Source organism: Rutidosis leptorrhynchoides, chromosome 4 (genome assembly GCF_046630445.1).
Source record: "Rutidosis leptorrhynchoides isolate AG116_Rl617_1_P2 chromosome 4, CSIRO_AGI_Rlap_v1, whole genome shotgun sequence".
Lineage (NCBI taxonomy): Eukaryota > Viridiplantae > Streptophyta > Magnoliopsida > Asterales > Asteraceae > Rutidosis > Rutidosis leptorrhynchoides.
This window is the reverse complement of record NC_092336.1, coordinates 449495207-449567295: the sequence shown is the minus strand read 5'-3', so window position 1 is coordinate 449567295 and position 72089 is coordinate 449495207. Positions and strand designations below refer to the sequence as shown.

The window sequence follows — 72089 nt, the reverse complement described above, 5'->3', positions numbered from 1 at the left end:
TGATACATCTATCTAGGAAATGAATATAGATATGTAAAACCTAATTATATATAGTAAATTGATTATACATATAATTAATGAACATAATTATTATTATATGTATATTGTTAAAACATATAAATATTAATTAAATGTTATTAGATAAGCATTAAATAATACATAATTAATAATAAGTAATGTTAATATAATAAATGTAAATACAAGTTAAAATATAGTTATAAATATTATTATCAGCACTTATTAGTAATATTGTATTACTAGTTATTACCACTATTAATATTAATAACATGGTTATTAAAAACTATTATCATTAAGATAGTTAAAGTATTGTCATTATCCCTGTCACTAATATTAATTATTCATTATTAATAAAAGTATCATTACAAAAACTATCATTTATATTGTTATTACTAATACTATCACTAATTAAATTATGATTTTAGTTATTTAATTAATATTAGTATTATTTGATATTACTATCATTAATAAATTTTATTATTTTTATTATTATTAACTCATCAACAAGATTATAATTATATATATATATATATATATATATATATATATATATATATATATATATATATATATATATATATATATATATATATATATATATATATAAAATTAACTATTAATATTAATTGTGTTTTAATTATAAGAATCAAATTACTGGAGCAAAGTTGTTACATATCCACATCCACACTTTATTGGTTTTGTTTGTGTCTCCAACTTGCCCAATTTTCCCTTCACCAAATCGTACGAATATATTGGAAACCAGATATTTATTGTTATATTTATTGATATTATATTTATATTCTTTTTATTTATTATTTATATTTATTATTATTAGTAGTATGTGTTATTATTAATTATTGTTATCCTTAAGATTAGTATTATTTCTATTATTATTAGTAGTATTTTATTATTGTATTATTAGTATTTTGATTATTATTATTATTATTATTATTATTATTATTATTATTATTTGTATTTGTATTATTATTATTATATTAATTATTAATTATTAATACATGTTAAATATATTAAACATAAAATTCCTAATCAGTTTAAAAATCGTTATCAACTTTTGATAGGTTTGTATCTACATGTAAATTAATTCTAACCAGATTCCAATCCAAAAAGAACATCCAAATTCAGTTATAACTCACATCCCACTTTTATTTTTTTATTATATTTATGTACTTGAAAATATTTGTCTGTCGATCTTTTGGCATTATAATTGATCCAATGCAGTGACTAGAGTATCAATAAACTTACATCATCAAATATCAATCCCAATAATCCCTTACAGCATCCTAACTATCGAGAATTAAACATAAAAAGGGGGAAGAACACATACGGTCCCCTGTACACTCAACTTTTTGTCCAAAAATCGAATTCGAATGATATAATAAAATCCATAAATGTCATTGTGTTAGGAATCTCCTACTCAAGGTATCTGCAAAACTTCATAACCTAATTCTTCCTATAGAAAACGAATTGAAGAGTCAAAGTTTTTGAACTAAAAAGTCAAACAATTGTTCTTGATTAAATTCGAGTTCGTTGTTACATTTTGAGTTTAATTGATGATGGAGAAAGTTTTTAGGAAGGAATTGAAACATAATTTGTTTTATAATCTTTGCCAAATTCATAGCCTTTCCGAAAAATCAATTTTTTTTTATTTTAGCAGCGACGGCCTGCTGTATTTTTTTGTTTCTTTATATTTTTTTTTTCGATTTCAATTACCTCATTTAATCATAGCTGATTATGTCTGATTGGATTGCAAGTCCTAAAACAAATTATACGAGTTAAGGGTTGAGTTAATCAATATGGTCGATGCATTTGAAGAAGATGAAGAGGGAATATATATCAGAATAGTTATACGGGTTAAATAAATATGATTGTAAACTAAATCAAAATATGGGCAGTAGCCCAGCCGGTCTAGACGTGTTTGAGTATGCGAGGGGTCGGAGGTTCGAGCCTGGTTGCGGGCAATTCTTTTTTGGATAAGCTTTTCAAAGGGTATAAACATTTATCTTTCATTATTATTATTATTATTATTATTATTATTATTATTATTATTATTATTATTATTATTATTATTATTATTATTATTATTATTATTATTATTATTATTATTATTATTATTAAGAGAATTTATTACTTTTACTAAAAACCATTATTCTTACTAAAATTAACATTTTTTTTAAAGTTAACTTCTTTATTAAGATTATCATTATTAAAATTAATATTATTATTAATGATATTACTATCAATATTATGACTATCACTCTTATCATTCTTAGTATTACTACAAGTAAATATTTTTTTATGAAAAGATACACTGCGATCATATTAATATTACATATCATTATAATTGTAGCAATTAATACATAAAAATGTATTGTTATCATATATAAACCTTAATATAGATTGTTATTATTAACATACTAAAGAATGATAAATAATAGTTATATAAGATATACAAATTAGATATATTAAACTATCTATATCTAAATAACATACAATATAACAAGTATATTATTAGTAACAATATATATAAATTTACTCGATTACGATTATATGTATATTAATAAATATACAAATGATATAGGTTCGTGAATCCAAGGCCAACCCTGCATTGTTCAGTTGTTTAATGTCGTTATATGTATTTTTACTACAAAATACATTAGGTGAGTTTCATTTGCTCCCTTTTACTCATTACATTTTTGGGCTGAGAATACATGCAAATACTTTATTAACTGTTTTACCATATTTATATGCGTGAGTTTCATTATTCCCTTTTTAAATGCTTTCGCAATATATATTTTTGGGACTGAGAATACATGCGCTGTTTTTATAACTGTTTTACGAAATATACACAAGTAATTGAAACTACATTATATCGTTGAATGATCGAAATCGAATATGCCCCTTTTTATTAAGTCTGGTAATCTAAGAATTAGGGAACAGACACCCTAATTGACGCGAACTCTAAAGATAGATCTATCGGGCCCAACAAGCCCCATCCAAAGTACCGGATGCTTTAGTACTTCGAAATTTATATCATGTCCGAAGGAGGATCCCGGAATGATGGGGATATTCTTATATGCATATTGTGAATGTCGGTTACCAGGTGTTGAATCCATATGAATGATATTTTTGTCTCTATGCATGGGACGTATGTTTATGAGAAATGGAAATATAAAATCTTGTGGTCTATTAAAATTATGGAATGATTATTTATGTTAAACTAATGAACTCACCAACCTTTTGGTTGACACTTGAAAGCATGTTTATTCTCAGGTATGAAAGAAATCTTCCGCTGTGCATTTGCTCACTTTAAAGATATTACTTGGAGTCATTCATGGCATATTTCAAAAGACGTTGCATTCGAGTCGTTGAGTTCATCAAGATTATTATTAAATCAATTATAGTTGGATATATTATGAGATGTTATGCATGCCTTCAACTTTCGATGTAATGAAAGATTGTCTTTTCAAAAACGAATGCAATGTTTGTAAAATGTATCATATAGAGGTCAAGTGCCTCGCGATGTAATCAACTGTTGTGAATCGTTTATAATCGATATGGACTTCGTCTGGATGGATTTGGACGGGTCCTTACAGTTCAACTTCGCGGTACAACGCGCTGCTTGGGAGAAATTTCATACGGCGTTTTAACATCATACCGTCGGTGGTGCATGGTTTGATTAAGTTCCTACGAAGGGAGGGGTTGCCACAATTTCGTCACATCAAACAACTGAGTTGTGTGGTTCTGTTGTGCCTGTAAACATTCCCAGCATGGGAGAACAACTCGTAAGCAGTACGGTCATAGCAAACCGTTTGCATCCGGATAAGCGGATTAAAATCGGCGCAGGCTTGTCAGCCGAAACAAAGGCCAAATTGCACGGAATATTGACCGCTAACGCAGATGTTTTCGCGTGGCGTGAATTGTAACATCCCGCGTTTTTCCGTTAAATTTATTTTTAACACCGTCTTTTTTTTTAATAATATCTTTCGTTATTTAAATTCGTGTCATTCGTTAATTAATGTTCTTAATATTTCTGTTATTTAATTATAACATCTCTCGGTTACTCTAGCGTTTTAAAATACTCGTTCGGTTAATTCCCGCACCCAAGTACAAACTTGAGGGACTAATCTTGCCATTTGGGCAAACTTGGTTAACTAGTCACCTACCATCACCACTCATTCATTTTATCACCTCCCACTTCATCTTCATACTTTCAATTATGCTCTCAACTCCCAAATTCATTAATTCATCATCTAAATCGGATTTAGCAAGCAAACATCAAAACAAATTACATATTTGGAATCCTCTTTTCATCCTCTTCGATTTGGTACAAATTTCATAGCTTGGGGTAAGGTTTCTAAAAACACTAGATTTCTCTAAATTCGTTTTATATACTTGAAATAGTGTTAGTTAGTGTCTATGGCTCAAGTATAACATGAATATATGTTTTGTTTGCTCGATTTGTTGTTTTGGAGTAACTAGCATGAACTTGAAAATGGGTGTACTTAATCTTTGATTTTGGATGAGTTAATGTTGTTAAATTGTTAAAGTTCATGTTTTAATTGTGTTACTAGTATCACTAGCTTCGTTTTGATGCGTAGGTTGATTAAGAAAACTTCAAACACATGATTATTGATTTTTGTGAATTTTGGTTAGGGTTTGATAGACTTAAAACGAACTTTTGATGTTTTGAATGCCATGAAATGTTATTAGCAAGTGTTTAGTTGTAATGTATGTTTCAATACCTTCAAAATGGTATATCGTATGTGTAAATTGGATTCCCGAGTCAAGAAATGCGTTTTATGAACTTGAAACTTCGATTTTGAACATTTAACGATCATTTATTGAGGTTTTCATTGTTGTTAATGATGGAATTGATTCATGAAATGTGTTTAGTTGTGTTCCTTGTCAAATTAGCATTCTAACGATATAAGATGCGAGTTCTAAGTGATTGCGGTTTGTAATTTATGCTTGAAAGAGTTTTGATTTGGGACTTGAACAATTGAGACTGACCAAGTACCAGCACACGACCAATGCTGCGGTGCTGCAATCCTGGGTCGCGGCGCAACCTAAGCCGTGTTCCAGGTTCTGTTTTCGTGGTCCATTTCACGTAAAATGTTTGGCATGCTATGGACCTCCGATTCACATGAGACTTGTTCTAACATGCTTATATATGAATAATTAGCACAGAAAAATAGTTTGGGACCCGACCCGAACGTGTTGACTTTTTGTTGACTTTGACTTGACCAAGTTTGACTTTTAGTCAAACTTAAACAAACGTTTATGCAATCGTTCTAATCTTCATTTATAGTTGATTCTTGCATGAAACTTGACAACGTGATTCACATGCTATACTATTCGAGTCGTAACGAGCCATAGGACTAATTGAACACATTTCACCGACCTTGTGTCGTAACTGGTTAATTGATACAACTTACTTGTTTAGGTCAAGGCTAAACAACTTTCATGCACGCGTTTACTTTGTGAAGTACATTTATACTCGTGCACTCGAGGTGAGATCATAGTCCCACCCTTTCAAATACTTTTATACTTTTAAATCGTGGGCTGAGAAACATATACTTTATATACATTTTATATGGTTTATACTTTCATACTTTGAACACAAATACGAATACAAGAGCAAAGATACATACGAGTTAGAACGAAAATCCTCAAGTCCAATTACCATTAGTTACACTTGTAGGGTGTGAGCGAGAACTTATGTTGTGTGGCCAAGCGGGTTTTACGAACCCTTATCAAAGGGATGAAACGTATTTTCGGGATATAGTGTAGGTTCTAACACTATTATGAAGAGGTAAGATTCAGTTAAGTTTTGGTAATTGGGTGCTCGTGATACAGACAACATCTTTTGGGATGTATACGCTTGATATTCACTTTATACTAAATCTTATGGTTTACAAACAACATCTTTCGAGATGTATACGCTTTGATACAAACACATCTTTGTAGATGTATACGCTTTGATACTAAACCTTGTGATTTAAAAACATACTTTTACAAATACATTTATGATCTCACCAACGTTTTTCGTTGACAGTTTTCTACATGTTTTCTCAAGTTCATACTTGGCTAATTGATACATGCTTCCGCACACTTTGATTACTTTGATTGGAGTCAAGCATACATGCATACGCTAGTGATAGCACCTTTGAATTCAAACAAATGTTTACATACTTACGCTATTTATAGCAACCGTGATTTTCAACTTATATTATGTCGCAAGTTATTTCATTTACACTTTGTAACTTTTGTAAACTTAAAATTGTTGTCGAACGGTTTTGTAAACTAAACTTTATAAGCATGATACGTTTCAAAAGAACACGACATAATTTTGGTCAAACGAGTCTCATATAGGGACTACGACCACGTAACGGGACCTAAGTTAGCGGCGCCGTCAATGACGATTTTGTCGGGTCGCTACAGATGGTATCAGAGCGTTGGTTGTAGGGATATAGGATGTGCATTAGTGTGTCTGACAGAGTCGTTAGGACGCATTAGTGAATCTAGACTACAACCGGATAGTTAGCCATTGCATTCTGACATACATTTGCTATAGATAGCACTTACTTGACTACTTGTGCATTATACTTGAATCATTCTTAGGCAAACTTCTTAGTGGTACCAAACTTTCTTCATGCGAACTCGTATTCTACAACTTTCGGGTAACACACGTAAACTTAAGATTCATACGCGTAAGGACGACGACGACTTCATTAGTCACACTTATTCGGGAACTCTGTCTCCCAGATTGTTATTCGCCACCATTTCAGCTTACTATCGGTGTCACCCGGTGTTCCTTACTATCTACCACTTCTTGTTATTACCATCACTACTCTAGGTGAGTATCGTCGTCACTACTTACCACTACGGTTGCGTACTATTTGTTATCATGATTCGTTACTCTTTTCGTACCTAAATACATTATTGTTTGACTTGAACTGCATTGACGTGAACAATCATTTATACACTTCCCTCGGGGAACGCTTCTTTAGAGTCGTACTAATTCTTTCGATTCAATACAAGTTACGTTTGAGATGTCGTTACACTTTGTTCATTTTAGATCTTTATGATTACACGAACTTGAATCTATGGAGTGATGTGGGAATGGAGGTATGAGTTAGCGTAATATAATGACACTCGATCAACGTGGTTATATTATGGTAAGTCATACCAAAGTTCTAATGACACGTGATGGTGGTTGGACTCGATCAACCTAATCACCACCATGTGCCATGTACATGACTTCATCTTTCTTGTTAGGTATCCGAAAACTCCGAGAATATTGATAACAACCATACCAAGGACTCACCTTCGATTATTGTCGAACCATATTTATGCTTCCGAATGAATGACAAATTCTTTCGACTCCAAACATATGTTACACGTGTATACTATCTCGTTTTCTTACAGTTTTATCGACGAACTACAATATGCTTGTTATGCTCATATCGAGGCGGAAACTTCTTCCGCATTACACTCATACTTTCATATAAATAAACCTTCTATCTAAATTCTCAATGGAGAGAGAGACTCTTCACACTATACTAGCATTCGCCACGAGGGTGAACAGTCCTAACGAACGTTTTTAGAAACCGATAAATCTTCCGCGGCGCGAAATTCTTGAGAAACAGAAACTTGTTCCAACAAACGTTTTCACGTCCTAACAAACTCTTTCAAATATACCTTAAAGGAATGTACCTCGTTTCAGATCGAGATGCTCGTTTCACTTCTAAACTTACAAAAAGCCTCGGGACCACGTTTAAACATGAGTACCGCGTATCATCCACAAACCGACGGACCAAGCAAACACATGATTCAAACCTTGGAAACCGTAATACGAATTTGTGTTATCAACTTCAAATTTACTTGAGAAAAGTATTTGCCTTTACCCGAATTCTAGTACTACAATAATTTTCATTCGAGTATTAACATCACACCTTTCGAGAACTCATGTAGCCGCAATTGACGCTTTCTTAACTGTTGAACCGAAGTAGGTGACAAGCAAACCACCGAACCCGAACTCATTCATGAAATAACCGTTAAGATCATTCAAATTCAAGAAAGACTCAAAACGACCCGTAAGCGCCAAAAGAGCTAGCCGATGTTAGACATAAACATTTCAAATTCCAAGCGGGTGATCGCATAACATTAAAAGTCGCGCCTTGAGAAGGTGTAATCCGTTTCGGGAAACGTAGAAAGCAAAATCTTCGATATTTGATCCTTTTAAAAATCTTGGGGTGTTTTGGACCCGTTGCTAGCCATTTAGATTTTCCGACATGTTTGAGTCTCCGTTCAACCTACATTCTATGAATCAACTTACAGAAGTGTCTTGAGAAACAAGAACTTGTTATTCTTTTCGATGAGCTTACTATCGATGACAAACTCTACTTCATAGGAGAACCGATTGAAATTATGGATCGTGCAGCCGAACCTTAAAACAACGTAAAATCCTGACTGTCAAAGTTCGTTGAAATGCCCAAGACGTACCTTCACTTATTCGTAGAATTGACAACACAAGATCTCGAGGAAGAAACAACAACTACTACTTCCAACTAAATTTCGGGACGAAATTTCTTTTAAGATGTAAGTAATGTAACATCCCGCGTTTTTCCGTTAAATTTATTTTTAACACCGTCTTTTTTTTTAATAATATCTTTCATTATTTAAATTCGTGTCATTCGTTAATTAATGTTCTTAATATTTTTGTTATTTAATTATAACATCTCTCGGTTACTCTAGCGTTTTAAAATACTCGTTCGGTTAATTCCCGCACCCGAGTACAAACTTGAGGGACTAATCTTGCCATTTGGGCAAACTTGGTTAACTAGTCACCTACCACCACCACTCATTCATTTTATCACCTCCCACTTCATCTTCATACTTCCAATTATGCTCTCAACTCCCAAATTCATTCATTCATCATCTAAATCGAATTTAGCAAGCAAACATCAAAACAAATTACATATTTGGAATCCTCTCTTCATCCTCTTCGATTTGGTACAAATTTCATAGCTTGGGGTAAGGTTTCTAAAAACACTAGATTTCTCTAAATTCGTTTTATATACTTGAAATAGTGTTAGTTAGTGTCTATGACTCAAGTATAACATGAATATATGTTTTGTTTGCTCGATTTGTTGTTTTGGAGTAACTAGCATGAACTTGAAAATGGGTGTACAGATCTTTGATTTTGGATGAGTTAATGTTGTTAAATTGTTAAAGTTCATGTTTTAATTGTGTTACTAGTATCACTAGCTTCGTTTGGATGCGTAGGTTGATTAAGAAAACTTCAAACACATGATTATTGATTTTTGTGAATTTTGGTTAGGGTTTGATAGACTTAAGACGAACTTTTAATGTTTTGAATGACATGAAATGTTATTAGCAAGTGTTTAGTTGTAATGTATGTTTCAATACCTTCAAAATGGTGTATCGTATGTGTAAATTGGATTCGCGAGTCAAGAAATGCGTTTTATGAACTTGAAACTTCGATTTTGAACATTTAACGATCATTTATTTAGGTTTTCATTGTTGTTAATGATGGAATTGATTCATGAAATGTGTTTAGTTGTGTTCCTTGTCAAATTAGCTTTCTAACGATATAAGATGCGAGTTCTAAGTGATTGCGGTTTGTAATTTATGCTTGAAAGAGTTTTGATTTGGGACTTGAACAATTGAGACTGACCAAGTACCAGCACACGACCAATGCCGCGGCGCGGCAATCCTGGGTCGCGGCGCGACCTAAGCCGTGTTCCAGGTTCTGTTTTCGTGGTCCATTTCAAGTAAAATGTTTGGCATGCTATGGACCTCCGATTCACATGAGACTTGTTCTAACATGCTTATATATGAATAATTAGCATAGAAAAATAGTTCCGGACCCGACCCGAACGTGTTGACTTTTTATTGACTTTGACTTGACCAAGTTTGACTTTTAGTCAAACTTAAACAAACGTTTATGCAATCGTTCTAATCTTCGTTTATACTTGATTCTTGCATGAAACTTGACAACGTGATTCACATGCTATACTATTCGAGTCGTAACGAGCCATAGGACTAATTGAATACATTTCGCCGACCTTGTGTCGTAACCGGTTAATTGATACAACTTACTTGTTTAGGTCAAGGCTAAACAACTTTCATGCACGCGTTTACTTTGTAAAGTACATTTATACTCGTGCACTCGAGGTGAGATTATAGTCTCACCCTTTCAAATACTTTTATACTTTTAAATCGTGGGCTGAGAAACATATACTTTATATACATTTTATATGGTTTATACTTTCATACTTTGAACACAAATACGAATACAAGAGCAAAGATACATACGAGTTAGAACGAAAATCCTCAAGTCCAATTACCATTAGTTACACTTGTAGGGTGTGAGCGAGAACTTATGTTGTGTGGCCATGCGGGTTTTACGAACCCTCGTCTAAGGGATGAAACGTATTTTCGAGATATAGTGTAGGTTCTAACACTATTATGCAGAGGTAAGATTCAGTTAAGTTTTGGTAATTAGGTGCTCGTGATACAGACATCTTTTGGGATGTATACGCTTGATATTCACTTTATACTAAATCTTATGGTTTACAAACAACATCTTTCAAGATGTATACGCTTTGATACAAACACATCTTTGTAGATGATAAGGCTAAAAAGGAACATATATTTCATAGCAATATCCCTCCTAAATAATAGGTTTTCATATGTAATTGTATTATATTTTCATTGTAATTATTTAAATAAATAAGTGCGAAGACAAAAGGCGAAAACGAAGATTTGAAGACAAAAACGTCCAAAAAGCTCAAATGTACAAGATACAATCCAAGTGGTTCAATTTATTGATGAGAAACGTCTCAAAATGACAAGAGTACAAGTTACAAAACGCAAAGTACATGATATTAAATTTTATGCAAGGACGTTCGAAAATCCGGAACCGGGACATGAGTCAACTATCAACGCCCGACGCAATGGACCAAAAATTACAAGTCTACTATGCACAAGAATATAATATAATATATAAATAATTATATTAATTATTTATATTTTATATTTATATATAAAATATGTCGACAAGCAAGGTTCCAAAAGTATGTGAGCTGGATTTTCAAACTCCATGACTCGCGGAGTTTGCAGGCTTAAAACTCCACGACTCGCGGAGCTGTCAGAAATCAAAACGCCTATAAAAGGCCATGCATTCTGCAGAGTAAAAATATAAAAATAATAATAATAATACTCTGTAATAAATAATAATAAATATATATATATATATATATATATATATATATATATATATATATATATATATATATATATATATAGTATAGGGTAGTTTTATATTAGATTAGTTCGGGTTATGTAAAGGTTATTTTACGGGTTTTTGAAGTCGAAATTCTGTCCGTGTAACACTACGCGATAAATACTCAATGTAAGTTATGTTCTCCTTTTTAAATTAATGTCTCGTACTTAAGTTATTATTATGCTTATTTGAGCCAAAGTAATCATGATGTTGGACTAAATATTAAAGATGGGGTAATTGGGCTTTGTACCATAATTGGGGTTTGGACAAAAGAACGACACTTGTGGAAATTAGACTATGGGCTATTAATGGGCTTTATATTTGTTTAACTAAATGATAGTTTGTTAATTTTAATATAAAGATTTACAATTGGACGTCCCTATAAATAACCATATACACTCGATCGGACACGATGGGCGGGGTATTTATATGTACGAATAATCGTTCATTTAACCAGACACGGGAATGGATTAATAGTCTATGAAATTATTAAAACAGGGGTGAAATTATGTACAAGGACACTTGGCATAATTGATAACAAAGTATTAAAACCTTGGGTTACACACAGTCGATATCCTGGTGTAATTATTAAACAAAGTATTAAAATCTTGTTACAGTTTAAGTCCTCAATTAGTTGGAATATTTGACTTCGGGTATAAGGATAATTTGACGAGGATACTCGCACTTTATATTTATGACTGATGGACTGTTATGGACAAAAACTAGACGGACATATTAAATAATCCAGGACAAAGGACAATTAACCCATGGGCATAAAACTAAAATCAAAACGTCAAACATCATGATTACGGAAGTTTAAATAAGCATAATATATTTTATTTCATTTTTCCTCGTACTTTTATTTATTGTCATTTTAATTATTGTTATTTATTTTATATTGTTATTTAAATATCATCATTTACTATACGCTTCGCTTAAAATATAAATCGACAAATCGGTCATTAAACGGTAAACCCCCTTTTATATATTATTATATATAATTATATATATTTTGTACAAATATAGTTGTTTAAAAATATAGTGCGCAATAAGCCCGCTCCCTGTGGAACGAACCGGACTTACTAAAAACTATACTACTCTACGATTAGGTACACTGCCTATAGTGTTGTAGCAAGTTTTAGGTATATCCCATTTGTAAATAAATAATTAAAACTTGTGTAATTTGTAACGTATTTCGTAGTAAAATATAGTACTATCACGTACCCCCACGCTACCACATCAAGTTTTTGGCGCCGCTGCCGGGAAAATCGGCGAAACTCTATATTTTTAATTTATTTTTGTATAAATATATATATTTATATATCATTTTAGAAAAACAATATAAAATTTAAAAAAAAAAACACGTTTTTCAACCTCCGCGACTCGCGGAGTTTTGATGGTACATGGAACCGCGACTCGCGAAGCCGCCCTGACGCACCTGGTAAACCCTAATCGCATTAATTACGGATTATATTAATTATTATTATTTTTAAAACCCTAAATTAATTTAATTAATTTATTATTTAGTTTGAGTTTTAATTAATTAGTTTTAATTAATTATAATTAGTTTTATTATATATAAAAATTAATACTTTTATAAAATAAAAATATAAAAATAATATTTTTATAAAAATTGTACTTTTTACAACTCTAAGTTTATTTTTATATTTTGTATTTTTTTAGTGTAATATTTGTATCTTTATTGTTCGTAGCTAGTTTTAAGTTCTAGTATGTTGCCGTAGCTTATTTTTATTTTTAGATTTTTAGGCTTTGCCGTTAAATCCCTTAAGTGCTATTTCTTTAGACTAAGATTTAGGTGCTTTAGAATTTTGCGACGATTTTAAAATTTTAGTGCCTTTTAAGTCACGACTCGCTACTTTCTTATTTTTATTTTTCGACGTTTTTCGACGCGCATTCTTTTTCTTTCTTATTTCTCGACGCTTTAGTTTTTAGGACTTAGAAATTTTCTCTATTTCTTATCTAATATCTCAAACGGAAAGAAAAATTATTTAAGTGGTTAAATTAATGGACGTTGACAATTTTCTGCTTCGTGTAATAGTTGGATTTGTTAGTGGCTGAGTTGTGAGCTTCCGATTTAAAGGGTTCTGGCTCCCTGCTGCATCTTTTGGCTATTCGAAACGTGGGCAAAAGCAGAAAAGTCTATTAATTGGACAACTTATATAAGTTTTTCTATTTTTATAACTAATAGGATAATTAGTAAATGCACCACATTGTAGCTAAAATTTGGCCATCGCAATAAAATGGAAAATTTTGAAAACAAGGCTATGGAAACTCTTTTTGATATCCAAAATTAATTAAATCAATACTCTCAAACGGGTGTTGATGACAATTCGTTCGGTCAATCTTGGATCACGAATGACGAAACAATAACTGGTTGTGAAATCTGTGGAGATTATCACTCAACATGGGAATGTTATTATTACGTTCCTATGAAAAATTACGCACCCACGGAACCTGAATGGAATGATTATGAAGAATACAATTCAAATTGGGATTATTCCCAAGAATATTTCCAAACTCAACAACCAGTAGACTAGGAAAATTACGTGTCTGAAAATTTATTAGACAATATGAAAATCAAACTCGAAGAACTCAATGCTCAAAATGAACAAATGAGAGAGTTTGTAAACCGGCAAGCTGAAACTCTATCAGACTACACACCTGTTGATCTGAGGAGTATTGTGCAAGAAAATCTCATATCATCGAATTTTGATGAATTCGAGAGCTCCGAAATCACCAACTATCCCGATGATACTTTTTATTCAGCTTTACCAATTTCACAACATATCAACACATTAGCCTCTACCGACGAAATCATCAATCCATCAATGGATGATGATGAAGAAGAAGAAAGGGTGACAAATTGGTACTATTGGGAAAACGATAACGTTGAAAATTTTACCCCCGAGACCAAACCAAACTTCTCCATTCCACAACCTTCCAGCCCAATATTCTCAATAGACGAGTCATCTACCAAAGATGAACTATAAACTGTAATAGATATTGACACCTCGAATTTCACCCAATTGGGTAATAGAGGTGAAAACTTTGATCCCAAGAATAAACGGAAGGAAATGTTAGGAATTATCCACCCTATAGAAATATGTATGTCAGTGTATATCGATCCATTTGACCAAGAACCAGAAAAGAGACATATCCATTTACTAAAAGCTACACTTAAAAAAGAATTAAGTAGTGACGATCGGGTGAGTCTAAACTTTAAACCTATTGATATATTATACACCACCCGAGATGTAAATAACTGGCTCACTATTCTAATTCGTGGAACTTATTCTACCGACTTCACATGTCGTCAGCTAAGTATGGGGAAGTCTAACCCCACTTAACATTAAATTAGGGGTTCGGGTTAGTGCATAACTCGTTAATAAACATGCATAATAAATTAGGGTAAAAGATGCATTTTCAAAAATTAGTAAACAGTTCAGAAAAGCAACCGTTTTTGAAGAGAAAAAAAACATGTGTGATAAAATAACAAAAGTAATGAACGATGAGACGTCATCTATCATTCGACGAGCTTTGTAATTACAAACTGGGTATTTTCAATCACTTTTCTACACTAATCACCCTCATAAATTTATAATTAGAGCCTGATTTCATGCAAATGAGGGCATTGCATGATCTCAAGTGTGGGGAAGGATTATAAATTCTCTCGGGTTTGCACTTAGTTTATTTGCCAAATTTTGTGAAAATTTTAAAAATTTTCAAATAAATGAATTCAAAATCATGTTTATACATATTTATGAACGATGAAAATTAGGTGTTAATACCGAAATTATCGTTACCTCGGAAAGGACATAAATTGAGAAACACCCTAAAACGCTTGAATTCATTTAAAATGGAATAAAGGAGAATAAAAAGGCAAAGAAAGAAACTAAGTGTGGGGAGAATGTACCTAGTTATTCAATTAAAAACTATCTAGCACATGTTTTTGTAAAGTTATTGCAGGTGTTTTTGTTTTGGACTAAATTAACTGTTTTACCCGATGAAAGAAAAGAAAAGATGGATCTACATGATGAATCAATTCCATCATTAAGAGGAAGTAAAGTCTTCCGAAAAAGACACGCGCTTCTTGATTTAGGTCAAGAAGTTGTCGTCCAGACCAGCTGTAGGTTGACGAAAAATCTAGAAAAGTCATCTCTAAAATCTGCAGGAAATCCACGGACCTCAGCATCAAACAGGGTCGCCAAGTGGTCAGATTTATCCTAACCATGAGAAGGATTTATCTCGTATAACGGGGGGGGGGGGCACCGTGCAAATTAGCTTGATAAGACTAATGAACCAGATCCCCAGAAAGGATAATCTCCTTAAAGATTAAAAATCAGCTTTTAAGCCTGATATTACTCAATCCTTGAGATTGACCTTAAAGATTGAGAATTACAAACTCATGGAATTCAATGATATCTAAACTCGAGCTTGAACGAGAAAATATTTTGATCAAAAATACAAACCGATTTGTTTTCTGAAAACCCATTTTCAATGCGTTCATTACCATTGAACGTAAAATCCTAGGAATTCACCTGGAATTCATTAGGTCACCTGAACCAAATCGGGTGTCAACCGTAAGAACGGTGGTTGCATAGCATGGTCGAAGACAGGACCTTGTGCCAGACCGAAAAATCATAGGATGATCTTTACTATTGCTCCTACAAAGGATAGTACTAGCATCTGACACGTTTATAGACCATAATCAAAAGCAAGTCACGGGACATTGCCTTAACATTTGCTTGTTCATCGCTTTCCTTTACAACCGGACGGTAGTTTGCCGAAAGGTAATATACGGGACAAGTAAACTGGACGTGTTGTTTTCCTAATACAAGGTTAGCAAGTGGGTAACACAAAACCACAAGTGTTGAGCTAAAATTTTCAAATCTGAAACCCACACAACCCACAAAAATATTTTGCAAACACCGGTGAAGGGTTATTCCGGAAAACTTGTCTTGGGTAAAAGCTAGATTGAATTTTCAAAAGATCAAATGTTTTCATAAAGATCCAATTTCCTAACGGATCTAAATTTTCATAGTCATGTGGGACTGTAAACCGCCTTTCAAATGTGCACTATGCTTTGGAAACCGAAAGTAAATCGGTTATTTGATTGCAAGTGTCGTTGACCTAAACCCGAGGCAACTTTGGATGACACACCCACCTTTAACCATGGTTCTATCGTTACTATCATTGTTTATACCACCATATCAAAATCACTAATGTACAAAGTGTGATGAATAAAAAAGTGATTCATGTATGTTTTTATTTCAAGTTCTGTATTGCTTGAGGACAAGCAACGCTCAAGTGTGGGGATATTTGATAAGGCTAAAAAGGAACATATATTTCATAGCAATATCCCTCCTAAATAATAGGTTTTCATATGTAATTGTATTATATTTTCATTGTAATTATTTAAATAAATAAGTGCGAAGACAAAAGGCGAAAACGAAGATTTGAAGATAAAAACGTCCAAAAAGCTCAAATGTACAAGATACAATCCAAGTGGTTCAATTTATTGATGAGAAACGTCTCAAAATGACAAGAGTACAAGTTACAAAACGCAAAGTACATGATATTAAATTGTACGCAAGGACGTTCGAAAATCCGGAACCGGGACATGAGTCAACTATCAACGCCCGACGCAATGGACCAAAAATTACAAGTCTACTATGCACAAAAATATAATATAATATATAAATAATTATATTAATTATTTATATTTTATATTTATATATAAAATATGTCGACAAGCAAGGTTCCAAAAGTATGTGAGCTGGATTTTCAAACTTCACGACTCGCGGAGTTTGCAGGCTTAAAACTCCACGACTCGCGGAGCTGTCAGAAATCAAAACGCCTATAAAAGACCATGCATTCTGCCGAGTAAAAATATAAAAATAATAATAATAATACTCTGTAATAAATAATAAATATATATATATATATATATATATATATATATATATATATATATATATATATATATATATATATATATTATGTATATAGTATAGGGTAGTTTTATATTAGATTAGTTCGGGTTATGTAAAGGTTATTTTACGGGTTTTTGAAGTCGAAATTCTGTCCGTGTAACACTACGCGATAAATACTCAATGTAAGTTATGTTCTCCTTTTTAAATTAATGTCTCGTACTTAAGTTATTATTATGCTTATTTGAGCCAAAGTAATCATGATGTTGGACTAAATATTAAAGACGGGGTAATTGGGCTTTGTACCATAATTGGGGTTTGGACAAAAGAACGACACTTGTGGAAATTAGACTATGGGCTATTAATGGGCTTTATATTTGTTCAACTAAATGATAGTTTGTTAATTTTAATATAAAGATTTACAATTGGACGTCCCTATAAATAACCATATACACTCGATCGGACACGATGGGCGGGGTATTTATATGTACGAATAATCGTTCATTTAACCAGACACGGGAATGGATTAATTGTCTATGAAATTATTAAAACAGGGGTGAAATTATGTACAAGGACACTTGGCATAATTGATAATGCTAAAAACGAACATATATTTCATAGCATTATTCCTCAAGAAAGACAAGCTTTTAGTTGCAATTGTTCTATTTACAAGTGATATTCGTTTAAATAATAAAAGGTGAAGACAAAAGACAGATTCGACGAATTGAAGACGCAAACGACCAAAAAGCTCAAAAGTACAAAAGACAATCAAAAAGGTTCCAATTATTGATAAGAAAAGTCTCGAAATTACAAGAGTACAAGATTCAAAACGCAAAGTACAAAATATAAAATTGTACGCAAGGACGTTCGAAAATCCGGAACCGGGACCAGAGTCAACTCTTAACGCTCGACGCAACGGACTAAAAATTACAAGTTAACTATGTATATAAATATAATATAATATATAATTAATTATATTAATTATATATATATTATATTTATATATATAAAACCGTCGGCAGAGAAAACTCCAAGGACTGAGCTGTAATTTCTATCTCCGCGACTCGCGGAGTTTGAAGGGCATTTTGCCGCGAGTCGCGGAGCCCCAAAAATCAACTCTGGCTATAAAGCCAACCGAATTCTGATCAAAATTTCATCATCTTTTTCTTCCTCTTCATACGTAAAATTTATATTTATATTTATAATTTATATTTTAATTTTAATTATAATTCTAATAATAAGGGTATGTTAGCGAATGTTGTAAGGGTGTAAGTCGAAATTCTGTCCGTGTAACGCTACGCTATTTTTAATCATTGTAAGTTATGTTCAACCTTTTTATATTAATGTCTCGTAGCTAAGTTATTATTATGCTTATTTAAAACGAAGTAATCATGATGTTGGGCTAATTACTAAAATTGGGTAATTGGGCTTTGTACCATAATTGGGGTTTGGACAAAAGAACGACACTTGTGGAAATTAGACTATGGGCTATTAATGGGCTTTATATTTGTTTAACTAAATGAAAGTTTGTTAATGTTAATATAAAGATTTACAATTGGGCGTCCCTATAAATTACCATATACACTCGATCGGACACGATGGGCGGGGTATTTATATGTACGAATAATCGTTCATTTAACCGGACACGGGAATGGATTAATAGCCACTAGAATAATTAAAACAGGGGTGAAATTACATTCAAGGGTAATTGGTGTAATTGTTAACAAAGTAGTAAAACCTTGGTTTACACGCAGTCGATAACCTGGTGTATTCATTAAACAAAGTATTAAAACCTTGTTACAATTCGAATCCCCAATTAGTTGGAATATTTAACTTCGGGTATAATAATAATTTGACAAGGACACTTGCAATTTATATTTATGACTGATGGACTGTTATGGACAAAAACCAGACGGACATATTGAATAATCCAGGACAAAGGACAATTAACCCATGGGCATAAAACTAAAATCAACACGTCAAACATCATGATTACGGAAGTTTAAATAAGCATAATTCTTTTATTTCATATTTAATTTCCTTTATTTTATATTTAATTGCACTTCTAATTATCGCACTTTTATTTATTGTTATTTAATCGCACTTTTAATTATCGTACTTTTTAATTATCGCAATTTTATCGCATTTTTATTATTCGCAATTTCATTATCGTTATTTACTTTACGCTTTAATTTAAGTCTTGTATTTATTTTATATTTTACATTAGGTTTTAACTGCGACTAAAATCTTAAAATCGACAAACCGGTCATTAAACGGTAAAAACCCCTTTATAATAATAATATTACTTATATATATATTTGTATTTTTATAAAAGTAAACTAATATAGCGTTGAGCTTTGTTTAAAGATTTCCCTGTGGAACGAACCGGACTTACTAAAAACTACACTACTGTACGATTAGGTACACTGCCTATAAGTGTTGTAGCAAGGTTTAAGTATATCCATTCTATAAATAAATAAATATCTTGTGTAAAATTGTATCGTATTTAATAGTGTTTTCTGCTAAAATTTAATAGTATTTTATACCCCTCTGCTTTGACATCAAGTATTTTTGGCGCCGCTGCCGGGGAACTATCTTAAAAGCCGGAAGCGCAACGCTAATATATAAAAAAAAAAGATTTTTAGTTACTTTTATTAAAAGTCGTTTTTGTAAAAATACGTTTTAAATATTCGAAAATATAAAAAGAAAAACAAAAATATTAGTATTTTTAAGATTTTGTTAAATATTTAAGTTTTATAAGTTTCTTTATTTCTATTTTAGTTTATAAAAATATAAGTTTTATTTTAAAACCTTTTATTTATTTAAAAAAAAAACAGAAAACATAAAAAAAAAAAATATAGAAAAACGCGTAAAAATTATCAGCTGTCAACTGAAATTCTAAACTCCGCGACTCGCGGGGTTTTCTTCTTTAATTGCCGCGACTCGCGGAGATACTCTGACACGCGACAGGAAGCCCTAAACCAGCATTAATTACGGGATATTATTAATTATAATTATTATTTAACCTAATTATTATTATTATTATTATTAGTTTTAGTTTTATTTTTACTTTTTATTTATTTATGTATTTAGTATTAATTAGTTTTATTAAATTGTAAAATTTGTAGTTTTATTAAATAAATAATATAAAAATAATATTTTTATAAAAATTGTACTTTTTACAACTTTTTGTATATTTTTATATTTTGTACCTTTTTAATCGTTGTAGCATAACTTTTGTATTTTTAGCTCATATTTAATTTTAAACTTAGTTTTTTGCTATAGTTATTTTTACTCCTAGATTTTTAGACTTTGCCGTAGAATTCCTTAAGTGCTTCTTCTTTAGACTAAGATTTAGGTGTTTTAGAATTTTGCGACGCCTTTTTAAGTTTTAGTTTCTTTTTAAGTTATTTCCATTTGGGATTTAGTTTTTTACTGTAAGCTTTAATATTTTTAGACCTTTTACTATGTACCAATTATCATTCCAATTAGTAATTTCAATTTGCGATTATAATTTTAAGTTAGTTGTAGTAATAAGGTTAGGTTAGTTAAGTATTTTTAAGTTTTTATAAGTTTCTTTTATTTTTCCGTCACCTTTTATTTTTCAACCATTTTTTTTCTTTTTCAACCTTTTTCAACGAACTCTTTTTCTCTCTTATTTCTCGCTATTCTAGTTTTAGGACATAAATTTTTATTCTACTTCTTATCTAAATTTCTTAAAATTACGAAAATTTATTTTAAGTGGTTAAATTGATAGACATCAAAATTTTCTGGTTCGTAGTAATAGTTGGATTTGTACGTGGACCGGGTTATTGGAGCCAAACAGTCCTCAATTATATTGAAATCAAACGAATCCTGCCCCTCTGCTGCATCTTTTGGCTATTCGAAACGTGGGCAAAATCAGAAAAGTCTATTAATTGGATAACTTATTATAATTTTTCTTTCCTTTTAAAAACTAATAGGATATTCAGTGAATGCACCGAGCAAGACGTTCATCACCTTTTGTACGTTCACCACCTGTAACTCGATCAAGACATCGTTTAACAAATATAACCGCCGTTGATTTTTCTTTAGAATCGTCATCCAGCCGACCAAGTACTTCAGTTCAAATTTCCGATAATCCATTTTTTGAACCCAACCTCACAATTGAGAATCCAGAGAATATTCAGGAACGGTTCGTAGATCCTGAACCACTAAACTTTCCTCCGGAGCCACCAATCATTCAAACAGAGATTGTTGAGGAACGAACTATTAAATCAGAATCATTCAGTGATACCGATTCAACAAATTCAATTATGGAGAATCTGGAACCTTTAAGTATGGAAGACCGAATGAGAGCTAAACGCACTGGCCAAGGTCACGCAATTACTCATCCAGACATTAATGCGCCAGATTATGAAATCAAAGGACAAATTCTACACATGGTGACTAATCAATGCCAATTTAGTGGTGCGCCGAAGGAAGATCCAAATGAACATCTACGTACCTTTAATAGGATCTGCACACTATTCAAAATCCGAGAAGTGGAGGATGAACAGATATATCTCATGTTATTTCCCTGGACTTTAAAGGGAGAAGCCAAAGATTGGTTGGAATCGTTACCTGAAGGGGCGATCGATACATGGGACGTTTTAATTGACAAATTTCTTAAACAATTCTTTCCTGCATCTAAAGCCGTAAGACTTCAAGCAGAAATTGTTACGTTCACACAGAAGCCAAATGAAACTCTATATGAGGCGTGGACAAGATATGGAAAGTTGTTAAGAGGATGTCCGCAACATGGTTTAGACACCTGTCAAATAGTACAAATATTCTACCGAGGATGCGACATCACTACGAGAAAAGACATAGATATAGCAGCTGGTGGTTCTATTATGAAGAAAACCGAAACTGATGCTTACAAAATTATTGATAATACTGCTTCCCACTCACATGAGTGGCACCAAGAAAAAGACATCATTAGATCATCTAAAGCAGCTAGAGCCGATTCTAGCCATGACTTAGATTCCATTTCGGCAAAGATAGATGCTTTCGAGAGACGAATGGAAAAGATGACTAAAGATATTCATGCTATACGAATTAGTTGTGAGCAGTGTGGAGGACCACATTTGACAAAAGATTGTCTCAGTATTGAATTAACAATGGAACAAAGAGAGAATATTTCATACATAAACCAAAGGCCTGGAAATAATTATCAGAATAATTATCAACCGCCAAGACCGATTTACAATCAAAACCAGAATTATAACCGAAATATTCCATACAACAACCAACAAGGTCCTAGCAATCAACAAGTATCCAATAATACTTACAATCAGCAAAGACCTAATTTTCAAAACAAACCACCACAACAAACCGATGATAAAAAGCCGAATTTAGAAGATATGATGACGAAGCTAGTTGAAACTCAAACGCAGTTTTTCACATCTCAGAAACAAACCAATGAACAAAATGCTCAAGCATTTAGAAATCAACAAGCTTCTATTCAAAATTTGGAACAAGAAGTGAGTAACCTAGCAAGGTTAATAGGTGAAAGAAAACCGGGAAGTTTACCGAGCGATACAAATGCTAACCCCCGGAATGAAACAGCTAAAGCTATTACCACAAGAAGTGGTACAACACTTAAATCACCTGAAATACCTGTAACTTCTGATGAAACTATTCCTACCCCACAAGAACCACAACCTGATCAAGATAAGGAACAAGAGCCGGTAGTTGAAAAGGTTAATGAAAATAACACAGTTAAGGATAAACCTTATGTTAAACCATACCAACCACCACTTCCTTACCCGAGTAAAATGAAGAAAGAGAAACTTGAAGCCGAGCAATCCAAATTCTTGGATATGTTTAAACAGATAAATGTAAATCTTCCTTTCATTGATGTGATTTCAGGAATGCCAAGATATGCTAAATTCTTGAAATATCTAATCTCAAATAGAAAGAAAATGGAAGAACTCTCGGCTGTTACTATGAATGCTAATTGTTCAGCAGTGCTGTTGAATAAGATACCAGAAAAACTATCTGACCCAGGAAGTTTCACAATTCCATGTTTTCTGGGTAGTCTTAGTTCAATAGAAGCATTGGCAGACTTAGGTGCTAGTATAAATCTAATGCCGTATTCACTATACGCTAAACTAGACCTTGGAGAATTGAAACCAACCAGAATAAGCATACAACTAGCCGATAGATCAATAAAATATCCTAGAGGGATAATGGAGAACATGCTAGTTAAAGTTGGTACTTTAGTATTTCCAGTAGATTTTGTTGTTTTGGACATGGAAGAAGATTCTCAAGTTCCTCTCATATTAGGAAGACCATTCTTAAACACGGCTAAAGCAATGATAGACGTGTTCGGTAAGAAACTGACCCTAAGTATAGAGGATGAGAGTGTTACCTTTTCAGTTGATAGAGCAATGCAACAACCACAATCTGCAGATGATACATGTTATTATATTCAAACTATAGATGCACATGCAGAATTATTAGAAGAATTTCCAGAATTACAAGGAACAGGAGAATGTTCTTTAGGAGAAGGTAATGAACCAATTGATGAAGCTGAAATGTTAGCTACACTTATAGCTAATGGATATGAACCAACAACAGAAGAAATTCAAATGCTAAAAGAAGAAGACAGATATCGATATAAATCATCGATAGAAGAACCTCCGAAATTAGAGTTAAAGCCACTTCCAAACCATTTAGAATATGCTTATTTACATGGTGAATCTGAATTACCTGTAATAATATCGTCTTCTCTTACTGAAAATGAGAAATCACAACTCATTTCTGTGTTGAAAGCTCATAAACCAGCCATTGCATGGAAGATTCATGATATTAAAGGAATAAGTCCTTCGTATTGCACACATAAAATCCTTATGGAAGAAGGTCATAAAACGTATGTGCAACGCCAACGAAGACTAAATCCTAATATGCAAGATGTAGTTAAGAAAGAGATTATTAAACTGCTAGATGCAGGTTTGATATATCCAATTTCTGATAGTCCATGGGTAAGCCCAGTTCAATGCGTGCCTAAGAAGGGTGGCATGACTGTCATTACAAATGAGAAAAATGAGCTTATTCCTACTAGGACTGTAACAGGATGGCGTGTATGTATTGATTATAGAAAATTAAATGACGCCACCAGAAAAGATCACTTTCCCTTACCTTTCATAGATCAAATGTTGGAAAGATTAGCCGGAAATAGTTACTATTGTTTTCTAGATGGATTTTCCGGATATTTTCAAATTCCAATAGCACCCGAGGATCAAGAGAAAACCACATTCACGTGCCCTTATGGTACTTTTGCTTACAAACGCATGCCATTTGGACTTTGTAACGCCCCTGCAACCTTTCAAAGGTGTATGATGGCGATTTTTCACGACATGATAGAAGAATGCATGGAAGTATTCATGGATGACTTTTCAGTCTTCGGTGATACATTTAAATCATGTCTAGTTAATCTGGAACGAATGCTAATTAGATGCGAAAAATCAAATCTAGTACTTAATTGGGAGAAATGCCATTTCATGGTTAAAGAAGGCATCGTTCTTGGACATAAAATTTCAAAAGAAGGAATTGAAGTGGATAGAGCTAAAGTAGATGTAATTGCTAAACTTCCACATCCCACCAATGTTAGAGGAGTTAGGAGTTTTCTAGGGCATGCCGGTTTTTACCGGCGTTTCATAAAAGATTTTTCTAAAATTGCCACTCCTATGAATAAACTCCTAGAAAAGGATGCTCCATTCATCTTTTCAGATGAATGTATCAAATCTTTTAATATTCTTAAAGAAAAACTCACTAATGCGCCGATCATGATAACACCAAATTGGAATCTACCATTTGAACTAATGTGCGATGCAAGTGATTTTGCAATGGGAGCCGTTTTAGGACAAAGGATTGAAAAACGATTTCAACCTATATATTATGCTAGTAAGACATTACAAGGAGCACAAACGAACTATACAACTACTGAAAAAGAACTCTTTGCTATTGTCTTTGCTTTTGACAAATTTTGATCATATCTCGTTCTAGCAAAAACGGTGGTCTATACCGACCATTCTGCTCTTAGATACCTATTTTCAAAACAAGATGCTAAACCAAGATTAATCCGTTGGATCTTACTCTTACAAGAGTTTGATATTGAAATCCGAGATAAAAAGGGAGCAGAAAATCTCGCCGCTGATCATCTTTCCCGTCTTGAAAAACCCGAGTTAGAAGTTCTAAATGAATCGGCCATACAAGACAACTTTCCTGATAAATATCTATTGAAGATAGATTATAAAGAAATCCCATGGTTTGCAGATTATGCAAACTACTTAGTTTGTGGATTCCTTGAAAAAGGATTACCATACCAAAGACGAAAGAAATTCTTCAGTGATATAAAACACTATTTCTGGGAAGATCCACATCTGTTTAAAAGTTGTCCCGATGGAATAATACGCCGATGTGTATTTGGAGATGAAGCTAGTAAAATTTTAAACCATTGTCACACAGGACCAACAGGAGGGCATTATGGGCCTCAATTAACAGCAAGAAAAGTTTATGAAGCTGGATTCTATTGGCCTACAATTTACAAAGACGCACACCTTCTTTGCAAATCCTGTGATGCTTGTCAAAGGGCCGGAAAAATAAGTCAACGTGATAAAATGCCACAAAATGTCATCCAAGTATGTGAAGTATTTGACATTTGGGGTATTGACTTTATGGGTCCATTTCCAAAATCTAATAATAATTTATATATACTCGTAGCCATTGATTATGTATCTAAATGGGCGGAAGCACAAGCTCTCCCAACTAACGATGCACGAGTTGTAGTCAATTTTTTAAAACGTCTTTTTGCAAGGTTTGGAACACCGAAAGCTTTAATAAGTGATCGGGGAACTCATTTTTGTAATAATTAACTTGAGAAAGTTCTTAAAAGATATGGAGTAACTCATAAAATCTCCACCGCATATCATCCACAAACAAATGGACAAGTTGAAAATACCAACCGAGCTTTAAAACGTATTCTAGAGAAAACCGTAGGATCAAATCCGAAGGAATGGTCCATTAAATTGGAGGATGCACTCTGGGCTTTTAGAACAGCCTACAAAACTCCAATTGGAACCACACCTTTTAGACTTGTTTATGGAAAAGCATGTCATCTTCCAGTAGAAATTGAACACAAAGCATTTTGGGCTTTGAAGACATGTAATCTTGATTTAAATGAAGCCGGACGTCTACGATTAAGTCAACTAAACGAATTAGAAGAATTAAGACATGAAGCATACGAAAATTCGTTAATCTATAAAGAAAGAACGAAGAAATGGCATGATAAAAGAATCAGAAGTTCAAAAGAATTTAAAGAAGGAGACAGAGTTCTTCTTTTCAATTCACGATTCAAGCTATTTCCTGGAAAATTGAAATCAAGATGGTCTGGACCATTCATAGTCAAAAGAGTTTTCCCATACGGAACGATAGAATTGATAAATTCAAATGGGATTGAATTTAAAGTTAATGGTCACAGAGTTAAACATTACATACATGGTCCGATGGAAGTCGACAACGAAGTTAATCACAATTTCGACACCACAGCTAACTAAGTGTGGGGAGAATCAAGTCTTTAAAGGATAATATGTATTTCTGTTAGAGTTAGATTGTCTGTTTTCGTGTAGTTCTCGAAAATGGAACCCGAATGGTCTTTCCCTAGCAGACCCTAAAGAACTAGTCTTCTCCCCCCATTCTGAATTTTTATTTTTTTTAGGTTTTTACGAAATGAAGACTGCCTGTGAACTAAACCATGGTCTAATGCTACACGCTTTGATCACTAAAAGAAATAATGACATACTACCGAGCGAATTAGTATCAGTAATCAGAGAAAGAATGGACGGAGTTAGAAAAGGATCCAGATGCGAAGATAATAAGTTACAATTTGGTAAAGGAAAATCAAAATCCGCAGCGAAAAGAAGAGCACGACACCTAGAAAGATGTCACAAATGCGAAAAATGGTCACATGGAGGTAAATGTTCAAATAATCAAACCTATTCAAATACCGAATTTGTTACTTTATGCAGAGACGGACCGTTCATATGTTTAGAAGAAAAGACAATGAATGCTCGAGGTTACGCCTATGCAGCCATGGAAAACCAATTAAACCGACTATCTTATGAATATAATAGATCATATAACTAAGAAATCTATTTCACAGGTATGTCTGTACAGTTTTTATTTTTATTTTTATTTTTAACCTTTTGATAATAAACGCTAATTTGTTCGCTAAAAAGTATTAAATTGGTATTAAATAAAATTAGGTTTGGCGACCGAAATTATTGATATCATTCAAAAATTTATTACATCACTGCGAAATTTAACGTTTATTCTTAAGGTATAAATATCTTTAATCAATCAACCCAAAATATTTCAAAAATTCGTCATGAGTTAAATTAGGTCTTGAAACCGAAATTACTTTACCGAAAAGAGGGGCGCATATTTTTGATAATATTTGATTGATTAAAGTGGGATAAAAAGCCAAAAAGATTTTTTTATTTTTACCATGTTTTTAAAATTAATATTTAAATCTTAAATTAATATTGTAAACTTTGTAAAAACAATATATTTAAAATTGTAAATATTTGAAAAATTAATATAAGTTTGGTATGAATTTTTAAAATATAAATTTTTAATTTTATGCATTTCAAATTTTAAGTTTGGTGTGAATTTTTAATTTTTTTTTATTAATTTTGAATTTTATATTTATGTTGTGTGAATTTAAAAACAAAAATTTACTTTATCTCATTAAGTTAAGAATATGATTTTTAAAATTCGTCGTAAGTTGAAGACTAGGTCTTTGAACCGAAATTGCTTTACCCGAGGGAGGGACGAGAACTTTTATTATCATTATTTTTAATCTTATTTGAATTAAAGTATGCCAAAAACATTAAAAAACCCAAAAATCTTAGCTTTTAAAACAATCGCTACAAAAAGACAAATTTTAAAATTTTGTCGAAGGACGGACTAGGACATCGATCCGAAACGACCTCGTCCTAAATAACAAGGGAAACAAAATTTTAAAATTAATTACTAAATTGTTTTAATAAGTTAATGATTATAAAAAAAAAAAAAAAAAAGAGCAAACTCCGCGACTCGCGGAGTTTGCAGTGCAAAACCTCCGCGAGTCGCGGAGAGACCGGATTACAGAAAAAAAATAAGAGCTGCAAACGATCAGTTCACTCACCCACACACAAAACAGAAATATACTGCGAAAAAAGAACCCGAAAAAACCCAAAAATCACCCCCAAAAATCCCAATTTTTAACCGTTAATCACCAAATTTTTTGCTAAAATCATGTTGAGAAGGATGCTATCTAAGAATTTCTCAAGAAAAACGGTAAATTTCTACACCTAAACACCATTAATTCGAAATTAGGTGTTCTTGAGCTATTTTTCCCCAATTTGATTTTGATGCTTTTTAGTGTAATTAGACTTAAATTGTTTATGTATTATGCTTGTATAACCTAGATTGATGCTGTTTAACATGATTAGAAGCCTTAAACTTCAAATTTTGAGTAATCTAGGGTTTGTGTTCTTGAGCAATTTGGGGCTTTTTTGATATAAACAGGTTATGGCCGATTTTTGTCATGAATTATTGCTAAATTGAGTAGTGTAACATGTCTAGGTAGTTAAATGATCCAAACTTTGAGCCTAAACATGATTTTGAGAATTAAAGTGGACTTTTTCAAGTCTAAAATTCATGAACTTGATTTTTGAAAGATAATGCCATTTGAGACTTGTTTAATTGCTAGTAATGATTATTTTGACATGTTATTTGAGTTGAATGCTTATGAACTTGGCGAAAATTTTCGTATATGCTTATTTGAAAAAGTGTAAATTTGATAAAAATGTGAAAATAAGCTTAAGTTTGATATAAATTGATAATGTCATTGTAATTATTTTGATTGATGATTTTGCTGACACTAATGCATATTTGGATGCACAAAATTTGTGTTTGATGTGTTTTGCAGAATGAAAGGGGTGAATCTTCATCCCAAGCCCGCCATGCTCCTGCTGAGAATTTGGACCAACAGGAGGTAGATAACTACTACAAGCAGGATGTACCTCATCCAGTCATGACCTTTTCCGATATGCATTTGGAAGAGTTGCACCCGAACCTGAGATTTGACAGACTTTGGATAGATTATCCAAAATATCAACGGGGTTTGCATACTCTTCATTCCAAGGTTGTTGAGGTACCGAGGGTCATAGAATGGGGACCCTTGGAAGCTGTAGAATTGGCCGGGCCAATTAGGGAATTACTTGTACAGAGGTATGGTAATTCTTCTTTTAATGACTGGATATGTTTATTCACCATACGCAGACCTGTATATAAAGTATGGTGTGAAGAGTTGTTATGTAGTATAGAGTTGAATGATCGGGTAGCTAGTTTAACCGATCGTTCTTTTATTAGATTTTTGTTAGGCGGTTCGATGCGCCACATGTCTTTACTGGACATGGCTCAGGCTTTACGTATATATACGCCTGAGGAGTTAGCGTCTGCCGATTGTAGAGGATTGATACTAAACGGTAGAAAGATAGATGAGAATTTTGATACACACGGTGTGTGGAGTCAAATGACAAGCCATCACCGTTTCAAAGGGGGAAACTACTCTTATTTGGATATAGATAGAGCCGAATTAAGAGTAATACATAGGTTTTTAGCTAATTCGATTACACAAAGGGGTAAAAACAAAGAAAAGGTAAATGAACAAGATTTGTTTTACCATATGTGTATTCGAGACCCACAGAGCGCTGTAAGTATACCATATTGTGTGGGTTATTATTTATCAGCTATGGTTCGGGGGATGCGTCCACATAGCATAATAGGAGGTGGTATTTTTATTACTTTGATTGGTGAATATCTCGGTGTGGATATAAGTCGGGGGGGATTATTACTAGAAGAGCCGGAACCCCACGATACTATAGGTTTAAATGTATACCATGGTGCGAAAGTTTTGAAGCGGCGAAATAACGCCGCAGTACGATACCATGGTAGACATCCACAGGTGGAGAGAAACCAGGAGCAAGGTAATGTAGGAGGGGGGAATGAGATGCAAGAAATGCATAGGTTTATAGCTTCTCAGGAATACAAAAATGCTAGACAGAGAGCATTTGAAGATTGGCAAGTTCATCAGAACCAGATCATAGCGCATTGCCAACATATAGGTAGAAACTATATTCCTACACCGAAACCCGTCTTCCCTCCTTGGTCGATAGAGATGCAGCCACCATATCCTACGTATGACCCTGCCGAAGCATTCTATAGCACTTATAGTTATGCCTGGAACCCCTATTGGTACCAATATCATCCTTAGTTTATTTATTATTTTTTATTTTTTTTGTAATTTGTAATTATTGATACATTTAATATTTTTGTTAATATTGTAATCATTTTTATAATTATCTAACTTTTATTCTTAGATTTTAATAATTTTTGAATGTGGGGTAATATACCAAACTTCAAAAATATGTATATATGTTGCAGTTTATCTTATGTACACAACATGGTAAAACAACGCATTTTCAAAGACTGGCATTAAGTTCAGCAAAAGCAACTAATTTTGACGACAAGATGCAAAAATGATGTGCACCATTTATCATTCAGCAAACAAACGCCAATATATTTGGAAACTTTGGTAAAAATTTAATCATTTTCACACAAATCACCCTCAATAATTTAAATTGTTACTGATTTCTTGCAAATGAGGGCATTGCAAGATCTTAAGTGTGGGAAGGGGTTAAATTCTTTCGGATTTTAAAATTTTTATATTAAACACTTGGTTACCATTAAAAATACTAGTAAAGCAGTAGTTGTATTAGAATCTAGTGCTCTCTGATAAAAAAGAACAGCCCTAGTCTTATATACTGACTACCCAATTCTAGTAAAATTTTTCAATTAAATGAATTTAAAATCATGTTTATACATATTTATGAACGATAAAACTAGGTTTTAACACCAAAATTATTGTTACCTCGTAAAGGACATAAATTGAGAAACAAACTAAAATGTTAAAATTCATTTAAAATGGAATAGAGGACGATAAAAAGAAAAATAAAAAGCCAAGTGTGGGAAAATTTACCAAGTTATCTTAAACATATGTCACATATATCTGTAACAAATAACTGAAAATACTTTTGCTTTGGACTAAACTAAACTGTTTTACCCGATGAAAGAAAAGAAGAGATGGATCTACACGATGAATCAATTCCATCATTAAAAGGAAGTAAAGTCTTCCGAAAAAGACACGAACTTCTTGATTTAGGTCAAGAAGTTGTCGTCCAGACCAGCTGTAGGTTGACGAAAAATCTAGAAAAGTCATCTCTAAAATCAGCAGGAAATCCACGGACCTCAGCATTAAACAGGGTCGCCAAGTGGTCAGATTTATCCTAACCATGAGAAGGATTTATCTCGTACAATGGGGGGGCACCGTGCAAATTAGCTGGATAAGACTAATGAATCAGATCCCCAGAAAGGATAATCTCCTTAAAGATTAAAAATCAGCTTTTAAGACTGATATTACTCAATCCTAGAGATTGACCTTAAAGATTGAGAATTCAAACTCATGGAATTCAATGATATCTAAACTCGAGCTTGAACGAGAAAATATTTTGATCAAAATTATAAACCGATTTGTTTTCTGAAAACCCTATTTTCAATGCGTTCATTACCATTGAACGTAAAATCCTAGGAATTCACCTGGAATTCATTAGGTCACCTGAACCAAATCGGGTGTCAACCGTAAGAACGGTGGTTGCATAGCATGGTCGAAGACAGGACCTTGTGCCAGACCGAAAAATTATAAGGGTGAGCTTTACTATTGCTCCTACCAAGGATAGTAATTGCGTCCGACACGTTATAGACCATAATCAAAAGCATGTCACGGGACATTGCCTTAAACAGTTGCTTGTTCAACGCTTTCCTTTACAACCGGACGGTAGTTTGCCGAAAGGTAATATACGGGACAAGTAAACTGGACGTGTTGCTTTCCAAATACAAGGTTAGCAAGTGAGTGACAAAAAACCGCAAGTTTTGAGCTAAAATTTTCAAATCTGAAACCCACCAAACCCACAAAAATATTTTGCAAACACCGGTAAAGGGTTATTCCGGAAAACTTATCTAGGGTAAAAACTAGATTTCAAAAGATCAAATGTTTTCATAAAGATCCAATTTCCTTAATGGATCTAAATTTTTATAGTCATGTGGGACTGTAAACCATATCGTTACTACCATTGTTTATACCGCCGTATAGAAATCACTGATGTACAAAGTGTGAAGAATAAAGAAGTGATTCTTGTATTTCAAGACAATATTGCTTGAGGACAAGCAACGCTCAAGTATGGGAATATTTGATAATGCTAAAAACGAACATATATTTCATAGCATTATTCCTCAAGAAAGACAAGCTTTTAGTTGCAATTGTTCTATTTACAAGTGATATTCGTTTAAATAATAAAAGGTGAAGACAAAAGACAGATTCGACGAATTGAAGACGCAAACGACCAAAAAGCTCAAAAGTACAAAAGACAATCAAAAAGGTTCCAATTATTGATAAGAAACGTCTCGAAATTACAAGAGTACAAGATTCAAAACGCAAAGTACAAAATATAAAATTGTACGCAAGGACGTTCGAAAATCCGGAACCGGGACCAGAGTCAACTCTTAACGCTCGACGCAACGGACTAAAAATTACAAGTTAACTATGTATATAAATATAATATAATATATAATTAATTATATTAATTATATATATATTATATTTATATATATAAAACCGTCGGCAGAGAAAACTCCAAGGACTGAGCTGTAATTTCTATCTCCGCGACTCGCGGAGTTTGAAGGGCATTTTGCCGCGAGTCGCGGAGCCCCAAAAATCAACTCTGGCTATAAAGCCAACCGAATTCTGATCAAAATTTCATCATCTTTTTCTTCCTCTTCATACGTAAAATTTATATTTATATTTATAATTTATATTTTAATTTTAATTATAATTCTAATAATAAGGGTATGTTAGCGAATGTTGTAAGGGTGTAAGTCGAAATTCTGTTCGTGTAACGCTACGCTATTTTTAATCATTGTAAGTTATGTTCAACCTTTTTATATTAATGTCTCGTAGCTAAGTTATTATTATGCTTATTTAAAACGAAGTAATCATGATGTTGGGCTAATTACTAAAATTGGGTAATTGGGCTTTGTACCATAATTGGGGTTTGGACAAAAGAACGACACTTGTGGAAATTAGACTATGGGCTATTAATGGGCTTTATATTTGTTTAACTAAATTAAAGTTTGTTAATGTTAATATAAAGATTTACAATTGGGCGTCCCTATAAATTACCATATACACTCGATCGGACACGATGGGCGGGGTATTTATATGTACGAATAATCATTCATTTAACCGGACACGGGAATGGATTAATAGCCACTAGAATAATTAAAACAGGGGTGAAATTACATTCAAGGGTAATTGGTGTAATTGTTAACAAAGTAGTAAAACCTTGGTTTACACGCAGTCGATAACCTGGTGTATTCATTAAACAAAGTATTAAAACCTTGTTACAATTCGAATCCCCAATTAGTTGGAATATTTAACTTCGGGTATAATAATAATTTGACAAGGACACTTGCAATTTATATTTATGACTGATGGACTGTTATGGACAAAAACCAGACGGACATATTGAATAATCCAGGACAAAGGACAATTAACCCATGGGCATAAAACTAAAATCAACACGTCAAACATCATGATTACGGAAGTTTAAATAAGCATAATTCTTTTATTTCATATTTAATTTCCTTTATTTTATATTTAATTGCACTTCTAATTATCGCACTTTTATTTATTGTTATTTAATCGCACTTTTAATTATCGTACTTTTTAATTATCGCATTTTTATTATTCGCAATTTCATTATCGTTATTTACTTTACGCTTTAATTTAAGTCTTGTATTTATTTTATATTTTACATTAGGTTTTAACTGCGACTAAAATCTTAAAATCGACAAACCGGTCATTAAACGGTAAAAACCCCTTTATAATAATAATATTACTTATATATATATTTGTATTTTTATAAAAGTAAACTAATATAGCGTTGAGCTTTGTTTAAAGATTTCCCTGTGGAACGAACCGGACTTACTAAAAACTACACTACTGTACGATTAGGTACACTGCCTATAAGTGTTGTAGCAAGGTTTAAGTATATCCATTCTATAAATAAATAAATATCTTGTGTAAAATTGTATCGTATTTAATAGTGTTTTCTGCTAAAATTTAATAGTATTTTATACCCCTCTGCTTTGACATCAATAATTGATAACAAAGTATTAAAACCTTGGGTTACACACAGTCGATATCCTGGTGTAATTATTAAACAAAGTATTAAAATCTTGTTACAGTTTAAGTCCCCAATTAGTTGGAATATTTGACTTCGGGTATAAGGATAATTTGACGAGGATACTCGCACTTTATATTTATGACTGATGGACTGTTATGGACAAAAAACCAGACGGACATATTAAATAATCCAGGACAAAGGACAATTAACCCATGGGCATAAAACTAAAATCAAAACGTCAAACATCATGATTACGGAAGTTTAAATAAGCATAATATATTTTATTTCATTTTTCCTCGTACTTTTATTTATTGTCATTTTAATTATTGTTATTTATTTTATATTGTTATTTAAATATCGTTATTTACTATACGCTTCGCTTAAAATATAAATCGACAAATCGGTCATTAAACGGTAAACCCCCTTTTATATATTATTATATATAATTATATATATTTTGTACAAATATAGTTGTTTAAAAATATAGTGTGCAATAAGCCCGCTCCCTGTGGAACGAACCGGACTTACTAAAAACTATACTACTCTACGATTAGGTACACTGCCTATAGTGTTGTAGCAAGTTTTAGGTATATCCCATTTGTAAATAAATAATTAAAAATTTTGTAATTTGTAGCGTATTTCGTAGTAAAATATAGTACTATCACGTACCCCCACGCTACCACATCAGTAGATGTATACGCTTTGATACTAAACCTTGTGATTTAAAAACATACTTTTACAAATACATTTATGATCTCACCAACGTTTTTCGTTGACAGTTTTCTACATGTTTTCTCAGGTTCATACTTGGCTAATTGATACATGCTTCCGCACACTTTGATTACTTTGATTGGAGTCAAGCATACATGCATACGCTAGTGATATCACCTTTGGATTCAAACAAATGTTTACATACTTACGCTATTTATAGCAACCGTGATTTTCAACTTATATTATGTCGCAAGTTATTTCATTTACACTTTGTAACTTTTGTAAACTTAAAATTGTTGTCGAACGGTTTTGTAAACTAAACTTTGTAAGCATGATACGTTTCAAAAGAATGCGACATAATTTTGGTCAAACGAGTCTCATATAGGGACTACGACCACGTAACGGGACCTAAGTTAGCGGCGCCGTCAATGACGATTTTGTCGGGTCACTACATGAATCAGACATGACGGGGGTACCGTGAGACATTGCGAAACATAAATTGAATGTTAACCCATCACTCACGCCCGTTAGACAAAAGAAGCAGCATATGGCTCTTGAGCACAGTGATTGGTTGTGCGCAGATGTAGATAATCTTGTCAAAGTAAACATCCTGCGGGAGGTGCGGTATCAGACATGGGTTGCTAATCCGGTGTTAGTCAAAAAGGCTGATGGTAATTGGAGGATGTGCGTTGATTTTAAAGACATTAATAAAGCGTGTCCTAAGGACAACTACCCTCTCCCGGAAATAGACTGGAAGGTGGAATCACTGTCAGGGTTCCGGTACAAGTGTTTTATAGATGCGTACAAGGGTTATCACCAAATCTTAATGGCTGCGGAAGATGAGGACAAGACTGCTTTTCATACGCCGCAAGGTATTTACTGTTATACGAAGATGCCCTTCGGATTAAAAAACACAGGCGCAACCTATCAGCGCGTAATTGATGCGGCATTCAAACACCAAATTGGTAGGAATCTTGAAGCGTACGTTGACGACTTGGTAATTAAGAGCAACACTGAAGAAGAAATGCTCGCTGACATCCTAGAAACGTTTGCGTCTCTACGCAGGATAAACATGAAGCTTAACCCGCTCAAATGTAGTTTTGGGGAAGAGGAAGGCAAGTTTTTAGGTCATGTGGTGACAGCGCTGGGAATCAAGGCAAATCCCAAAAAGATTGAAGCCATTGATAGTTTGCCATCTCCGAAGATAAAGAAAGACGTGCAGAGTCTCACTGGGAAGCTTGCGGCAATCACGCGGTTTTTGTCGAAGGCCGCAGAGCAGCAATTGCCATTCTTCAATACTTTGAAGAATTGTTTAAAGAAAAAAGACTTTGTATGGACTCAGGAAGCAGAATCAGCCTTTCAGGAGATGAAGAAGGTGCTCGCTGAATTACCAACACTCACCGCGCCAGTAACAGGAGAAACGTTTACGCTGTACCTTGCGGCATCAAAAGAAGCTATCAGCTCGGTTCTTATCGCAGATCGCGAAAAGACGCAAATGCCGGTCTACATTGTAAGCAAGATGCTGACAGCAAGCGAATTAAACTATGCACCAATAGAAAAGCTAGTATATGCGCTAGTCCACACGGCGCGACGTTTGACCCGATATTTTCAAGCACACCCAGTTGTGGTTCTAACTGATCAGCCGATCAAGCAGGTGCTGTATAAACCTGAAATCTATGGCCGAATGGCTAAATGGGTTGTTGAGTTAGGGGAGCATGAAATAAATTTTTCTTCGTGAAGCGCGGTTAAGGGTCAAATACTTGCGGATTACCTAGCAGAGTTACCTGCGGATGTCGAGGCATCAGCAGAACATCAAGATATGCATGCACCAACTTTGTCACCATGGGAGTTATACACCGATGGTGCATGCAGCGCAGCTGGCGCGGGTACGGGTGTAATTTTAACTGGTCCAGATGGCGAAGAGCATACATATGCGCTACGGTTTAATTTTGCTTTTACGAACAACGAAGCAGAATATGAGGCTCTGTTAGCGGGTATGCGCATTGCGCATAAATTGAATGTTAAAATTCTGCACGCTTATGTGGATTCAAAGCTGGTATGTAGTCAAGTCAGCTAGGACTTTGAAGCGCACGACATTGCCATGCAGCAATATTTATCACTTGTTCATAACCTCGCTGACCAGTTTGAAGCTTTTCAAATCTCCCACGTAATGCGGGGGCAAAATAAGAAATCGGATGCGCTTAGCAAATTGGCCACTTTGGCTTTTGATCATCTGGGGAAGAAAGTTCTTATAGAAGAACTGCATGCGAAATCCATTGTTATGATGCCTTTGGTAGCACCTGTTGAGGAATCCAGCTCAACATGGATGACACCTATTATTGCTTTCCTGCAGAACGGCACATCACCTGCGGATTCCGTTGATGCGAAGAAGGTCCGCACCAAGGCACCACTGTATGCCCTTGAGGGTGACGTCCTATATCGAAAAAATTATTTAGGGCCGCACTTAAGGTTTATTGGTCCGATAGAGGCAGAGGAGGTTATACGCGAGGTGCATGAAGGTGCATGCGCTCTTCATTCGGGCACGGGTCTATTGTGTCAAAAATTATGCAGCTAGGTTATCATTGGCCCACTATGTACGCAGATACTGCGCGAATAGTGAAGCAATGCGAATCTTTCCAAATACATGCACCTATCATCAGGGCACCTGCGCATCCTATGATACCAGTCTCCTCACCATGGCCATTCTGTAAATGGGTAATTGACATAGTCGGACCATTTCCAAAAGGCCGAGGTAATATTCTCATTTATTTTATACCGTATGCTATTTACGTCAGTATCTTACGCATATTCTGTACACGCAGGAAACATCAAATTCTTGATTGTTGCAATCGACTATTTCACTAAGTGGGTTGAAGCGCGACCGCTGTCAACGATTTCAGGAAAGAGGGTGAAAAATTTTGTATGGGAAGACATTGTTTGTCGATTCGGCATACCAAACGAAATCGTTAGTGATAACGGTACACAGTTTACGGGGGATCCTTTTCGTAGTTGGTACGCGGAGCTTAATATTAAGCAAACCTTTACTTCCGTTGCGCATCCGCAGGCGAATGGCCAGTGCGAAGTCACCAACCGGGATATAGTAGCTGGAATCAAAGCTAGATTGGGTCATGGTCGCATTGGTTGGGTGGATGAGCTACCAAAGGTTTTGTGGGCGCATAGAACAACGCCCAAAGCAAGCATTGGTGAGACTCCGTTCAGTTTGGTCTATGGATCAGAAGCTGTTGTGCCCGCAGAAGTTGGGGTACCAACGTTCCGCATACAGAATTTTGACGAACAAAATAACTCAGAAGCTTTGCGGGAAAATCTTAATCTGCTTGAAGAACGCAGACTCTCTGCGACGGTAAACGAAGCCAATAACAAGCAGAAAATTGCAAAGTACTACAATCAGCGTGTGCGTCCGCGCTCTTATAAGTGTGGGGACTTAGTTTGGCGTCAGAATGACGCAAGTCATGCGGAGGATACTGGGAAATTGGGCCCCCGCTGGGAAGGTCCGTATAGGGTAGCAAAAGCAAGCAACACCGGGGCATACCATCTCGAGACATTAGATGAAAAACCTGTGAAACGCACTTGGCATGCGACATTGTTGAAGAAATGTTATATGTAGCTGGATGGACCTGATCACTCCAATTTATTTTAGCGCATTATCTTTTCTATGTATTTTCCGTCCGTTTGGAAGTGTCGCGGTTGTAATCATTATTAATGCCAATTAAATATTTACTCGCGCATACTTTTGATGTGTATTTCTCTTTTTTGTATGTGTTTCCTGCCTACTTAAGGGGTGTCCTCTAGCCCCCGTGCGGCAGAAGCCTGTTTGGTTACAAGGCTAGATATTAACGTCAGGCGAAGGGAATTGGCTTTCCCCTAGCCAAGCGCCACGCAGACTAGATGGCTGCCAAGTCGACTTAAAACTACAAGCATTGGTTTGCTTGTGCGTAATTACTCTCGCATTGGTTTGCTTGAGGAACTCAAAGTATAAAAGCATTGGTTTGTTTTTAGTTGCGTTGCTTACCATACAACTAAAGTGCACCTCTAGCACATGACAAAGCAGTAACGCAGTAGCTTTTGAGTCTAAATTGTTAAAGGTAAAATGGCTAAAATATTGGTTTATTTTACGCAGTACCTGTGTATGCGCATGAGTTTTGGTTAACCATGTGATTAGGCATGCGGTCCACTAATTGTTTTGATTCGCGATATATAAACAATTAATACACGACGCATGCACAAAATAATATCATATATACAAAATCAAGATATTACATGACGTCTGTTTCAAATTGCCGGCCTGAACATAGGACTTACGGCGCAAACGACTACAAGCTAACACTAATAATCCTCCTTGAGGAACCCATCAACCGACATATTCGGGTCCGCAGCAAAAGCATTGATCAGGGGGATTGGGATGGCTGTGATGGCTTCTTCCTCCTACATTACCACCGCAACCGTACCCTCCTTTAGCTTCTTTTGTACGATGTTAGGGTACGGCGGTGTCAGACCGCAATCTTGGATCACCTCCAGCACTGCCTTGTTGATTTCGTGGTCTTTAACCGCGTCAACATAGGCGTTGAACTTTTTGGACACGGGCCCGGAATCCATCACCTTCTCCGCAATGGTAGGAAGAGTGGTGCGAAGCTTTGTCAAGTCCGCCTCTGCTAGCTCGCGGCCAGTCACCGCGTCATCTTTATCCCTAGTAACCTTTTCCAGCTCCACCTGCAGACGTTCAGTCTCCCCCTTGGACTGGTCAACCGCCCCAACCAGCTCGCGGTTTTTCTTTCTCTCTTCAATCAATGCAGTTTTGGTTTCCGCCGCAGTTAACTCTACCGCCTTGCGCGCTTCTTCCGCGGCGTCCCTGTCTTTCTTAACCTGATCAACCCCCGCTTGCAGCAGCCCTAGTTCTGTTTCTTTCCGCACGGCCACTTGATACAAGTTAGTGGAACGGCGGGCTTGATCCGCAACCATGCCAAAAAAGACAAGGCCGTTTTGGATGAAGGCGTTGAGCGCCTGATTAAAGGGCAGTGCGGCTAGTTGGTTGCAAAACTCAGCCGGGAAGATTTGGAGGAAGGCGGATTGCTCTGCGGCGTTTTCCGCCGAGGACTGGGTGAGCTGCGCCAGGTTCGCCAATCGGAAGCTACCGTGTGGCGGGGTTGGTGTAGACTCGGAGTCCAGGTGTATCGTCTTGTCCTTTGACTCGGCGGTAGCTTCAAGGTCCGGATTGATCCGCGGTGGGGTGTGATGCGTCTCCTCAATATGCTCTGCGTATCAGTAAATGGTTACATAAATGCAAACTTAAGTATGCGGTATGCGCGAAGGGGGAACGCTTACCAGAAGATGGGGGAGGTAGATCCGCAGAACGGGGTTCGATGGGAACGAAGTTGTCGTTCCGCTTGTCCTCCCTCTGTTTGGGAGTGAGTTTCTTCTTCTTCTGTTGGGGTTGGGAGGCTTCGGCAGCCTTGCGCTTATTACCGGAGGTGGCAGGTGCATTCTCGCCAGTTTTCTCCTGCTCCAACTGCTGGTTCACATTCTGCTTGCGGAAGGAGATGCCCGCGATCTCCTCCGCAGTCAATACTTTCTTCATCTTCATCTCTGTAAACATGCACGCATGCGTTAGCACATATAAATAGCAAACTGTTATGTTAGTACGTGATTATACTGTTCCTACCCTTTCCATCCGGTCCGACTATGGCTGGACGCACATCTTCCCATGGCCAGTGTGCGGATATCTTCCCTAACCGCAACATCACATTCCCGTATGACCGGTGCACCAGCTGTGCGTTAGCGCACTCCGCCAATAGTTTTGTTTCCTCGTCATCAAGGACCGGGGTTTTGTTCACATCCTTCTCCACCTTCTCGCACCATATAAGCGTTTGCGGAAAATTGGTACCAACTACAGTTTGGTCAATGTAAAAAAAGTTTCTTTCCAGTTACCCGCATTCGACTTTGGGGTTTTGGTGAAATTTTGTCGGGCGAAGAAGGTGAACCAGGATTTGTGGTGATTGGCTAAGCGGTATAAATGACAGAAAACTTTCACCAACGGTACCTTGTTGAGTGCGGCGCACCACATCTCAAACAGTACTATTTTACCTATGGCATAAGGGTGTAGTTGCCCTAATCCCACTCTGAAGTGATCTAGTACGTCTAAGAAGAAGTCGGAGGGGGGAACCCTAAAGTTGCCATGCTTGAACGCATGTTCGTAGATAGCCACCTTCTTCTCCGGTGGCTCGTGAGCACGCTGATTAGACAGGGGTGGCACCGGATTGTACTTTGCTAACGGTGGGTATTGTTTAACTAAGTGATCAATGTGTTTCTGCTCTATAATTGATCTAACACTATCTACATAGGTCTCGTTAGCCTTAGTCATTTTCTATAGAGTGATTGGAGAATTACTAACCTTTAGACGGTGGCCGGAGTATTTAGGATTTGATCGGAATTGAATATAGCAGCGTGTTGGGGAAGCTTGAAGCGAAAAAATGGAAATGTGTGTGAATTGGGGCTATTTATAGTGAAGATTTGGAGTCATGGGGTGGAATGGTGTGATCGTGGCTGTACACGTGTTACGCGATCAACGGGTTGCATTTTAAGTGCGCGCGTGGATGTCAGTTGGGTATTGTTACCTATGAGCGCGTGGCTGACACGCGCCTGCCAACTGCCACTTTACGTCTTGTCAGCCGAATGGGCTTCTGCAACAGTGACAGGCATTAAATGACCTCGAAACGCACGCGGAACATTGAATGCTAGTCGTTTTCTTGTTTTTTCCGCTTACTAGTTTGATATCATATATCTTGCGCCATATAACATCAAACTGGGGGGACATAATGATACCGCAACCCGCATGCGCACCCCATACGTATGCGGGCACCCACTAGTGTGTGTATGCGTGTGCTCATGTGCGTTATGCGGTATGCGGATTCGTATCTAATGCCTTTTTTCCCGGTACAGCGATTACTTGGCTATCAAATAAATATCTTTTCCATAATTACATCCGTGATTCGGGGGAGTTTGTTATGGAAAGGATTGCCATTATCTCGGATGGTTCTAGAATTAGGGTTTGCCTATATATACAAACCCTAACTATCATTCTAAAGACAATCACCTTACGTAACCGTCATCTAATACCCGTCTTACGTAACCAGCATTGCCGAGCATCTTCTAAAGGTTAACAGGTTAGTTTCTTGATTAACTAGTACCTACGACCTTATTTGGGGCCTTCTAATCGACGGTCGTCATTAAAGGTGGACTTAATCACTTGGCCACCCCGCCGACATCATCATGTCGGCCAGGGTTATTCACGGTAGCCGGACCAGAGAGCCTTGTTCTAAGATCCTTAAACCTCACTTTACGCGTTGAACAGACATATTACCCCTATGGTTAAAATATGCATGATCAGTATTTGATATTGTGGCTTCTAAATTTCTAAATTTTGTAATAAGTGCAATCTCTTCGTTCGTAATTTCAGATGTTAAAAATTTCTTTTTTTCAAGTTGAGGTCCAAAAACTTCAATATGATTGTTGATTAACTGTCACAATCAAGATCAAGTTAATGTATGTTAATCTCGAAATTGAAATATAAAAAAGAAGTTAATATAAAACCAATAATAATAAATAAGGTAAAGAAATAGTTCCGTGTACTTGCCTGTAGCATATCAGTTGGACGTAATCCACCAATCCACATTATATACCGTTGAGTAGGACATATCCAAGTACCATATGTAATACTAAAGACATCAAATTTAGTAGCAAATTTTTTCATATTAAATAAGCTATAGAAATGTGATAATATGTTTTCGATAATTGGTAGATTGTCGTTTTCAATAAATTCTCCAATTAATCTTCTACGATTGAAAAAATATAAGTCGAGATTGAAAATAAGTCGAGGTGTACAAAGCAAGACAAATATCTGTATCATAACACTACAATTAAGAAGGTTCAATACTTCAATAACCATCGTCGATTTGGACAAAATTAAAAATAAAACATAAACATAAACATGTACATTGCATACCTCCACTATTCACGCTATCTATAGTCAGAACTTCAACAACATAAAATATAAGTTTCACATATCTGATGGTTATCTAAATGGTCATAAGTATCTACTTGTAGAACACAGAGTAGAGCTCCATACCTATATCCCATTCGACGCCATCTAACCGAAACATCAAAATAATGAATGTAAATTGAGCATCTTAAAGGACATGTTATTGTTGTAGTAAGTCGATTTTGCGTTTCTTTTTTTCCACCATAGTTGCAACCTTACTGCATTGTACACGACTTACAAATCAATTGTTAGATATTTAGGTTGTTCATTACTGAATCAAGATAAACTTCCATTACGAATCCAATATGGTCATTAATCGAAACAAAACAACACTGATAAACAATTAACTATCATCTTACCTTTTTGGTAATAAAAATGAACGTAAAAGCAACATTGGTATGCTTCTAAAGTGAAGATACAAATTTCAAGTTATGTGTCTCTCATATGATTAGTGATTCCAGGTTCAAGGAAATTTTAATATGAGTAAATGATTATCCAAAGCAAGTAATATAATATTTGATATCTCAAGACATGTCCATGAATGATCTCTAAGTTAGTGTACTGAGTTTACTCCATCACCCAATTTAACTCGGTTAAATTTTGACGGTCTCATGCCCATGCTATAACGGAAAGAGAAGCATTTAATTTGTGAAGTTTTACATTTTTGTACATCTATTGTATAAGTAAATTCTAATATTAGATGTATCAATTATGTAGCTACAATTGTCACAAACATTCCTACAAATCAAGAAACTTATGAAAAGTGGTTGTATGGTATATCTGTACAACAGAAGTGACCATACATGAATCATCAAAGAATAGTTAAAGTCACTCCCGCTAGAAAAAGGTGGTATAGCTGCTTTATTATAGGTGGAGTGGAAGGACTCGCGCTTCGATTAAAGTAAGTTGCTCCCTGATCCGCAAATTGAGTTCACCATTAGCACCTATAACCATTAAAATTTACAAAAATGATAGTAACAATTTAAAAAATATGGAAATAATGACACTTTACCCATTTTGATCCAGGGCTGTGCTGCCTACCCAATAGTCACCACTGAATATATCGAATATTTTGAAATGTTAAATTAGACAAGAATATAAAAACTGAAAAGATAACTGTAATTTCCAAGTGAGCTGTGCAATTCAGGATATGTTTTATTTATCTCTATCGGGTGACTTGCATATTTGTAAAATACTACAAAGAAAGTAAATTCATAAAAAGTAAACAGGTAAAACAAAAAATATGGTCTATCTAAAGGTATTTTTAAAGCATAAGACCTCCTAAATCATGTTACAGCAAAAAAATTATATTATTAAAATTATATTGCTTTTATAACATATTAGACTCAACACTTGTTCATGAAGTGATTTTATCTAAGAGAAAATAAAATTGGGTCACACAATCAGTTACATCCTGTAACGTAACCCACTTGACCCACCCATGTTGCCACATCCAATCAATCCCATTTGTTTTTTTTTTTTTTTTTTTTAAAGATCGGTTTTAAACCTTTCCCAATGAGTACTTGGTTGCTTCAAAACTTCACATGAACTGCTACTGCAGGTTCATAGTTAATTGAAAATCCCTGAAAAGGACATCCAAAGTATATAAAAAACATGTGTTCAAAACCATTTGAATTTTTATAAATATAAAATATTTGCTAACATCCCTCAGGATATTTTCACCTTATATGATGCATCATAAAACGGGCATCATCTACAGGCGAAACAGTAGATCCTCATCTCTTCTTTCTTCGATTAGACATCTTTGACTGCCCACGGACGTCACATTTTAGGTCTCGCTCACCACTATTTCCACTCAAACCTTTCACTGCATACTTCCCACTTTTGTTGCAGCTGTACGAAAACCTTTAACTAACAAAGATATAAAATTGATAGTGATTACCACAACAAATTCATATCTGAAAGCACGGTCAGTGTTTTCTAGGGTGTTATGAACTCGTGTTATATATATATATATATATATATATATATATATATATATATATATATATATATATATATATATACATACATACATACATACATATACATATATATATATATATATATATATATATATATATATATATATATATATATATATATATATATATATATAGTCCATATAGTTTTTTTTAATTGAACATTATATAAATTTGAATGGGTAAATAATCAATGTCGTACCCTATAAACTAAGACAAAAAAAAACAAATCGTTTGCATATTTGCGTAAAATAAGTTTGAAGATATTCATTTGGGCAAAGTATTAATTGAATAGACAAAATCAAAGTGTTACTTCATACACTTAGTTGGTAAAATACAAATGAAGGATAATCAGAATGTTAGATAGCCAGCCAAACTATTATGTATAAAATAATAATCAAGGATGAGTCAGCTTAGTCGGGTCAAACAGGTCGATTTAGGTTGGGCGGTTCAGTCTGGTAAAGTCGAAACCCATTTTTCAATCAATACTATGGCCAAATGCATACAACTACAACTGAAATCATTCATCATCTAGATTATTGAGTATACTGCAATTTTGAACAAATGCGCCATTCTGCAAATATCAGCAACAGAAACTATCATTCTGTATAAGGAAACTTTTGACCTGTCTAAATGCTCTTGAGGAGTTCCAAATTGCCTGAATGATAAATAAAAAAAACCTAGGTAATACACTCAATTACAGAACGCTATACATATCACATTAAGCTTCTCTCATATAGTTGACTATCAACTAAAGTTCAATCATAAAAAAAATGAAAAAGTTTGTAACCTGTAGCTGCAGCACCTGCTATAACTACGACTGCGGCTTCTACCTCGTCGAAGTGGAGAAGGAGTCCTCGAGTAACTTCGCCCACGCTTGCTCTCAACACTAAATAAAACAACAACAAAAAACAAAAACAAAAACAAAAAACTAAATCACAGAAACATGGCTTCACAAATGATGGAAAATAATTTAAAGACGTGTAAAAAACTCACAACTTCTTCGGGTTGTTCTGACAATGTCTCTCTATATGGCCTCGCTCACCACAACGATAAGATTTGTTCTTCCAGTCACCAGCTTTACAATCTCGAGACCATTGACCATCTAGTCCAAAATTAAAGCAGCGACCCGCACCAGGAGGAGGACCTCTGCCAAGATATTCACGTGACCCGCCCACATAACCACCACTGCCACGTGGCACCTGTATGTCAACGGGTACCGAATGAAGTCGATGGCTAATAAATAAAGAATAATACATTAGAATGAATAGCATACCCCTTTGGCAAATTCAACTATGATTTTCGTACAGAAAGATCTTTTGACCATTACCCAACCTTGTTTATGGCCCATTTTCGTACAGAAAGATATCGTTCTGACCTCGAGAAATTTTCTCATGGAACCAAGGTCTGGTGCTGGAGATTCATCCATAATCTCAATGATATTCTTTCACTTCAAATGTCCCTGTCATTTATCAACAGTTCATATTTCAGCTATGCTCTATACGTACTACAATTAAAGCAACATTCAAACAACATGCCAATTTTTGGTAAGAAACGAATCAAACAGTTAAACTTGTTATCATTCAAACAGTTCATAATCTCAAGAGGAAATTTAAACATACACAGAGAATTAACATTAACATACTTGATTACTTTACGAATAACCATAATGTATGACAACTCTTTTCTGGCATACTTACACCAAGAATGAGTTTAGAGAGACATAATTCTTTTCTGACTGCACAATATCATCGTCAAAGAATGCAACTTTGGCAAACGATTCCTGTAACATGGAGTGAGACTTCCGTTCGGTATTCCACTGCAAAATTCTTTTTATGTTATGGATCTGAACACCATTATGAAATATTATGTAATCAGAGTATATATGCATGATTGGTGAGCACTTAAGTACCTGAAATCTGTTTCTTTTCATTATGATCATCACGTTTCGCATGCAGGATGGAGTGTATTTAAAATTGATTTATTACTTAATAATTTTGTGGATGATTAATGATCGTTGGATTAGGGGTATTGTAACGTAATTTTCTAATCTAACGATAACTAAAGGGGTTTTGAAAACATTTTGTTAAACTCTTCTAAATCCTTTGATTTAAAAACTAAACCTAACCCTAAAATCTAAACCCTAGAATCTAAACCCTAAACCCTAACCTCAAGCCTAAACCCTAAATCTAAACCCAAAACCCTAACCTAAAGCCTAAAATCAACCCTTAAACCTAAACCTAAACCCTAAAATCAACCCTAAACCTAAACCTAAACCTAAACCTAAACCCTAAAATCAACCCTAAACCTAAACCTAAACCTAAACCCTAAAATAAATCATAAACCCTAAACCTAAACCTAAGCCCTAAAATCAATCATAAACCCTAAACCTAAACTCTAAACCCTAAACCCTAAAATCTAAACCCAAAACCCTAACCTAAAGCCTAAACCTAAACCCTAAAATCAACCCTAAACCTAAACTCTAAACCCTAAGATCTAAACCCAAAACCCTAGCCTAAAGCCTAAACCCTAAACCTAAACCCTAAAATCAACCCTAAACCTAAACTTAAACTGTAAACCCTAAGATCTAAACCCAAAACCCTAACCTAAAGCCTAAACCCTAAAATCAACCCTAAAATCAACCCTAAACCTAAACCTAAACCTAAACCCTAAAATCAACCATAAACCCTAAACCTAAACTCTAAACCCTAAGATCTAAACCCAAAACCCTAACCTAAAGCCTAAACCCTAAAATCAACCCTAAACCTAAACCTAAACCTAAACCCTAAAATCAACCATAAACCCTAAGCCTAAACTCTAAACCCTAAAATTTAAACCCTAAACCCTAAAAACTCTGAACCCAAACCCTAACCCTAACCCTAAACTCTAAGCCCTAAAATATAAACCCTAGAATCTAAACCCTAAACCCTAACTCTAAACCTAAAACCCTACACCTAAACTCTAAACCCTAAACCCTAAATCTAAACCCTAAAATCTAAACCCTACACTATAAATCTAAACACTAACCCTAAATTTAAACCTAAAACCCTACACCTAAACTCTAAACCAATATTTGAAGCATAAATCTTGCAGATGATCCCAATTGCAGTTTTTTAATCTTAATTAAATCACATAAACAATAAACAATAAAAAAAATTAATAAATACAATTCATATCGGATGCTGTAGGCCGTTTTTTTCTGTCATCGTGTAAACCAAACAGTTCTTCTTTCATCAAACAATTAAGCTAACTTTTCATACAAACATATCATCAAACAGTTTAAATACACCCATTTTTTTAACTCACGCATGATTTTCAATATTTAAACACGGTTAATTATTAATTAGTGAAAATAATAACAATAAATTAACACATCAGACATCTAAAAAATAAGTTAAAATCTAACTAAATCGTCAAAGATAAATAATCAAGTAATCATTTGACGACTTTCAAACCATAAACATCAAGTCATGAATTTCAAAAACTTATTAATTGATTAAATAGTTAAAATATATAAACTAAATTGGTTGATTGTTACTTCTGTTTTTTGAAATATAAATTCCAAATTCAAACCCTAAAATCTAAAATTTGTAACAAAAGCAATACACTACCTGATAGACGATGGCAGTGCATTTGAAGTAGGTTACAGGCGGAGAATTCCTCGTAACAAAAGCAATACACTACCTGATAGACGATGGCAGTAATTTTGAAGTAGGTTACATGCGGAGAATTCGAGGCCGCTTGCACCAAATACGCTGACGTTGACGGAGGCGGTGACGGAGGTGGTGAGTGGTGACTGGTGAAGGAGGCGACGGTGGACAGGTGGTAATTGGAGATATTGAGAAGCTAGGTTTGTTGAAATCGACCTTAAAAATAGAATTATGAGAAGATATTGAAACCCCTAATTTTGTTCAAATCTACCGTGTTTTTTCTTAATTTAAGGGTATTTTAGGTACATTATAATAAGTTTTTGATTTGATTTATTAAGGAACGTTGGATTAATGGGTATTCTAATGTAATTTTATAATCTAACGGTAATTAAGGGGTTTTTGAAAACATTTATTAGCTAATTAAGACTCTCTTTTAATATATATATATATATATATATATATATATATATATATATATATATATATATATATATATATATATATATATATAGCTTTAATAGTTTATATTTAAATGCGAATATCAATGATTGTTAAAATAATAATATATATTTTCCATTAAAATATTTTACCCGCAGTGAATCTAACGAAAGAAAGAAAATTAAAAAGTTCGATTTCACCACTGATATATATACTATAAATTATAAATTATGAATTATCAAAACAATTCAATTGACCATGCCATCTAACTTATCTAGTTTGGGCACTTTTATTTATCAATACTGCATGTAGGTATCTTTTTGCTTCAATAATTGAACATAAAGAAAGTGAAAAAAATACATACACAATTTAAGTGAAAAAATTGCATAAAAAAGTTTACAATGTCGCATTGTCGGATGCAGTAAAAACGACACAGTTTGAAGTCTTTAATAGTATATGTAGTAATAATATATAAATGGGGTTAGGGGTTCACTGCACCGCGCGTTACCGTGAACCCTTAATTCATTTGTGATGATGTGTAATTCATTTGTGATGTTGTTTTTTTCGAATCGTTTGATATATGTGTTTGGTCTCAACAAAAAAAATGTACTTGAAAGTGCATAATTTAGTTTAGAATATGTAAAAAGTAGAAATAAATATTAAAAATAAAAATTGATGTAGTAAAATTAGAATGTAAAGTTGTGGGGAGAATATAAAAATAATAATAATAATAATAATAATAATGAAAGAGGAATCGTTTTGTATAAAAGTACTAACCATTATTTTAATAATTTACAATATATATATATATATATATATATATATATATATATATATATATATATATATATATATATATATATATATATATAGGATCAATGGGGAAGTAACCAATTGGGGGGAGCGGAGGGAAACAAATTTTTTTTCTTCGTTTTTTCGAATTTTTTTTCAGGCATTAAAATCACACGAAAATATGAACATTTTAAAAAGACACTTCGTCATGAATGTTATTATTTAGGCGGGAAAACGATTGACAAAAATAACATTCAAGATAATATTGATCGTGAAGAATGTTAATCTTCGAACGTTTTTTTATTCATGTTTTGTGAAGTACTTTTTGTCAAAATTTAACCTGATTTAGAGTTTAGGTTTATGGTTTAGGGTTTAGTGTTTTGGGTTTAGTCCCTAAATCCAAAATCCTAAACCCTAAACTCTAAACCGTTCGTGTTAAAAACTCAATCTAAATCCTAAATCTAAACCCTAAACCCTAAATTTCTAAACCCTTATATCTAAAACCTAATTCCTAAACCCTCAAAATACGCTCGAAAAACACGATAATTGTTATATATTATTTCTTCGAGCATTTTTTCGCCAAAATAAAAACATTTATCACAAAGCGTCTTTTTTAGATGTTCATATTTTCACCTAATCTATAATGTTCGTGAACAAAGTTTTTTCAAAAAACGAAAAAAAATATTGCTTCCCTCCGCTTCTCCCCAATTGGTTACTTCTCCGTTGATCCTATCACTATATATATATATATATATATATATATATATATATATATATATATATATATATATATATATATATATATACATATATATATATATATATACTTTCCATTACTTACATTATTTTAAAATGTGTCTAAATATATTTGTTGACACAAATATTAATTGATTGAATTATAAAAAAAATATAATATTTTTTCATATAAAAATGTTATCTATTCACACAAATACAATATAACTAACGATGCCGTTGTTAAAACTGAATAATTGACGTTGAATGATTCATAATCTAAATAATCTAAAATCTCCGAATAAACAGTTTGAATAAAAATAAACTGTTAACTGTTTGATAATCATTTTAAATAGACGATAAGAATTGCGTAAAATTACATTATTAACGTATTACATGAATAAAAAATATAATATCATTGTTTCTTATGTGTAATGGATGTGATTTGAGAAAAATATTACAAAAAATTTAGGTATTTAATGGTTAAAAGAGTGTTTTAACTCTGAATTATTCGGCATTAAATGTTGAACCATTCAGCATCATAGTCATTCAGAGATCAGAAACAAACGTATTGAATGCCCATTTAATTAAGAGATATACTGATGTATCCTAAAAGTAAAAAGTATAAAGGAATTTTTTAGAGAAAAAACGAAAAAAAGAATGATAAACTTTTTATAAACTTAAAGAACAGACATAATGATATAATAATATAATCTAATTAAAAGAAGAAGAAAAAAAGGAAAAACAAAGAGCTTTCAGAAGAAAGAAAAAAAAAAAAAAAAAGGGAAAAGAAACTAATAAAAAAAAATTCAAAAAAACATGACTCCAATAGACGAGCCGGAGATCATTAGGAATTTATGAATGTACATATGCCACAATGTTAGTACAAGATTATTTTCAAATAGACAAAACTAGTTGTTGAACCCTCGTTTCGCGTCGGAGGTTCGGTTTTCAATATATTTTATTGCGTTTAGTTTGTAAAATTATTTCGTGGCTAAAGAATGATGTCGTTGAAGCGCAACTCGAGTCGAACTAAAAGGTATAACCCGTGAAAGATTTAAATGTTATTTTAAATTAACAATATATGTCCATCTCCGCGTTTAGCTATGTAATTATCGACTTTTACAAATTTAACGCAAAATCAACATGTATGAAAAGTACCCCAAATATTTAGCATTTTTTAAAAAGCGTCCGTTTTGCGTATAGTTAGTGACATTGTGTTCCTAAAATTATTTCGAGTTTAACGATGGTGTCGAAAAAATTTAACTCGTTGCAAGCGAGAAGATATGACCCGTTGAATATTTGGGTGGAGTTTATTTAAGATTTTTTATGAAAATGATTATTTGACACTTTATCCCTCTGTTTGGGGGTCGATTTGAATATTTAAAAAAAGTGTGGGGGTCTTTCTTGGTATAGTTGAATTTAATTAGAATTAAAAATAAAATAAAAAGGTAAAAAAACGAAAATACCCCTAATTACTATTCATTTTTTTTGTTTATTAGATAATATAGTAATATATTATATAACACTAACCTATCATGTTAGGACAATCACCCGTTAAAAAGTATTATAACGAGTGAACACCATTATCAAAACCACCAAAAGCTTCAACAAATATTACCGAAGATTAGCGATATATTTTTTTTTGTTGAATAATATTATCTATATATTTAATAGGCAAAACACTGTAGCACTATTCATCAATAGTAACCAGATGTATTTTCATCATTTTACCTTTTTTGTCTTATTAGAGATGAATAGTACTATTTAAATTTTCACTTTTCACAAAACTAACCCCTAACTTCTATTAAAATACAAATCAAACCCCCTACTTTATACCTATATTCTAAATTCTAAATTATTATTTATCCCATTAATAAAACAAAAAATACTGAATAATAACACCCACCATACTTTACCGACTTGTACATTGCGCTCAGACAGTTGGACCCACAGGGGCCACTACTGTGCTACAGTAATTTTTTTTTCCCTCCAACGATAAAAGAGGCAACTTTCGTAAAAGAACCAACCCTTCAATACTACCAAAAGATGTCGAAAAACATTTTTTTTTACAAAATAGATCAACTAACTTAAAAAAAAAAAAACGAACGCTAAAAGAAGCAACTTTCACAAAAGGAACAACCCTTCAATATTAGATGTCGAAAAAATTTCTATTTTACAAAATATATGAAGACTTTTTTTTAACTCGCATTCAAAACGGCACTCCCGACGCGAAGCGAGAGCTCCACAATTATTTGTTACAAAAAAAGATAAATTATCACAAATAGTATCTATCTAATTAAACTGAACTCTTCCTTTCAAGTTTATTATATTATATATATATATATAATTATATAATCTTATATATAATAACTATCAAAAATCATATTATCAAAAGATATAATTTTTTTATAATATTTATCAATATATCAAGATAATAAAATTGATACATTTCATTTATTCAAGCATAGCCTAAAATATCAAATAAAAGGTACGGAGTAGTAATCAGGGTCGGGCCTGAGAATTTGGATGCCCAGTGTGACATGGTCAAAAATACGCCCTTGTCAAAATTTAATATCAGGCCACAATATCTTGAAGGGTTCAGAAACTATTCAAGCTATACGATTTTTTCTCACGCCGATTACTTATTAAAATAAATAGATTTTATGTTTTGTAGAATCACCTAAAATCATGTCTACAGTTATACTTAGATGCAAAATTTTTAATATTTTATCATAATCTACGTTAGATAGATAAAAGCGTATTTTAAATAATCAAAATTGATAACCGTTTAGCAGTTGTGGACTCATTTTCTTATATATTTATCCATTATATATTTATATATATTTTTTAAAATAAACTGAGACTACTAAAATTGTTGCCTTTAAAATAAAGCTGTTGTACTTACTCATAATCAGCCTACGTATATGTTATATTTAAAAGTTACTATAGTACGTATTTAATTAATTTTTATTAGCTTTTGCAATAAAAATCAATACGTATGTTATTATACTTCACGAATAAATTTCAAGAGTTAATTGATGAGTATTGTTGAGAAAAGCGACAACGAATTATAGCAAACCGCTAGTAATAATTGAAATAGCGACAATAAAGAGACACCGAGATTTAACGTGGAAAATCCCAATAGGGTAAAAACCACGGGCAATGAAAGAAACGTTTCACTAATAAGAATAATAGGAATTACACTTCTCTCTAATTACAAGGATAAACACTAATCTTTATATCTCTTGTAATTAGGAGTTAACACTTTAATTCTATATTAACTCTCTTTTAGTACACAAGAACACTTGTGAATTTGGGATGAGAAATGAGCTTGCTTAAAGCTCTTATTTATACTACTAGAATTGGGGTTGGTGGAGTTTGGCCAGTAAAAATTGTCTACAAATTGTAGGCACCAACCAATATCATATTACCACAATATACATGTGGTGTTTGACTATATCAACCATTTACCAACCATTTACCAACCATTCAATATTTCAACAATCTCCCACTTGAAGATTTGATTGAAGCCCAATAAATCTTCACACGATAATCCTTCCTTGCCAATGATGTTGCTTACGTCTCTGCTAGGCCGCATGAGGAACGGCACCAAATAAACTTGTCACGATTGATTGACTTTGTTAGAAAATCAGCCACATTTTTATCAGTATGAATTTTCTGCATATCCACGGTTCCTTCTTCCACTTTCTCACGAACGAAGTGATACTGAACTCGTATATGCTCTGTCTTTGAATGAAATGCCGGATTTCTTGCAAGATGCAAGGCACTTTGGTTGTCACAAAATAGAGTGATATTCTTTTGTTTGTGCCCTAGTTCCTCTAACAACATTTTTAACCATACTGCCTCTTTAGTAGCTTGAGTAGCTGCTACATATTCTGCCTCTGTTGTTGACGTCGCCACAACTGACTGCAGTTTTGAAACCCAGCTTATTATTCCACCACAAAGTGTGAAAACATATGCAGTGGTAGATTTACTTTTATCGATATCACCTGCATAATCTGAATCAACATACCATTTGACCATAAATTTCGGTTCCCCCCATAACATAATGCAACATCTAAGGTTCCCTTGATGTATTTAAGGATCCTCTTTACCGCATTCCAATGCTCTTTACCGGGATTAGCCATGTACCGACTAACTACTCCCACTGCATGCGCAATGTCTGGTCTTGTACATATCATTGCGAACATTAAACTTCCCACTGCTGATGCATACGGTACACGAGACATCTCCTTCCTCTCGTATTCACTGCTAGGACACATAACGGAGGATAACTTGAGATTAGTAGGAAGTGGGGTTGAGATTGGCTTACTATCTTGCATATTGAAGCGCTGCAAGACTTTCTTCAAATAATTTTTTTGAGAAAGCCAAATCTTCCTATTATCTCTGTCTCGATGAATTTACATCCCTAGAATCTTGTTTGCGGCACCCAAGTCTTTCATTTCAAACTCCCTAGCCAATTGAGCCTTCAGCTTATTAATACGATCTTTGTTGGGGCCTGCAACCAACATGTCGTCTACATATAACAGCAAAATGACAAAATCATTGTCCCCAAACTTCTTGAAATATGCACAAGGGTCTGTATAAAGTCTGTTATATTCAAGGCTCATTATGAAAGAATCAAATCTCTTGTACCATCATCTCGGCGCCTGTTTGAGACCATACAGAGATTTATTTAACCTGCAAAACAAGTTCTTATTTCCTTGTAGTTCAAAACCTTCTGGTTGAAGCATATAAATTTCTTCTTCAAGATTTCCATGAAGAAATGCAGTTTTCATATCTAGCTGCTCTAGATGCAAATCAAATGTAGCACACATCGCTAGAACTACTCGAATTGTTGTAAGTCGAACCACAGGAGAAAATATTTCATTAAAGTCTGTACCTTCTTTCTGAGCATATCCTTTAACCACCAGTCTTGCACGATACCGCTCCACTTGATCATCGCCATTTCGCTTGATCTTATACACCCATTTATTTCCAATAGGTTTTCTACCTTTCGGCAATGGAAAAAGTTCTCATGTTTTATTTTAATGAAGAGCTTCAATTTCTTCCTGCATAGCTGTCATCCACTGAGATGCATCTGAATGATTCAGTGCCTTGCGAAGAGTTGTTGGCTCTCCTTCCTCTGTTAGAAGACAATATGCAACATTGCTTCCCATAATATAATCCGAGTGCCACCCTGGACGTTTCCTTTTCCGATTAGAAATACGAGTCGCTGGAGCTTCATCAATGACTACTTGATTTTCATCGTGCTCTGGTACTGCTTCAGAAGAATCTTTATGAAATTCATTACCCACCTGTATCGGTATAGTTTCTTTTGAAGTGCTAACATCTTCAAGATCTTTGTCTTCTATAAAGACAACATCTCTGCTAATGACTACTTTGTGGGCAGTGGGGTCCCACAAGTGATACCCCTTAACTCCATCAGCATACGCCAAGAACAAACACTTTCTGGACTTCGGATCCAACTTTGTCGTTTCTTGAGAATTGTACATTGCGTACACAGGACTTCCAAATATATGAAGGTCTGAGTAATCAACTGGTTCACCAGTCCACATCTCCATCGGTGATTTCAACTCAATTGCAGTTGATGGTGAACGATTTATTACGTAACAGGCAGTATTAACCGCTTCTGCCCAGAATGATTTCCCCAAGCTTGCAGTTGCCAACATCGCCCTTGTTCTATCTAGCAAGGTTCTGTTCATCCACTCTGCCACTCCATTTTGTTGAGGAGTGTATGCCGTCGTGATCTGTCTTTTGATACCTTCTTGTTTGCAGAACTTATCAAATTCATCACCAGTGTATTCTCCTCCATTATCAGTCCTTAAACACTTGATCTTTTTACCAGATTCAAGTTCAACCCGCGCTTTGTAAACTTTGAAAACTTCAAACACATCCGCCTTTCTCTTGATTGGGTACACCCAACATCTCCTAGTGTAACCATCAATAAATGATACAAAATACTTTGCTCCTCCTAGGGATTGAACTGGTGCTTGCCACACATCAGAGTGAACCAATTCTAGAATCAATTTATGAAAGGACCCGTTCATATACATTATAAACGATTCACAATAGTTGATTACATCGCGAGGTATTTTGACCTCTATATGATACATTTTACAAACATTGCATTCGTTTTTAAAAGACAAACTTTCTTTACAATGAAAGTTGACGGCATGCACACCATTTCATAATACATCCAACTATAATTGACATAATAATAATCTTGATGAACTCAATGACTCGAATGCAACGTCTTTCAAAATACGCCATGAATGACTCCAAGTAATATCCTTAAAATGAGCTAATGCACAGCGGAAGATTTCTTTAATACCTGAGAATAAACATGCTTTAAATGTCAACCAAAAGGTTGGTGAGTTCATAGGTTTATCATAACAATTTATTTCAATATATTAATAGACCACAAGATTTCCGTTTATAAATATATGTACACTCGCAAGTGTATAAGAGTATTCTATAAATTGTAGGCACCCGGTAACAAGCCTTAACGTTCATGTTTTACCCTCTGAAGTACACCAGATCAGGTGTGTTTAAAATAACCTCGAAGTACTAAAGCATCCCATAGTCAGGATGGGGTTTGTCAGGCCCAATAGATCTATCTTTAGGATTCGCGCCTACCGTACATAGACAAGTAGTTTAATGTTACCAAGCTAAGGGTATATTTCTGGTTTAAACCCACGTAGAATTATTTTTAGTACTTGTGCCTATTTCGTAAAACATTTATAAAAAACAGCGCATGTATTCTCAGTCCCAAAAATATATATAAAAGGGAGCAAATGAAACTCACCATACTGTATTTCGTAGTAAAAATACATATAACGTCATTTAACAAGTGCAAGGTTGGCCTCGGATTCACGAACCTATATTAATTATATATTTATATGTTGGTCAATATTTGTCTAACAATTTTTGGTCAAGTCATAGTGTACCACAATCCTAATGCTCGAGACTAATATGCAAAAGTCAACAAAAGTCAACTTGACCCAAAATGACTTTTAAAATTTATACGTGTTTATTATATAACTTAACTATAGTCGTTTTATATATTTAAATATATTTATTAGATTTTATAATAATAAAAGTCATTTATTAATATAAATTTATATTAACGTTTATATATGATAAAATATACTTTTATATATCTTAAGTAGTAAAATTTATAAAGTTCACTTAATATCTTAAAACTATAGTGGTAAGTATTATTAATGTAATTATATTACGCGTGGTGAAAAATATCTTTGTATCCCCTATTTATTTGATAAAATAATATTGATCATCATAATAATAAGTAAAAGTTGTATTATTTTGTAATAATAATTATTATTATTCTATAAAAAAATAACAATATTTATATTTACTAAAAATGTTATTATGATAAAATGATAATACTAACATAATAGTAATAATGATATTTTATAATAACAATGATATTTCTATTAAAATAATAACGACGATAGTAATAATAATCATTTTAACAATAATACTAAAATTCAGTTGACTATAACTTCAAATCCGTTCATCGAAACCATTCGATATCTAAATGAAAAGTTCTTAATTTTTCGCTAGCTTTCCAATGACATGCATATCATATACCCTATCTCAGTAGCATATGTATCTAATTCAGGATTCAACAAACCTATCTAAGGACAATATCGAATGTACAAGCATGCATAATCCTATATACTCGAGCACTAGTCAGGGATACACTATTGATATATAAAAGTTAAGTTATGAGTGCTAACGTATCAATATTGAGATTCAATATTGTAGAAAAGTACGTAGACGTAACGGAGATGATAAATACTAGATTGACCTCACGAGCATACCCATGAACCATACCCATCACCTCCATAGCTATAACCCATAATTTCCTTAGCTTCGACTCATTCAAAAAACTATTTTGAAATTACTCGGACATCACTCCGTCGTAATATTTTATGTATACTAATAATATCTTGAAATAATACAGAGCAAATATATATATATATATATATATATATATATATATATATATATATATATATATATATATATATATATATATATATATATATATATGCAAATCGATTGAGAGAGTTTAGAGAAATATATTTTCAAGTTTCTATGAAATAATGAAACCTATTGAATTCTATTTATAATAGATTTTTGAATTATTAAAGTATGAATTATTAAAGTGAATTATTAAAGTATGAATTATTAAAGTGAATTATTAAAGTATGAATTATTAAAGTGAATTATTAAAGTATAAATTATTAAAGTGAATTATTAAAGTATGAATTATTAAAGTAAATTTTTAAAGTATGAATTATTAAAGTGAATTATTAAAGTTAAAATAAAGTAAAAGTAAAGTAAAGGTAAAGTTAAAGTATAGTAAAAGTATAAAAACTATGTATGTATAATACGCATATAAATATATATAATATTAATTTAAATCGTTATATATATTTAATGAAATAAAATATAAATATCATTATATTTATTATACTGGTTAAGTAATGAGTTGTCAAAAGTGATTCTAGATATTTATAAAAGTTATATACGTTTTAATAATAAAGTTCTTTTTAAACTGAAAACGTTTTTGTACGTTTGAAAATAGATTAATAGAATATTATGGAAACCAATTCTCCACTAGCTTTTGTCTAACTTTCGTAAATGACACTTTTTATTTTTATTTATAAATAGCTTTACAAATTATTCCGAATATCGTTAAGAGGAATATATTTCTCAAATCATAATGGACCTCTCAACAGAGACTTGTAATCATAATTCAATGTTTCTGATAATTCAATCATTTAATATTTTTTTTTTAATTTCGTCGATAATCATATTGAAACAATTACGTTCATATAAAGCATTATACTTTTAAATACTTTGTTGACAATTTCAATTTATAACATATACACATATACATACATATTCATATATGTTCATTTAATGGTTCGTGAATCATTGGAATTTGGTCGAGGTTTAAATGAATGTATAAACATAGTTTAAAATCCTTGAGATTTAACTTAACAAGCATTGCTTATCGTGTCAGAATAATATAAAGATAAAGTTTAAATTTAGTCGGAAATTTTCGGGTCGTCACAATTTACGTCTAGAATTTGATGTGTTAAACTTCAGGCGATGCTGCTTGCTGATTACACAATGCTCACAGAAAGGTAGCGATACCTTTATAAGACCAGGAATAAGTTTTCTTTCAACAAGAATCTTCATACCTTGCTCAGACATGTGTCCAAGCTTTTGATGCCATGTCATAGCAACTTTATCACTTGAACTATTTGAAGCAACAGATGCTTCCGATTCCTGTACCGTCTCGCCTTTCAAAATGTATAAATTAGCACCCACCTTTTCTCCTTTCATAAGTACAACCGCGCCTTTCTTGATTATCATGATCTTCTCATGTATCACCATCTTATAACCAAGATCATCCAATTGTTCTAAAGACAATAAGTTCTTCTTCAAACCCTCCATGTGTTGTACACCTTGAATAGTACGAACTGTACCATCGTGCATCTTCAGAATGATATCTCCAATTCCAATGATCTTTAGTTCATGATCATTGCAACTGTATACAGATCCTCCTGAGATACGTTCATATTGTTTGAACCATTCTCTTCTAGGGGTCATGTGAAAAGTAGCTCCTGAGTCAAATAACCAGACATCAACAAATGTCTTTATGCCTTCATTTGCTACCACTGCCTCACTAACCAAAGCAGTCCCATCATCTGAAGTGCTTGCAATATTTCCTTGAGGATTTGAGTTATTTAAACTCCGACAATCCTTCTTCAGGTGACCTTTCTTGCCACAATTGTAGCATGTATAGGTCTTCTTCTTTTTAGACTTCGGTTTACCATGACTGTGACTCCCACTTGGGCCACGTTCCGTTGATCTCCCTCCTGACACCAGCAAGGCCTCCACTTGTCGTGAACCAGCCTGTTTTCGTCCTTGTTATTGCGTCAATTTTCTTCTTCTAGAATAGCAGCCGCAACTTCATCATAGACTAGATACTCCGAGAGAACATTATTGGTTAAGTTAATAATGAGTTGATCATACGAGTCAGGTAGACTCTGAAGTAAAAGTTCAGCACGTTCTTTTGGCTCTATATTGCAACTTAATGAAGCGAGTTGAGAAAATAGAGTATTCAAAGAATTAATGTGCTCATTAACTGAAGTAGATTCATTCATGCGTAGCGCATAAAGTTTCCTTTTAAGGAATATCTTGTTGTGGAGTGATTTGGTCTCGTATAATTTTACGAGGTGATCCTAAATCTCTTTCGCCGTCTTCTTTTCTTCAATGCTGGACAAAACGCCATCTGCTAGTGCCAGATGAAGATTTGCGATAGCCTAGCCGTCTATCTCTTCCCATTTTTCATCAGTGACTTCAGCGGAACATCCAGTGATGGCTGCCAAACACTTATCCTTTCTCAGGATAGCTTTCATCTTTAGTTTCCATAACGAGAAGTTACTCCCGTTGAACTTTTCAATTTCAAATTTCGTAGACATTGCTATAATCACAATCTTCTTTTCGACAATACTATTTTTCTGAGAAATAGTACGCGGGAACTTTTATCGAGTGAAATTAATCTTACTTATTTTCTGATGTGGACGATCCACTCCCGTGGCAACCACAGAGCATACGATAAGTAAATTAATACACACTATATATTAGAACCTTAGCTCTGATACCACTTGTTGAGAAAAGCGACACCGAATTATAGCAAACCGCTAGTAATAATTGAAATAGCGACAATAAAGAGACACCGAGATTTAACGTGGAAAACCCAATAGGGTAAAAACCACGGGCAAGGAAAGAAACGTTTCACTAATAAGAATAATAGGAATTACACTTCTCTCTAATTACAAGGATAAACACTAATCTTTATATCTCTTGTAATTAGGAGTTAACACTTTAACTCTCTATTAACTCTCTTTTAGTACACAAGAACACTTGTGATTTTGGGATGAGAAATGAGCTTGCTTAAAGCTCTTATTTATACTACTAGAATTGGGGTTGGTGGAGTTTGGCCAGTCAAAATTGTCTACAAATTGTAGGCACCAACCAATATCATATTACCACAATATACATGTGGTGTTTGACTATATCAACCATTTACCAACCATTTACTAACCATTCAATATTTCAACAAGTATAAAATATAATTTAAAAGTTATGGGGGTTAATTGTATACTGGTACAAGACCAAGGAACTATTAATAAAATTGTCTAGAAGGAAACAATGGACAGAGGAAGTCGGCCTTCTTGTTCGTGGAATCCTGCAAATTTTATTCATTCTTCATAACTTCAAGATCTAACGATATAAACGTACTTTATACACAAGGTACCATGTAATCATTTGATGCCCCCTTTTGTATGATGCCCGGTGCTGTCGCACATCCCGCACGGCATATAACAGGGTTAGAAACGAGTCCAAAATCAAGATTTAGTGAATTGGGGGTGAAACCCGTGGGTTTTGCAGCATCAGCTGCTGAAGAACACACTCGGCCAATTGTCTTTGACAATCGACCGAGTAACTCAAACGATCGACCGGTTGAGTGACACGCTCGACCGATTGTGTATGAGTTCTGGCCAGATTATTTAATTTAGTCAGTCGATCGTGTGAGATGACACTCGACCGAGTGTGTGGACACAGTCGACCGACTGTGTGACTCAGTCGACCGTGTGTCTTTATGGGCAGAATATTTTACCAAGTGTTGATGTTTAGCCGTTATGCTGCCCGCGTGTTTTTATGATTTTCAGGATGTAAATTTTGAAAATGCATAAGTGTTAAGCATGATTTTTTAGCGAACGCTTTTTTTACTAATTTGCTGAAATGTGCTGTCAGTGTGTCTAATTTTGATTGGAACACTATTCTAACTTGGTTTTTGCTGTTCTCGGGAGATAAGAACAAGGAAGAAGCTCAGAATTAATAACTGAGCAGTTGCTGGTAATTGGTGAGTGGGTCTATATCCGGATAGAGTTTAAGTAGCATATCATGCTACTGTGGTTGACTCTTTTACCATGTATAGTGTAGAAATTGTCCTGTTAGAATAATATCATATGCCTGATGTTGTGTGTAAATTATGTGTACACTGTGTGAATGACACCAGTCGGGCCTAGGAGACTGGGGACTCGAGACCGTGCCTAGGAGAGGTTAGAGTCCGTATGAGGTCAACCGTGCCTAGGGGAGGTTGGGTCCATAGTGTAGTGACCCGAACTTTTCCATGTTTATATATATTAATTGAGATTGATATTTACATGATTAAATGTTTCCAACATGTTAAGCAATCAAACTTGTTAAGACTTGATTAATTGAAATATGTTTCATATAGATAATTGACCACCCAAGTTGACCGGTGATTCACGAACGTTAAAACTTGTAAAAACTATATGATGACATATATATGGATATATATATATATATATATATATATATATATATATATATATATATATATATATATATATATATATATATATATATATATATATATATATATATATATATATATATATATATATATATAGTTAACATGATACTATGATAAGTAAACGTATCATTAAGTATATTAACAATGAACTACATATGTAAAAACAAGACTACTAACTTAATGATTTTTAAACGAGACATATATGTAACGATTATCGTTGTAAAGAGATTTAATGTATATATATATATCATATTAAGAGATATTCATATATGATAATATCATGATAATATAATAATTTAAAATCTCATTTGATATTATAAACATTGGGTTAACAACATTTAACAAGATCGTTAACCTAAAAGTTTCAAAACAACACTTACATGTAACGACTAACGATGACTTAACGACTCAGTTAAAATGTATATACATGTAGTGTTTTAATATGTATTTATACACTTTTGAAAGACTTCAATACACTTATCAAAATACTTCTACTTAAAAAAAAAATGCTTACAATTACATCCTCGTTCAGTTTCATCAACAATTCTACTCGTATGCACCCGTATTCGTACTCGTACAATACACAGCTTTTAGATGTATGTACTATTGGTATATACACTCCAATGATCAGATTTTAGCAGCCCATGTGAGTCACCTAACACATGTGGGAACCATCATTTGGCAACTAGCATGAAATATCTCATAAAATTACAAAAATATGAGTAATCATTCATGACTTATTTACATGAAAACAAAATTACATATCCTTTATATCTAATCCATACACCAACGACCAAAAACACCTACAAACACTTTCATTCTTCAATTTTCTTCATCTAATTGATCTCACTCAAGTTCTATCTTCAAGTTCTAAGTGTTCTTCATATATTCTACAAGTTCTAGTTACATAAAATCAAGAATACTTTCAAGTTTGCTAGCTCACTTCCAATCTTGTAAGGTGATTATCCAACCTCAAGAAATCTTTGTTTCTTACAGTAGGTTATCATTCTAATACAAGGTAATAATCATATTCAAACTTTAGTTCAATTTCTATAACTATAACAATCTTATTTCAAGTGATGATCTTACTTGAACTTGTTTTCGTGTCATGATTCTGCTTCAAGAACTTCGAGCCATCCAAGGATCCGTTGAAGCTAGATCCATTTTTCTCTTTTCCAGTAGGTTTATCCAAGGAACTTAAGGTAGTAATGATGTTCATAACATCATTCTATTCATACATATAAAGCTATCTTATTCGAAGGTTTAAACTTGTAATCACTAGAACATAGTTTAGTTAATTCTAAACTTGTTCGCAAACAAAAGTTAATCCTTCTAACTTGACTTTTAAAATCAAATAAACACATATTCTATATCTATATGATATGCTAACTTAATGATTTAAAACCTGGAAACACGAAAAACACCGTAAAACCGGATTTACGCCGTCGTAGTAACACCGAGGGCTGTTTTGGGTTAGTTAATTAAAAACTATGATAAACTTTGATTTAAAAGTTGTTATTCTGAGAAAATTATTTTTATTATGAACATAAAACTATATCCAAAAATTATGGTTAAACTCAAAGTGGAAGTATGTTTTCTAAAATGGTCATCTAGACGTCGTTCTTTCGACTGAAATGACTACCTTTACAAAAATGACTTGTAACTTATTTTTCCGACTATAAACCTATACTTTTTATGTTTAGATTCATAAAATAGAGTTCAATATGAAACCATAGCAATTTGATTCACTCAAAACGGATTTAAAATGAAGAAGTTATGGGTAAAACAAGATTGGATAATTTTTCTCATTTTAGCTACGTGAAAATTGGTAACAAATCTATTCCAACCATAACTTAATCAACTTGTATTGTATATTATGTAATCTTGAGATACCATAGACACGTATACAATATTTCGACCTATCATGTCGACACATCTATATATATTTCGGAACAACCATAGACACTCTATATTTGAATGTTGGAGTTAGCTATACAGGGTTGAGGTTGATTCCAAAATATGTATAGTTTGAGTTGTGATCAATACTGAGATACGTATACACTGGGTCGTGGATTGATTCAAGATAATATTTATCGATTTATTTCTGTATATCTAACTGTGGACAACTAGTTGTAGGTTACTAACGAGGACAGCTGACTTAATAAACTTAAAACATCAAAATATATTAAAAGTGTTGTAAATATATTTTGAACATACTTTGATATATATGTATATATTGTTATAGGTTCGTGAATCAACCAGTGGCCAAGTCTTACTTCCCGACGAAGTAAAAATCTGTGAAAGTGAGTTATAGTCCCACTTTTAAAATTTAATATTTTTGGGATGAGAATACATGCAGGTTTTATAAATGATTTACAAAATAGACACAAGTATGTGAAACTACATTCTATGGTTGAATTATCGAAATCGAATATGCCCCTTTTTATTAAGTCTGGTAATCTAAGAATTAGGGAACAGACACCCTAATTGACGCGAATCCTAAAGATAGATCTATTGGGCCTAACAAACCCCATCCAAAGTACCGGATGCTTTAGTACTTCGAAATTTATATCATATCCGAAGGGTGTCCCGGAATGATGGGGATATTCTTATATATGCATCTTGTTAATGTCGGTTACCAGGTGTTCACCATATGAATGATTTTTATCTCTATGTATGGGATGTGTATTGAAATATGAAATCTTGTGGTCTATTGTTACGATTTGATATATATAGGTTAAACCTATAACTCACCAACATTTTTGTTGACGTTTTAAGTATGTTTATTCTCAGGTGATTATTAAGAGCTTCCGCTGTCGCATACTTAAAATAAGGACGAGATTTGGAGTCCATGCTTGTATGATATTGTGTAAAAACTGCATTCAAGAAACTTATTTTGTTGTAACATATTTGTATTGTAAACCATTATGTAATGGTCATGTGTAAACAGGATATTTTAGATTATCATTATTTGATAATCTACGTAAAGCTTTTTAAACCTTTATTGATGAAATAAAGGTTATGGTTTGTTTTAAAATGAATGCAGTCTTTTGAAAAACGTCTCATATAGAGGTCAAAACCTCGCAACGAAATCAATTAATATGGAACGTTTTTAATCAATAAGAACGGGACATTTCACATAGCCTACTGATTATGGAGTATAGTGTGAATGATGCATCCCCTGCATCTGGATAACTATACTGTGAATTGAGTAGCAGGGATTATCGGTAGACTCAGGCCCGATCAGCTGAGAGTCATGTGCTCGTACAAGCCGCCGATCCTCGTATTGTCTTATTGTATGCTAGTTGGTAGTTAGCATGCGTTGTTGTTAGTATATAGCTTGTGTGTGACTTAAGCTATATCTGTTAGATAGAATTCCATTCACTTAGCGTTATGCTAATCCCCCACGTTTCTACACTTGCAGGTTTAGGTACTGCTAGTTTGGACAGGTGCTAGTATTGAAGACATATTTGACGTGTGATCTCTGATGTGAACTTTTGTAACATGTATTTTGTAATAAGTAACACCGCCGTGTAAACTTAAACTTAATTATGTGGATTTCTGCTATGATGTATTAAATGTTGTGATTTTAATATAAAAGTCTTCCGCTGTGTTTTAAAAAAAAAATGGACGGTGTTACAAGTTGGTATCAGAGCATGGTTTGGCAGCAAGTACGTGCGCGTAATTTGTTCCCAAAACCTGAGGCAAGTCAAACATGTCTGTGGGAGTGGGGGCTAAGTGAAAATAGGATATATGTGTGTGATAGTTGTGCTTGAACTAACTGATATCCACTAAGCTTTTGTGTGAGCTGTTTTGTAGCACATGTATGGCTGATAGAAATGCAACTGGCCCATCCAACCCCAGAACATTCAGAGCACCAGAAGAGGGTGTTGAGTCGGATGATGATCAGAATAGTTACATCCTTCAGTTAGAAAGCAAGCTAAAAGAGGCTGAAGACAAAATTAATGAGTTTGAATTGGCGAGGCATTCTGAAAATAATGATACACCACCTAGATTCCCAACCGCGCAATCCCAAACGATACCTATTATGCACCAGAACCAGTTTCAGAATCAAATACCTAACCAATATTATATGCCACCACAAAACACTTTTACTTACCAAAATCCCATGATGATGAACCCATACCAAATGTAAATGTTTCAACAACCCTACATGCAACCACCCAAAATGTGTACTTATAAGAACTTCCGTCATTGCAAACCCTCCGACTTCTCTGGAAGTACTGATCTGACTGTAACTCTCAGTTGGTTGTGAGAAATTGAAAGGGTATTTGAAGCGTGCCAGTGTGAACCAGAGCTGAAAGTAACATATGCTAGTCGACTGTTGAAAGGTAGGGCTATGATTTAGTGGGATTCTTTGATATCCAGTATACCGAAAGAGCAAGTGAGTATGATCACATGGGAGCAGTTTCATGGGAAGGTGTGTGAACAGTATTGTAATCCGTTTGATATGAACCGAATCAAGATTGAATTTCTTGAAATGAAGATGACACCTCAAATGACAATCGATGAGGTAGTAGAGAAGTTTATGGATAAACTGAGGTTTGTACAACAATGGGTGCCAGACGAAGCATCTCGTATTCAGCATTTTATTAATATCATTCTGCCAGAGTACCGAACTTTTGTTAGAACAGCTACATCATTGTCTCAAGTTGTTGTGATGGCTAAGATGGTAGAAAGTGATGTTCAGGCCTCCAGAAACAGAATGTTTGGTAATGTGCTACAACAAGGTAGGCAAGTATCTGGTCAATTAGGATCTAAATCTAAGAAATCTAGTGGGTTTAAATCGAAGGGTAAAAGTGGTCAGAGTTTTTCTAGGTCTGGATCAGGTAAGGGGAATTGGTGTCACACGTGTTGATCTTCTCACAGTGGTTAGTGTTCTGAGGATACAAGAAGATGCTTAAAGTGTGGTGTTGTTGGGCATGAGTCTTCAGCATATCCGTATCCGAATAGTGTGTGTTGGAGTTGTCACAAACCAGGGCATCGTGCAGTTAGTTGTCCGTCAAAAAGTGGTAGTTCCGGGGCCAGGTCAGGGGCGCGTTCGGCATCAGCTGGAGGTCAACTGCCTCGAGTGGGCAGAAGAGAAAGAACCCTCTGACATCAGAGGCTAGAGCTTTTAAGATGTCAGTTGAGAATGCTGTGGCAACCGACGAAATGATCACCGGTGTGTTTCTAATCAACTCAATACGTGCTCGCGTATTGTTTGATTGTGGTGTGAATAGGTGTTTTATGTCCCTAGATTTCTGTGCTAAGTTGAATTTACCAGCTACTGTGTTACCTGAGCCGGTTAGTGTAGAAGTAGCCGATGGTAAGACCACACCCGTCACAACATATGTGTCTGGGGTTTGTATAGAGATCGAAGGGAAGTCTTTCCCGGTAACTTGTTTAGTGTTACCGATTCCTAGATTTGATGTAGTATTAGGAATGGATTGGCTGAGCTCGCTTAGGGCTAATATTAAGTGTGATAGAAAAATGATTACCTTTTGTTCGACCGATGGAACCCGTGTTGTGGCCCGAGGGGAGCGGGGCGGGTATAATTTTCCGTTGATAACCATGATGAAATCGAAAAAGTCGATGGCAAAAGGTTATGAATCATTTCTTGCATATGTGATTGATGCGAAGAAAGAAAAGAAAACAGTGGCCGATATTCCGATAGTATCAGAATTTCCTGAAGTGTTCCCGGATGAGTTACCAGTGTAGCGACCCGACAAAATCATCATTGACGGCGCCGTCTACTTAGGTCCCGTTACGTGGTCATAAGTCTTTAAAATAATGTTTGACCAAAATATGTCGCATTCATTTCAAATGTAAATATTGTTTCAAGTTTACAGGAATAGTTCAACCACAAGTTATGTTACAATGTTATAAGTACAAATGAAATCTATGCGACACAATTTAAAATAAAGTCAAAAGACGCTCCATGTATGCATAAATACTCGACATCCAATGCAAGTATCAAAATAATGAGCGGAATCATGTATCACGTATCATTCAAAGACCTGAGAAAAATATAGAAATCTGTCAACGAAAACGTTGGTGAAATCATAGGTTTAAGTAAGTAAGTAAGTACAAATGAAACACAAAATTTATAACATTGAAATAATAGTAAACCATTCTAAAATTTGTTATCACGAGCACCCAATTATCAAGGCTTAACTTTCCATCCATAGAACCCCATCACAATAGTGTTAGAACATACACTATTTCTCGAAAATATATTTCATCCGAAGTAACGGTAGCGAACTGTCCGAATGAGGGTTTGTCAAACCCATATGAAAATACAACATAAGTTCTCGCTTACACCCGGCAAGTGTAACTAATGATAATCGAATTGAGGATTTTGTTCTAACTCGTATGTAGAGTGTTTGTTTTCATACTTGTGTTCACTTTGTAAAATGAAACGTTTATGTTTTCTCATCCCAATGTAAGTTTAAAGGAGTAAAAGTAGGACAATGATCTCACCTTAAGTGCACGAGTAATAAAGTACTTCACAAGTAAACGTGTGCAAGGACAATTGCTAGTCTTGACCTAAACAAGTAGGTTGTATCAATAACGGTAAATATGATGGGTCAAAGTTGTTCAATTAGTCCTATGGATCGTTACGACTCGATTACATATAGCATGTGAATCACGTTTCCAAGTTTCATGCATGATTCAAATACAAAAGCATGTTAGGATGATTGCATAAGTATTTGGTTAAGTTTAAACATAAGTCAACTTTGGTCAAGTCAAAGTCAACGAAAAAGTCAACATGTTTGGGTCGGGTCCCGAACTATTTTTCTAAGTTATATAATCATATATGAGCATGTTGGCCAAGTTTCATGTCAATCGGAAGTGCGTAGCATAGTTAGAATTAAACGGGAAATTGAAAATTTGGATAGCCCTCGGTAGTTCATCTGGATGGCGTCCAAACTGGCTGGACGGCGTCCAGATGTGAAAGCCAGGATGGCGTCCAAGATATGATATGGCGTCCCAATGAACTACAGGTTGCTGAAGCTGAAATTTCACAAGTCTTGAACCAAAACTCAAACAAACACAAATTGTGAACTGAAAACACTTAAAACATGTATCTTATATCGTTGGAAAGGTATTTTGACGAGAAATACAACTAATCACATATCATCAAACAATTACATCATTTAAATGACCAAATACTCGTCGAATGATCGTTAAAAGTTCATCATTGAAGTTTCAAGTTCGTAAAACGCATTTTATGATTCGGGAATCCAATTTACACATACGATATGCCGTTTCGAATGTAATTAAACATAAATTGCAACTAAACACTTAATAACAACATTAACAAGCATTCAATGCATCAAAAGTTCATTTTAAAAGCTATCAAACCCTAACCAAGAATCACAAAATCAATAATCATGTTAGTGAAGTTTTCCAAGTCAACCTACACATCAAATTGAAGCTAATGATGCTAGTAACACATTTAATACATGAAATTTAACATTTAAACAACATTTAATCATCCAAAATCAAAGATTAAGCACACCCATTTCAAGTGTTCATGCTAGTTACTCAAAACAACAAATCGAGTAAACTAAACACATATTCATGTTAGACTTGAGCCATAGACACTAATTAACACACTTTTAAGTTTAAAAGATCAAGAACAAGAAATTTAGTGTTTTTAGAAAGTTACCCAAATGTGATGAAGTTGGTATGGAATCGAAAAGGAAGTTGCAAGGATTCCAAATATGCAATTTGTTTTGAAGAACACTTGCTAGATCGGATTTGGATGATGAATTTGTGTTTGAAGGTTTTGAGAGCAAAAAGGGAAGTAAGAAAAGAGGAAGGAGGTGATGAAATGAAATGTGTGGTGGTGAGGAGGTTATTAGTTAACCAAATTTTGCCCAAGTGGCAAGATTAGTCCCTCAAGTTTGTAGTCGGGTGCGGGAATTAACCAAACGGATTATTTTGAAATACACGAGAGTACGGGAGACGTAATAATCCAATAACAAAAATATTTAGAACGTTAGCTAAAGGAGGATACGAATCTAGATACGAACGATATTAACAAAAATAAAAAGACGGGCGTTAAAATAATTTAATGAAAAAATGCGGGATGTTACATTACCCACACCTTAAAAGAAATTTCGTCCCGAAATTTAGTTGGATGTAGTAGTCGATGTCTCTTCCTCGAGACCTTGTGTTGTCAAATCTACGAATAAGTGAAGGTACTCCCTTATTACTTGGTCATGTGCCTCCCACGTAAACTTGGGTCCTCTTTTTGGCATCCCAACGAACTTTGACAGTCAGGATTTTACGTTGTCTTAAGGTTTGGTTCTACGATCCATAATTTCAACCGGTTCTCCTATAAAGTGGAGTTTGTCATCAAAGATAAGCTTAACTAGAAGAATAACACGTTCCTGTTCCGCATGAAACGTCTCTAAGTTTGTTACATGGAATGTAGGATGAACGGAAACTTAATCGAGTTGTATGATTCAAACGGTATGTAGCGGGTCCAATACGCCCCAAGATTTCAAAAGGATCAATATATCGCGGATTTAACTTCTCTCGATTTCCCGAAACGGATTATACCTTTCCAAG

The 72089-nt window shown here is 33.9% G+C and overlaps 1 protein-coding gene across 11 annotated transcripts; it reads right to left on the bottom strand.

Moving 5' to 3' along the window:
• Positions 1-43688: 43688 nt before the first annotated feature.
• LOC139844396 (serine/arginine-rich splicing factor RS2Z33-like) lies at positions 43689-49297 on the bottom strand. 11 transcript variants are annotated; one of them, XM_071834619.1, is made up of 9 exons: positions 49104-49297; positions 47120-47238; positions 46696-46881; positions 46416-46621; positions 46210-46308; positions 46045-46077; positions 45121-45309; positions 44945-45020; positions 43689-44381 (listed from the first exon to the last, which is right to left on the bottom strand). In XM_071834619.1, exons 3-7 carry the CDS (start codon positions 46846-46848, stop codon positions 45306-45308), a joined length of 495 nt encoding a protein of 164 aa, XP_071690720.1. In that variant the 5' UTR covers positions 46849-46881; positions 47120-47238; positions 49104-49297; the 3' UTR covers positions 43689-44381; positions 44945-45020; positions 45121-45305. The 11 variants fall into 11 exon arrangements, with proteins under 11 accessions (XP_071690720.1, XP_071690715.1, XP_071690723.1 ...); XM_071834614.1 differs by lacking the exon at positions 46045-46077 and adding an exon at positions 44450-44491 and having other exon boundaries at positions 45121-45303; XM_071834622.1 differs by lacking the exon at positions 46045-46077.
• Between the last annotated feature and the right edge of the window lie 22792 nt (positions 49298-72089).

Coding starts and splice junctions, on each gene's coding strand:
- LOC139844396 (XM_071834613.1), bottom strand. CDS start 46,848: ATGGATGAATCTCCAGCACCAGACCTTGGTTCCATGAGAAAATTTCTC. Junction 46,622..46,695: donor TAGTTGAATTTGCCAAAGGG/GTATGCTATTCA, acceptor GTTGACATACAG/GTGCCACGTGGCAGTGGTGG. Junction 45,304..46,209: donor AGCAGGTGCTGCAGCTACAG/GTTACAAACTTT, acceptor TGTTAGTTAAAG/GTTTTCGTACAGCTGCAACA.